The sequence below is a fragment of the Adiantum capillus-veneris genome, chromosome 5, assembly GCF_014529385.1.
Source record: "Adiantum capillus-veneris isolate H3 chromosome 5, ASM1452938v2, whole genome shotgun sequence".
Classification (NCBI taxonomy): domain Eukaryota; kingdom Viridiplantae; phylum Streptophyta; class Polypodiopsida; order Polypodiales; family Pteridaceae; genus Adiantum; species Adiantum capillus-veneris.
This window is the reverse complement of record NC_140935.1, coordinates 31,661,701-31,733,789: the sequence shown is the minus strand read 5'-3', so window position 1 is coordinate 31,733,789 and position 72,089 is coordinate 31,661,701. Positions and strand designations below refer to the sequence as shown.

Here is a 72,089-nt window from a genome sequence, read left to right as displayed (position 1 = left end):
TCTTTCATCTTCAAGTCAACAAGCTTCTTAAGCCAGTATACCTGTGAAGCTGCACTCTACTTCTCATAAAGATCACTCAGCTTTAACCATGCTTGATAAGCCGACATCTCGTCTGCTACATTGAAGTAAACGCTTTCTGCCAAAGTCAGCATAATGGTAGAAAGTGCCAATTCATCCATTTCGCTCCATTCATCTTCGTCCATATCTTCTGGTTTTATCCCCTTGAGCTTTATAGGTTTTATCTGCTTCTTTTGTACCAACACGTGCCAAATCTGCTTCTTCCACAATGGGAAATTGGTTCCATCCAGCTTCTTGATATTGTAAAGAGCAGTGTCCTGTGATCCAGCCATAGCTACGCTTCACAGTAGTTTACTTTTCTGGGAAAAATTCGGCAGAGTTTCCCCTGTAAACTGACCTCTGAACCAATATCAACCTGTCAAATGAACCAAAAGATTCAGATTCTGCAGAAATTTGGGCAGAGTCTCCTTTGTAAAATGGCTCTGGTGTACTAAAAATAGACCAAAAAACAGCTCAAAAAACATTGTCTCTCTGACACTGTAAGCTGCGGGTAAACCTGTCATGCACCTGTACTATCTCTCACTGTCCTGTCACTGTCCTATAAGCATAGACTGCAACAATTCCTCAACGGCAGTAAAGCAAAGATGCAATCCCAACTGTCTAACTCACAGCCAATACATCCTAGCTGCCTATCTAAGGGTGCTCGAGGGATCGCTCCAAGACCTGTATCACGGAAAGGATCTCAACATTCGAGAATCCCCTAGCTCAATAAAACCTCACTTGACCCTCAACAAAGGCTGCAGTAAATCTGACAGTACATAGACTTCCCACAAAGTCATACATCGACAAATTTCCCACTGTATGTTGTAACCGCTGCGGCGGTTGTTTGCTGCGTGACTCACAGCCAGCAAACCCTCAACAGACATACATCATCTCTGACAATACATCCCATGTGGAAGTACCTGCAATGTCAGGATGAAATCTGGAATATCAAGCAGCAAACACAAGCTACCTGATGAACTAGTGGATGTCGCCTACAGTTTGTGTGTAGATGCGCCCGTGTCGTATGTGACACGCCTCCAAGAACTGTGAGCCGTCGTTCGATATGTAGACAGCCACAAATCAACACTCTGGGAGTGTCAATATCCTCAGCACCTGCAGTCGTAGGCCAAAAAGCCCAAATTTGTAGAGTCGGATCTGCACCCGTCGAGACCACGTAGTCGAAAATGGCCTGCGCAGACCTTTGTCGAAGCCGAACGGTGGCCGAGATGACCTCAGAATGAAATTCTAACAACACCAAGCCCTTCTGGCTTTTCCACAAGATTTGGGGCCGTGTCTTCGCTTGTCGAATTTCACTCCAATCTGAGTTGGTGACTCTAGCCTCCTGCAGTGCTGCCCCGAGCCTCGATCTGAGCTCTGATACCAGTTGAAGGAGTACTAGCGGAAGTGCGACGCGAGAGAGAGTGCAAGAAGAAGAGCACGACGATATGGTGAACTCGCTCTACTGTAATGTGTAGAGCATAGTGAGTTCTTATTAGGTTTTTACAAAAGAATATGTGTACATACCTGGCGGCCCGCCCACTTACCTGGGCGACCACATTGGGCTTTATACCCCAACAAAATCATCAATATAAAGAACCACAATTAGAAGTACATCACCCTCACGCTTTACATACAATGTGCTTTCTTTGGACTGTTACGAAAGCCTTGTTTGACCAAATGAGTGTCAGCTTTCTCATACCAAGCTCGAGGAGATTGCTTCAACCCATACAAAGCCTTCATACATCTGCACACTTTGTCCTCTTGTCCTTTTATGACAAAACCGCGAGGCTGCGTTACATAAACTTTCTCAAATATGTCACCATTCAAGAAAGCAGTAACAATGTCTAATTGATGTACATCCCAACCAAAATGAGCTGCCAATGCACATAGAAAACGCAAAGTAGTCATACGACAAGTGGGAGCAAAAGTCTCTTCATAATCTATGCCTTTTTGATGTGCATAACCCATTGCAACAAGTCAAGCCTTATGGCGATCAATCTCACCATCCGGCTTGCGTTTCAACTTGTAAACCCACTTCGTACCAATGGCCTTTTTTCCAGGAGGCAAATCACATAAAGTCCATGTGTCATTTTCTATGAGTGCATCATATTCTGATTGCATGGCAACCATCCAATTTTCTAATTTATGTGCTTCATCAAAAGACAGAGGCTCCTCAACATCATGTAAGCTAGACATAGCCAAAGCATAACAATCTGATGCATAAGATGCATGGCGAGAGCCTGAACAAGTACGACTAGACAAAGGTGCATCCAATTTACTGTCACGCAAAGTGTGCACCAGCCATTTTGGCATACCTCTAGCCTGCTCATTTTCAGCCCTTTCCTCATCAAGTATATCATGTACATCTGCATCAGTAATAGGCTGATCTAGAACATTTTCAGAAACCCCCATAGGCTGTACATTTGCCTCATTGGAACTTACATTCGTATTTCCACCACTGAAAAGAGGCAACAAAGTGTCATAAATGTCCTGTGAGCTTACATTATTGTCTCTGGTACATGACAACAAGGGCTGGACAGAATCTTCCACAAACACTACATCCCGAGAAACCAGAATACGTTTTGTTTGCGGATGATACAACCTGTAACCTTTGCTTTCAGCACTATAACCAACAAAAATACATTTGACAGCCTTATCATCCAGTTTTCTACGTTGCACTTGTGACACCAAAGCATATGCCAAACAGCCAAAAACACGCATGTGCTCAATAGAAGGCTTTCTATCATGCCATGCTTCATATGGAGTATAGATTGCAAAGCTTTTGTAGGACACTTGTTAAATACATAAGTGGCACACATGATGGCCTCAAGCCAAAAAGAATGCGGCAAAGCTTGACTTTTGACCATACATCGTGCCATTTCCGTAAGTGACCTGTTTTTCCTCTCAGCAACACCATTTTGCTGAGGTGTATAAGGCACTGTACATTGGTGTTTTATCCCACGACTAGCCAGAAATGCATTAAATTCATGAGAAATATACTTCCTCCCTCGATCAGAACGGAGGGTGCCCATAGTACATTTCGAGACATTTTCAGCCATAGCCAGAAATTGTTTGAAGCACATAAAAACTTTGGACTTCGCTTTAAGCGGAAATACCCATGAATGCTTGGAGTAATCATCAATGAAAGTCACGAAGTATAGGTAATTGCCCAAGGACGGAGTTTGCATGGGCCCACAAACATCACTATGCACAAGCTGCAACCTGCATGTGGCCCGAACTAAACCATCCTTTGGAAATTTAGAATGTTGCATCTTACCCAAAATATAGCCTTCACAAACATGTTTGACAGGTGCTTCAAGAGGCGGGAAAGAAGCAACCATATCAGATTTTTGCAAACGCAGCAAACTTGCAAAATTCAGATGACCAAAACGTGCATGCCAAAGTTTTGCATCTGAAATAGCCCTTGAATCTGCAACAGCATTTGCAAAATTTTGTCCACACTTGTCATACAAAGTGAGCTTATACAGCCCACGGCACAAAAGCCCAGATGCAACAATTTCATCACCAAAACTGAGATCATGAACTGTACATCTGTCATCCACAAATTTGACTACAAGTCCAAGTCTAGCAAGTGCGGATACAGACAAGAGATTCTTCTTGATCCCAGGTACATAAAGTGCATCAACAAGTGTGAAGGAACTGCCATTAGCAGTAGTGAGCACAATCTTTCCAACTCCCTGAACTGGATAAGAGGTGTTGTGGGCACAAGTGACTGAATTCCCATGAGGGACAGACTCGAGAGAGGTAAACAATTCACGATGTGAGGTAATGTGCTTTGTAGCACCACTGTCAAAATACCACACATGTGAATCTGCAACAACTGACAAGCGTGCATCATGGATGGCAGGATTGTAAGTGCACTCTGCGCTAAAAGCCTATTCTGCATCAACATCAGCATTACAGTCTCCTTGCACAGAAGACTCAACAATGGCTGCATTTGTAGTGGAACCAGCATTTGCAGTGGAACCACCCTCTTTCTTCTTAGCCTCTTTGGCCTTCAACTTAGGACACGACTTGATCAAGTGATCATTAGCTTTACAATGATGGCAACGCATTTTCCTTTTGCCCTTATCACCAGAATTTCCAGATGAATTGCTGCCAGCAGAAGCATTAGGAACAGAATTTTTGCCACTCGCAGCAGAACCATAAGAAGTGGCTGCATTACTGTTACCACCCTCTCTTTGAGAAGCAATAAAAGCCTGTTCAACTGCACACTGCCTAGTCCTGTTTTTTCTAGAAAGTGACTCTTGCAACAACAATGTGCATAATGCATCAAACTTGACAACTTCAAGATTTCCTTGGGTCATCAGTCTCCAAGTACTAGCAAAAGTCTAGTAGGAATCTGGTAAGGCATCAAGAACATTCTGCACAAGGGAATTGTCTGAAATGACTTCACCTGCAGAAATAAGTTGCTCATTGATATCCTTGACACTAGCAAGGAAAGTGTCCATATCATCTTCCTCATGCATAATCTTCGACTCCAGCTATTTACGTAGCAAAGCAATTTTAGCCTCATTGCGGCTTGCATAAAGACTTGCTAGAATATCCCATGCTTGTTTTGCAGATTTTGTTGAACGAATGTGAGGAACAATGGTGCGCTTCACAGACAACGCAATCAATGCATGAGCCTGCGCATCCTTAACATCCCAACGAGCTTGTTCTGCTGTAGGCAAAACAACTCGAACAGTTGCAATCCTTGCAGCAAGACCTGCAACATCGCCTACATCCTCAGAACCAGGACGTACATCAATGCCCTACACAATGTTCCAGACACCCTTTGACACAAGAACATGTTGCATCATATAAGCCCACATAGGGTAGTTGTCCCCATCCAACCTGTCCTCAGCAGCAAACATCTTAAACACATCTGTGTTGTTGTTGTCAGCCATGGTAAATGTTGCACCTGATGTGAAAACTGCCTGAAAATAGGAGAAACGGAGCGGGAACAACACGTGCTATATAGCACAAACCGTAGAAGACTGTAAGGCACTTGTTATGCAAGAAAAGGCACTGACAGAAATTCTGCACAAAATGACGAAATAGCCTGTGCAATACTGCATGTAGTGGAAACGGAGGCCGAAATGAGCCCGAATCGAAAATCTAAGCAGACCGAGCTCTACGAGATGGCCAGAAGTATTTGTCGACCTGCGAACGCTCGCCAAAGCTCACTGAAATCGGAGAAAGTGAGCAGGCGTGTACTGGAGCAACTGGCGACTAAGCCCGGGAGGACGCAAGCAGCTCTGATACCAATTGTTGGAATTAGGGTTGCAGAGAAACACACACAACTTGGAGAAGACGAAGGAAGCTCAAGGCACACAATAGAGAGTATATTACTTAGTGTGCAATAGAATGATAGATAGCCCTAGAGTGATGGGCGTATATACAATGCACGGAGGAAAAAACCTCCTAAAGAGGGAAAAAATGCCCCGACAGTCCTAGTGTGTTCACACACATCACTACCACATGTATATGGTAACAAAATTTACTTCACTAACACTATTTAGGCACATGAAAACAATGCATAACAAGAAAAAACAAAAAGTTTACTTAACTAAGACAATTTAGTCAACCAAGAAGCATCACCTTAATGCTCGAATTCTTTTCTTGAGACCTCCAGATGCAACCTGCAATGTTTCAAGATTGCGCAATTTCTTCTTTCGGATACGACCACCCAAGATGGTGTCCTTCATTTGACAACTTCGTACCTTTCCTTTCAGTTCCTGTACCTCTATTTTGTGTTGCAAAATGGTAACCTGATCTGTAGAATGTAAATGTGAAAGACGAACAATCTCACATTGTTGAGCTTGGAGAATGCCCTTATGAGTTTCAGCTTCCCTTGTAAGAGATTTACAATAACCCAGAAGGCCCTTTTCTCCATCACCAGCAAAGGTCAATAAGTTTGTAGGATTGACAAACGGTGGAGACGCATTAGTCATTGGATTCTTAGGATAGAGAGAGCCTCTCGTCCAAATATCTATGTGTTTAGCTCCCTGACCTCTGAGTGTGTCTATGGATGCGGGAGGTATATGTGTGTTTGCTTTACTACGCTTAATCAATGGTTGGTACTCATTGTCCAAATCAATGTAAGGTGATATTTGGCTCCTTTCTACGTAACATTTGTGCCATTTGAGGAGTGCACCATTAGCCAAATGTGCAGGTTTAATGAAAAGTGAATAGGCGGTTGCGCCTTCGTCCCTCCATGTTAGCCTCATTCCCTCCATGTTGACTAGGTTCATTCAATGCAACTCAAAAGAAGATTATCCCTCAATCATTATGGAAGAATGTTCAGAAGAGTAACGAATCTACTTAAAGTACACTTTTTGAACTTTTACCATGAAAGACCCACCTCTACGATTCGCCATATTTTCTAGAGAGAGAGTGCAAAAAATACATTTTCTTAGAAGGCCCTCCAAATGACCTCCGAAATTTTCTAATGAGCCATCAAAACTGATGGCGCTTATGTATGCCAATGCTGACCGACGAAGAAGACGAGTTCTGTCAACTACACGTGAGAGATTGAGCAAGAGCTCAGGCTGTGAGAGAGAGAGAGAGAGAGAGAGAGAGAGAGAGAGAGAGAGAGAGAGAGAGAGAGAGAGAGAGAGAGAGAGAGAGAGAGAGAGAATAGAGATAACTGAGATCGAGTCACTGAAAGACTTGAGAGAGATTTTGTTGGACTAATTTCCATGCATGACCTCACGTGGGGAAGAGAAAAAGCACACAGGGGATTGTGTGTGTGTGTGTGTGTGTGTGTGTGTGTGTGAGAGAGAGAGAGAGAGTATGTGAGAGCTCCGAGGGTTGGCGCGATTTCAAATCTGCATGGAGGGTGACGTAGTTGGTGCCCGCCGCCATGTAAACATGCACTGCTATCTACTACCATGCAGAGGTGGGTTGATGGGTAGGGGGAAAAGTGAGAGGGTTGGAAGCATGCATGGAGGGAGGGAGAGAGTGAGGCTACTGTTCTGCATGCGCAAGGGATGGAGGGGGCAGTTGGAGGACTGAAAATGGTGTACGGATGTGGGTGTCCTGAAGCTCGTGGTCACGAAAGCAGCTAAAGTGTGCTTTGGCGGCATGAGTTGGTAAGGGTGGGGAGGTGCGTCCAAAAAGGTGTGGGTAGCAATGATTTACAACAGATTGGCACCGTCGTGAGAGAGAGAGAGAGAGAGAGAGAGAGAGAGAGATGCAGGTGCAGCTTGTCGGAATAACTGAGAACGATATATATGTATATATATATTTATTTAAAGAATGTGTGTGAGGCTGGGCTGATGCATGTCGCCCTCAACTAATTTTGCAATTGGCACTCCTCCTTGGTTCTGTGCTGAATCATCCGTATAGCGGTTTGTCATGCTATGCCTTTATCACTAGCTTAGCTTCGTCTTTAAGAAGAATGACCTTCTCAGTACATGCATCGGAAAGTCTCGCACGCATTTAGTCGTGGTTGAGCTTGCCCTTTTGGATAGGACTGATTTCTTCCAGTACTAAATGGTTCTCACTCGCAGCGATTGCTCACTTGATCGCTCGGTCACAATACACTCGCTATATGGCCTCAAAGCTCAGTTCACTCATGCAGACGAGTATATCCAATATCTGGATGCTTCTCATTCTATTGATTTGGCACCTTCATCACCACTTCTTGAAGGCGATGAACATGCAAAAAGGAACCTCGGAACTTATTCTTGCCATTGCAGGTATGCACAGTGTCGTCACCCATCACGGCAATCGTTCTTGGTCAACATCGTCTGCTTGGACCAGACCAACATTGATCCCTTGACACAGTAAACTTGAGCCATAAATAATTTAATGGCATAGTTTCTCACCGGGATAAGTTTTTTCAATGATTTGAGGTCAAAATCTCTTCTGACTATTCCTAAAACATGTTTATTAAGATTCTCGAGCGATTGTTTCTTACGATGAGAAGCAGCCACAAAATTTTAAGTTCACCACCTTTTGTGCGTTTGATAGCACTTTCACTCTAAAGGATCTATTTTATCTATTATATATATAATTTACAATATGGTTAAAATGATTAAAACTAATTAACATAATTACACATGCAATTATTAGCACAAAATAATCTAAACAATCAAGCCATGCTTGTGCATCTCATATACAAGTATAAATATCAAGAAAGAAGTTCAAGAAGAAAACAAAAAGACTTAGTTCTCGTCGTTGTGATGATTACTGTAGACATCCGACCGTAGCCTATGCTTTGATACCACTGCTACAGCCGGAAGCCTGGCTGCCCTGCAAAATACTCAAAAATAGCACATAGCAAGACATAAATGACTAAATCTACGTACCTGCCAATTCGCATAGCACATAACCACGACGTATGCAAACAGAGAGAGATAGAGAGCGGGAGAGAGCGAGATAGCACGTGCAGACGCACCTCCTAGAGTGGAGTGCTACGCCGGCATGGTGAGAGAGGAGGGAGGAGAAAAGAGAAGAAGACACAAGCACTGGGTGCAATCTCCCCCCGTGCAAGAGTGACCAGTTCCCTCTTGCACGTATTTTCATTTATAGATTTCTTGAATGGTCAAATTCAGTACAAATTGGCCGGCCGGTCATAAATGGCCAAAGCTCATAAAAGAACACTTGAATAATAAAATGTACAATGTATATACTTTCATTCGCATAGGCCTAGCTCGGTCCCAGTCTTTTCCACCTGTCAGCTGCAACAAATAATAAAATATCAATTCCATAACACGTCTTTGTTTGCTTATACTGATAGTTGGTGGACTCTAACTACCAAAAAAAATTATTTTGCTACCCTATCAAATTTTTGTATTGCAGGTACATGCAATAGGATATGGTCTATGCACAAACCCCAAGAATGGTGGATTGGTAAGTTCCACTCTGTACTGTCTTTGCATTGCTCTCTCAAGCACAATATATTTTTGTGGAGATTGCTTGCAAGTGATCTTTCTACAGGTGACCTGCTTTTCAGAAAAAACTATACTAATGGAAGATGTCCTAGATGTGGTAAGTCTGAGACTACTAAATTTTTACTATTTAACTTTACTAGTTATTCCTTGCCTTGGTCCCTCTTGCTTGCTAAAATATATAAGGACCTTTGGGCTCAGAGATTGCAAAAGGATTCTACTATTTAGAGGAAATTATCCTCTTTGTAGTCTAATGTAAAAAACAGACATTTCTTTCAAAAAAAGAGAAAGAGAAATAAAGAGAAGAAGAGAGAGAGAGAGAGAGAGAGAGAGAGAGAGAGAGAGAGAGAGAGAGAGAGAGAGAGAGAGATGTTAAACCCAAAGTGGAGTAGTTTTATATTTTTAGATGAGTGTATGTAGTTTTTTTTGTAGATGGTCAGTAATTGTACTGTGAAAAGAGACAAACCTCTTCATATCAAAAAATGGGTTAATCCCTAATGGTTGTACATTTTGAATGTGGTGAATGAAGAAGAAGGAGAGGATTGACACTCTGTGCAATGTCTAATTCTTGTTTTTCTACGTAATTAATTTTCTACATAGTCATAAATGAAATCGCCTAACAAAGTCTTGATTTTTGTGTATGTACTAAAAGTTGTTTATTAAGGGATTTTGTGAATGTAATGGACGTACATGCTATTTTTCTTCATTCTTATCTTCATGTTATGGTTCCCCATAACACATGGTGATTCTTCCTTGGTTCGAGCCTTTCAATGGAGTCTCCATGCGTGTAACATCTAATGCACTAGTAACTTGTGTGTAGCGGAAATTGATAACATAGTGAGCATTTCATTAAGAACAAGTTCCTAATGAGCATAGAGAGAGTACTTAATTTGAGAAAGCAACATAGCAATTTACACCTAGCTAATTTGGCATTGATAATACTTGAAAAGAGAGAGAAATAGATTGACAACAATTGAGGACCGGATTTACATGGAGCCGGTCCCCCCTCCATAAAGGCTTTGTATCATAGCTTCTCCAATCAAAGGAGACTTTTGTACAATACAATCTTTGTGTTCCTTGATAAAACTAGTTGGTGTAATGAAGATAGAAGCTTCATACACCAAATTATGCTTGAAAAACACACCTAGTGTCCCTAGCCCCAATCCCAAGACCTCACACACCTTCAAAAATGGTGAGAGCTAGCATGGAATGAGGATAGATTGAGAGGAAGAAGATGTATCTTACAAGAAAGAAGTATTCGCCTCACATAATCACTCTAATAGCATAGCATAGCTTAGCTTAGTAATTAGCATGGTAGAGGACATGAGCATGCCATTGAAGCTTGGCTCTTGGTTGGATTTGCATTCCATAGCCAAGAGTTGTTGGTGTAGGCCTCTACTTCTCAATGCTTGGAGAAGGAGATGGAGTTCTTGCTCAACACATAACTTGTGTGTGTGTGTGTGTGTGTGTGTGTGTGTGTAGCAAAGTGTGTAAGACTAAAAATGCCAAGCTTTCTCTCTCTTGGTCGACCCGTCTTGCTTTTTGCTCATGCTAGCCTCTCATTGGCTCCTGCAAAGATTAACCAATCACAAATGAGAAGCATAATCGATAGCCTTGTGGCATGTGTCCCCCTTTCTCCTTTTGTGAGAGCTTTAGGTAATTAAATAATTCATATAAACTCTCATTGGACCTTTTTGTCTTCTAGCCAATAGGAATCATGCAAGCCATGGGGTTGTTGGATGCTCATTGGATCCCTTGGTAAATTGTCCAATAGTCTTTTAGGGACCTTTATTTCTATTGGTTCTTTTATCAAGCATTTTTAAATTGATTAGACTAATTTTACTCTAGCCTAATTCTCATTGGTCCACCTCTATGTCTATCCAATAGGATTTGAGGGAAGATTGGGAGCAACTGGGCTAGGAGCCTGACATGAGTCCATTATTCCCTTTGTGTAGAGGGGAAGCTTTGGAGTGTGTGTGTGTGTGTGTGTGTTTCTCTCTCATCCCCTACAATAAGGGCTCTCCCCCTCTTTCCTAGGGATGTGGGAAGACTTTTTAGTCTTCCCATGACCATCCAATATTTCCCCTACTTTGGCCTTTGGACAATACAATTAAAATTAGAAACTTTACCCTATGCAAGTCTTAATGAGGTTGAACCTTAGGTCTTTTAAGCCCCATTGAATCACATTGCTCTTTTGCAGACTATCCCCCTTTGGATCCCTATTTTCCGTCCTTTAGATCCCTGACAGAGACAAGTCTGGCAGCCTTACCAATATTCTAGCTTTTACTCCCCTAGTACTTCCCCATGTTAAATGATCAGTTTAACATGAGAAAATCATTTGGGAGTATTAGATATTAGTTTTTATGAAAATGCATGCATCAATGCCTTTCTTAAGACGGATTTTGATGAAGTATGTCATAAAATCTAAAATCTAACCAACCCAAACGATTTTCTCATATTAAATTGATCACTTAATGTGGGAGAATGAACAGGAAACAAGTGTTAAGATATAGATATGTGCTTATAGATCTATCTCAACACGGGGCCAATAGTAAAGGGGCTCAAATGAGAGATGGTCTAGCAAAGAGCAAGGCTAACCAATGGAGCATAAGACCTTAGGGTTAGCTTCATTGAAGACCTCCAATAATGTGTGTAAAAGTCCTTTGACCTTAGGTAAGCTAGGTCTGAGCTTGAGGTGGGAACCCGGCCCAAGCTCGAGGTGCTTGTCGTGCTTGAGGTGCTTGATTAAGGTGCTTGAGGTACTTGACCTGCTGCATGATTAAGGTGCTTGAGGTGCTTTGACATGCTTGCGTGAGATGCTTGTGGGAACACCCCTAGTCCAAGTGCTTAGTCATGCTTGATGACTAAGGTGCTTGAGCACCAAAGGTCAAAAAGATCCCTACCAAGAGGGGGGCGAGCCCTTTTCTTAGGGGCTAGAGAGAGAACACACACACACACTCTCTCAAGGAAAGCCCAAGCTTAAAGAGGCAACAGGGACACATGTCAAGCCCCTACCCATGTTACCTCCATGAGGTGCTTGAAATCTATTGGCTAGGATTAAAAAGGGTCCAATGATAATTTACAACAATTATCTAATTGTTTTTGCATTTATCAAGTCCTCTCTCTCAAAGGGGAAAGGGGGGCACTTGTCCCAAGACTACACCTATTGCTAGAAATGGCTCAAGCTTGTGATTGGCTAGGCTTGGCATGAGCCAATGAGCTTCAATGATGAGCTAGAAGAGGGGGTAGACCTAGCAAGGAGGGGGGTTGCTTAGGGGGTATACTCACCCACACACACTCACAAACCCTCTCATTGTGTGCTATGCAAAGTGCAAGAGCTCCCTCTCCTTCTCCAAGCAAGTAGAGGTTGAGAGCCTACACCAACACTCTTGGATATGGAGTGCAAATCCAACCAAGAGCCATGCTTCAATGCTTAAGCTTGCCATCTCCTTCTTCTTCATTACTATGCTATTATGTATGCTAGCAACAAGAGTTATGATAAGTGAGGAACTAATTCTCTCTCCTACGAAATGTTTCTTCTTCCTCTTCCCTACCCTCATTCCCTGCTAGCTCTCTCCACCTTCGAAGGTGTTTGAGGTCTTGGGACTGAGGCTTGGGATAGTTAAAGCTTTCTTCAAGTTTATGTTATGTTTGTGATGCATGAAGCTTTCCATCTTCATTGCATCACCTAGGTCACAAGGAACACAAAGATTGTATTGTAACAAGTCTCTCTTAATGGAAGAAATCATAATAATTGGAGGGGGGACTGGCTCCACATAAATCCAGTCCTCAACTGTTGTCATGTTCTCTAAATTCTCTCTCTTGCAAAAGTATTGTTCATGCCAAGTTAACTAATTGCTATGATTATGTTGCTATCTTCAACTATGTTTACCCGCTATGCTCACGAAGTCATTTCTCAAAAGTACTTTCATTAATTTCCACTACTCTCAAGTTAAATAGGCCAATTACATTACAAAGTAGAACATTGCAGACAAGGAGAGAGGAGGCTTTTGCGGCATAGAGAGTATTGATGTGTAGAAGTTGTATGCAATCCATGACAAAGTGGAGTTTTTCAATGACGAGCAAGCAAAGGCATACAAAGGATCCTAAGGCCAATCGAGGGTTTGGTGCAGAGCTTAAAGAGTATGGATAGTGGCTGCCTTGAGTGAAAGAAAGGGGTGGAAAAAAGCATGGGCTACTAAAGAACCAAGAAGGCAAATAGGGCAAACAAAAAAAAAGCAGTGAGAAGAGGAGATCAGTAGTGCTGAGAATAGATGTTTTTGTTGCAGCTTGCAAGTGTTGAGAAGAAAGCTAGCAAGAGGAGGCTTGGGCATTGGTCTCAATTGAGAAGGGCAAAGGGCTACAAAGAAGATTGAGAAGCACCCGTGAGCAAAAAGAATTTTCAAGATGTTGAAGGAGAAGGGGATGCCATCAAGGGCAAGAATTATTTGCTAATATAAAAGAGCACCCTAAAAACAAGAGTTTGCAGTGTAGAGGAGGAACAAATTGAAAACAGAATTATTTGCTAATATAAAAGAGCACCCTAAAAACAAGAGTTTGCAGTGTAGAGGAGGAACAAATTGAAAACATAATTTAGGACCCTGAAGACTAAATTTAAGAGTGCACTTAAACTTTTGAATGTGAAATCAAATTGGGCATGAGGATTGGAGAGATTCTCCTAAATTATTGAATTTAGAATCAAACGACCCTAGGTTTTCCAACTTGAACTTGATTTCAAATCAATAAATTACTAAAATGTTGGAGTCAAAATATCCTATTGGAATTGTTGAAGTGAGTATAGCGGTAGATCTTGACCTTTGAAGATGAAGCTGTTCAAATTTGATCAACTTGAATTGCTTTTGTGAAGATTCAAGGAATCAAAATGAATCCAAGTAATCCATATTTCAATTTTGCACAAGCAGTTACCTGAATTGTTGATTTTAGAAATCTCAAAAACATGTATAAGCAACTATGTGCTAGGATTGGAGTGAATCTAGGTATTGCATCCTATGCTCTCCACTTTAGGCTTGCAGCTTAATGAGGAGTATCTCACAAAGTGACAGTCCGAAAGGTGTTTGTCTTGATAGAGAAGTGTTTTTTGGAAACTTGAAGATTGAAAGCCAATTTCCAAGAGTGGATATGAGTTATTCAAGTTGCAAAGACAAGGATCTTGAATTTCAAGTCCCTAAATTGCAAGTTTTAATACCGAAGGTCCTTGATTTACATAGTTCCACAATGCAGGTCTCTGATCCACATGTACTTGAGTCTGTTGAATTTCAAAGTCTTGTTGTTTCTCAAGCGGAGATGATCAATACTCTCTCATTAGAGTTGGAGAATGAGAGGCATTCAAGTATGGTTGCAACAAATGAAGTGGTTTTCAAGATCAATCAACTTCAAGAAGAGAAGGCATCATTGATGGTGAAGTTTTCTCAGGTTCAAGCTGAAGCTGATTTGCTTATTTCTTACTGTCATAAAGTTCATGATGCTCTTAAGCAAGTTGTTTTGGAAAAGGATATTCAAATTGAGGTTTTGAATCTTCAACTTATTCAAATCATGACTGTGAAGTATTCTTCAAACCTTGATGTTATGGAAAGTGTCTTGGATGATGATGTTGCCTTGAATGATCTTTATGATGTCGATGCTTTTACAAATTCAGACAATAAATTTGAATGTACATCTTTTTCCAAGGAAGTTCAGTTTCCTGATGGTAGTCTTGAAGATTTGTATTCCTTCTGTGGTCAAGATCCTGATGTCAATGTTGTGAATGTGTTTAGGATGCCGAGGAGATGGTTTTGATTGATGATGATGCAAGTATTTTGCAAGTCCTTGATGATAGTCAAGTGGTTTTTCTTGAAGATGCTTCTATCTTTCTGAGTGATTTTGTAGATGAAGGAGATATAGATGATCTCATTATCTCTCAATGGTTATATTTGTTCATGTTGAACAACATCGATGATAGATTTACTAAGTTTATCTATTTCTTATGTGGAAAGATGCTTTATACATGCTTTATGCAAGAAGAGAAGAAGTGGAAGGAAATTTAAGAAATACAAGTCAAAAGTTTTCAGGTTCAGTCACTTGAAGTCTATTTGCTTTAGTGTTTTCATCTTTGACGACGAGTGAAGTTATCTAATCTCTATGAGGAGTAGTTCTCTAGAGGTTTTCAAGTGAAAGTAGAAATTGAAGCAATTCACATTGAAGTTCATGATGGTTTTCTTGAATAATCTTACATCCACAACTACAATGTTGTCATGCAAAGTGACTCTACTAACCAAATTGAAGCCGAATTCGGTGGATTAGGGGCAAACATGTTTCAAATAAGAAATCATGTGTTTTTTCTTAAAAGTCGAGTCGTGAAACTTGAAGTAGAAAAGTTGATGTGGAGTTATTTAGATTGTTAATGGAGTGTGAGAAGTTTGAAAATGAACCTGAAATGTATTACTTTTAGGGAGTTATTAGTGATTGGAGAGATGTGCAATTAAAAAGTTAATTTCTTTATGTTTTCAAGGGGGAATATGAGCAATCCATCTTGGTGGTGTTTTTATGTGGGAAGAGAGTTTAATTTTTTATTTTTATAACTTGAATCAAATCAGTTTGATGAGGAAGCAAATCAATTAAGTATTTTTTGAATCAAGACTTTAAGAAAAAATAATTGTTTTGGCATATGGAGTCTAAATCAGGTCTCCAAGTATTTCATCTACATGCAAAGATGTTGGAGATGTTCAAGAGGCAATGTTTAATGGTTGCAAAGTTTGCATCCTACCCTGAATCTTTCTTCAGTCTTTTCAAAGAGGAACCTAAACCTAAAACAAAAACTGAAATTGTGTTTGAATGTGTATCTGAACCTAAAAGTGGGCCTGAAGACCCGAGATTACTTGAAGAAGAGGAGAGTGTACTAATTTGTAGAACAGATTTGAAATGAGATGTAGGAAGCAAAGATCAATTTGACTATTTTTTGCCTAAAATGAGTCAAGAAGTTCAATGAAAGCTTGTTTTTGAGGATGTGGAGACTAGAGTTGATCTTATTCTTCTTCCATAGGAGTTGGAGATGTTGAAGAAGCACCATTTGATGGTTTGCAAGGTGTTTTTATATATCAAACCGTTCATATTGCATTTTGAATTGAAAGCTGTTTATTCTTGAAATATTATCTTAACATTGACAATGGAGATGTTAATGAAGTATGTGATGATGCAGATGCTCCAAATGTCGAAGTGTTTGAAACGGATGAAGTTCAATATGAATGAACGTTTTAGATTTTTTGAGTTTTAAGCTTGTAAACCATAAGTTGCAAATGGGAGATGTTGATTTTGATGATTCAATATTGTCAGTCTCATATTGTTTGGATCGGATTTTGTAAAATAATGATAAGGAGATGAAGGTTTTGGACCTGATTTTGCAAAACGCTTGTGGAGTTCAAAGGACTTTGATGTTTTTCTTGGTAAAGTTGCAAACTTTGATGAGTGGATTGGTTGAGTTGCAAAGAGAAGACTGCTTTGAGTCTAATTTGTTAAGAATGATGGATGTTGAAGTGGAGATGTTTGTGGAGCATTTAGATCATATTTTCCATGGTGGAAGCTATTTGTTTACATGAGAAGATGTTTTGGGGATATGTTTGATGATTTTCAGATTTGCAAAGAGATACAGTTTGCAGGAACGCAGTTTTCAATCATGCACTGCAGATTTCAGGGATGTAGAGGATCCTAAACCTGAATATGTCTATTTTTACTGAATTTTTGTGGAGTAAGAGTTTGATCCTAGAATTATGGTTCTACAAGTTTGTTTCGTGTAAGCTATCATGGATGACGATTTACTTGATGGGTTCTCAGCCTTGGCATGTTGCCAATAAATGATGCACTTGTATTCACACTATTGGACTATACCCGATTTGGCACTTGTATCCATTAACTTTAGGGAATGTATTTGTGCATCTCGGATTGAGTTCCAGGCACTGTGCTTTACACGTTCTAAATGCTTGGGGGAAAAAAGGCCGGTGTCTTGTGGTCTATCGTGGTGTGTATGTGTACCTTGGAGTAGACTCCAGGCACTGCACTTTGCATTGTGAGCACTGAGTTCTTTTTTGAACAAGGGATTCATGGAAATTGAGTCAAACGTTTTTGTAGTAATTTTTTTATACCACCGGGTTGTGCCAAATGCTAAAACCAAAGTGGCGTAGTTATAATTGTAATGTGAAAAAGGGACAAACCTCTTCATATCCAAAAACAGGTTCATCCCTGCTAGTTGTAATGTTTGAACGTGGTGAATGAAGGAGAAGGAGAGGATTGACGCCTTGTGCAATGTTCAATTCCTTTTTTTTGTGTAATCAGTTCTTAGTTCGTATTTAGAAATGAAGTCACTTGTCAGATTCTGGAATCTTGTGTATGTACTAAAAGCTGTTTATTAAAGGCTTCCGTGAATGTAATGGAAGTACATGGTGTCTTTCTTCATTCTTATCTTCATGTTATTGTTCCGCATAGAGAGAGAGAGAGAGAGAGAGAGAGAGAGAGAGAGAGAGAGAGAGAGAGAGAGAGAGAGAGAGAGAGAGAGAGAAAAGAATCGCTCTCCAAAAGCTCTTGAAATGAACTTTTTTTGTTAAATATGAAATTTAAGAAAAAAGAGAAAAAAAGCTCGCTCCAAAAGCTTGCTTTGTTCTAAACCCTAAATATAGAGGTAGCACACTTCAGACCTACAAAATAGCGAGCGGCCTCAAACCCCCCCAGAACAAAGAACAGAGCGAGCACTTTTGCAGCACTATGCGCGGCGAAGCATTGACCTCTCCATCTTGCTCATCACAACCATACGAGCAGACGTAGTCGATTCGCTGCCTAGGAACTGTCAGTGCATGCTTTTAGTTGTTCCACCCATAGTGTGAACAATCTGCTGTGTAAAATGTTACAAGTGCGCTCGATGCATACACGCACTTTGTACAGAGCCTAAACTCGATGTGCATGGCATGTGCATTGAGAGTCTGAAAAGCATAATTAATGTGGCAAGTGTGGACCACCATTGATGGACACGTGTGCCCACACCAAGGGCCAGGACAAGAGACGGAATATTTAGAAGCAAATGAGGTATCTCTAGAGAAAGTGTGAGAAATGTTGGGAGTGAGAGTTGTGCAAAGGCAGGATATGTCATTCTTGTAGGGAGAGACATGGCCATGGCCTCGTTGCACCACCACTGTCGGCATTGTTTATCGTCATCTGCTCCTGCCTCCTCCTCCTCATCGGCACAGGCGCTTCAGCGAGCGGCGGCTTTGGCTTCCTCCTTCTCTGCAGGACCCCCTTCATTGTTCGTTCTCAGAAGCAGGAGCCCCCACCACGCCCTCTCTCTGCATACCTGCTCCCGCTTGTCTTCCGCTCTCCTGTCTTCTCGAGGTTGTCCTTCGATTTCTTTCCAAATTTTTCTCTTTTTTCTCGTATGCACCATCAGTTCAGTATCAAAATGGCTTTAATGGAGCACGCATGTACACACACACACACACACACACAAACAAAAGTATGTGTTTTTGCTTATGTTGAGTTCACAGTGTGTTTTGCGGAGGTCTATAATATGTTGAGTCTGCAGTATGTTTATGTTGGAGTTTCCATTGGATAGCATGCCTAGGATCATAAATGCAGTTATACAAAGATAGACAACAGGTTGGGACAGCTGGTGTGTGCATTAACAAAGGAACCAAGGATGCCTTCAAGTTTGCAAGAAAGTCAATTGCAAACTACTTACTGATTTTCCAGTCGTACAAGAAAGTCAACTGCAAACTACTTGCCGATTTTCCAATCTATATCAAAGCGGGAAAAACGTAACTTGTATTGAAAAGAAAGTGGCAGCTCTTTCTTCTGCCCTCGCGGCCTTATTATTTGTTGATAATATAATATAACATTTTCAGGGCAAGGTTGACAGAGTTTTGGTTGATGGACTCTTCATTGTTTGTTTTCAATATAAGGTCCAAGAGACAGTTGGGATTTGCGTTTTGGGATATACTTGTTGAATCATGGGAAAGGCTACTTCCCACCGGCCTTCACAACGTCCTTGCCCTAAAAAGATGGAATGCTTTGTCAAATCTCCAAGGACCAATTGAATTCTTGTTAGATGAGTGGAATGCCCAAGGCAGTTTTAGTTAATGCTATATTTTTTTTACCATTTTGGAATTATATCTGTTATGATGTTCTAAAGATGAGAGTTATGGTGGTTGTGACAATGACTAATGGGCTTACCATGCTATAAGAAGGGCTTGAGTTTCGAGTGCGATGTCTACAAATGTTTTGATCTGAGATGAAAGCAATTATAAAAGCGTAGTGTTACATATCTTGTTCCTTTTGGTTACCCCATTTAAAGTTAATACGAAGTGTGGAATCATAGGAGTTGGAAAGCAAGCATGGAACAGAATTCTTTTGGAAAGCTAACGTACTTGTACGTTGCTAAAAGTGATTAAATTTGCATTTCCACACATATGTACACATATACGTGCACATATATGTGCACACATAGTGCTATGTAGGAGGCATTGACCCACCACATGCATATGGCTACTACTTAGTTTGGCAAATAGCGTCCAGGTACTTAATACGTCTTTATGTATGAACTCAAGGTCTTCGTTTTGAGCAGACACCCAGGACTTCCATTATATAGCCATGTCTAGCATCCTGTATGTATAGATATATATTTTTCTGTATGCCTGAAACATATATATCTCAATGCAGCTAGTTTATCTGCTAGCAAAGGCAGACCTCAATGTCGACACTTACACTAGTTTTTTTGCAGCTCACGGGATACAAAGGTTTGAGCAGTGTAAAAGTGCATATCCTTTATGTGTCAGAGCGAGCACTTTGGGTACCGGAACTGCCACTGGCAAAGAAAGCACCTTGGAATGGGCCAAAACAGATAACAAGCGACTTCTTCATGTTGTTTACAGAGTTGGAGATCTGGAAAAAACTATCAAGTGCGTGGTTTTTGTAGAAGAGTTTTCACTGTGTACAGGCAATGCCTAAGGTACCATGATCTATTGTATCACAGGTTCTACACGGAATGCTTGGGCATGAAGCTTCTTCGAAAACGGGATATGCCCGAAGAGAGATACACAAATGCCTTTCTTGGTTACGGCCCTGAAGATTCACATTTTGTGGTTGAGCTGACTTACAGTAAGTTGGTTCTCCATTCTCAATATTAACACTATCTTGGAAAGATTCAATAATTATATTTGTTTCCTTTACTTTTGCAGACTATGGGGTTGACAAATATGATATTGGAACAGGCTTTGGTCATTTTGGTGTAGCAATTGAAGACGTATGTTTCTCTTTCTGTTGTTGTTTAGAGCTGAGGCAGGAGTATTTACTAGACAGCTGTGTGACTGTTTGACTATGAAACCAAGTCCTGTAAATTTTTGTTGCTGTGATGTGGTTAGCAATGGTGTTGTAATTGGTGCTATGTGAATTATACAAGAGCCTAATAAGAATCATAAATTAAACACTCTTACAAAATATCTTGTTTATGGAGTCAATTCAGAAACTTTGATGCATTGAAATCCAAAAAAGACTTGCTGTTGGCTAACTAGCACTGTAGTCTCGTGGTGTCTGTTTATAAGAACTCTGGAGCTTCATCGGTGTTTGTGTTTCAGCCCTGCTTATAGGTAATAACTTTAGACGTCTCTCACCTCATGAATGCATCATCTTATAGAGGTATGGCTAGAGCCATAAGGGGGTCCTTGAAAAGGATGCTGGCAACAACTGCTGTAGTGGTATTCAGTGAATAAGAGAGATCGGTAAATAGAAGAAATAGATCAGCGAGCTTGATCGCTTGCATGGGAGGCATTATGATGCAGCCATAGATGAGAACAAGCTTGAGTGTGAAGAAGTGTGAGTGATGGGAGTTGCAAGTTTAATCTTTGTTGTTAAAGGGGTTGTTGCAAACATAGACAGTACCTCCATGGCTATCGATGTTGCATGCACATTGGCTCTATGTGCACATTCTTCTCATCCTATGTCAAAGCCTTGGTTAGGGGATCGTAGTCGGGCTTAGCGTGTTCATAAGACCTGCATTCCAGGATGGATTTTGCAAATTAGCATTTGCGTTGCTGAACAAATCCATTAGATTAATGTTTCCTATTGCTTAGGATAGAAGGAATAGTTGTCTTGTGTACATTTGTGGGCATTTGCCGATGTTAGCATGTAGGTTAGGATGAAGTACCATCTATGTTATTAGTCTCATGCCAATGTAGATATGTTACACGCTTGCGTCTCTCATCTTCAGAGTGACTTGGGAAGGTATTTCACAAAGATTGAATTTGTTTATTATAATCCTAAGCATGGGCAAGTAGTTATATTTTCTTGTTGGCTGTTTAAGATTGCGAGCTGAAACCACCAATTTCCAATTTGGCCCAAGGATATACATAGATACCCTTACAATTGGTATGATTGCCAATGGACCCAAGGATATCCATGATAACCTTATGATTGTAAATAAAGCATAAAGATTGTGCAAGTTGTGGCGACTCAGTGATTTGGCATGGCCATTAATGAGGAGGAGAGCCCATGGAACATGAGCAAAGACGAAGCATATGGTAGAAACAAAGAGGACTGTTGAGAGGATACCATGTCAACACAAAAACCACCGCAATTTCTAGTGGAAAATACGGTTCAAAATGTGGGCCGTACATGGTTGATGACGTGGCATTTATTCTATGCAAGCTTTTTTCCACTAGATTCCAATGTGGATTGTTTTACCAATTGCTTTTGAAGTGATTGTGAAATGATCATATGCTTTTGAGATCAAGTTGTTAATAGTAGATGTTTTTTATCGCTTTTGAATTCAAAGAGCCTATAAATTGATGGCATGTGTGGTTGTAACTTAGATGGGGTGAATAGGGTAAAGGGGCCAGTATTAGAACCTTTAAAACGTAGGAGTTAATAGTGGGACATTTTAAATTGAAATGATTCAATCTTGGGATAGAATCATTTGTTTTGAACAAAAGTGCCATGAAAAGATAGCTCATCTAATGCACTCCACGTTCCCCATGCTATTTGCGTCATGATTATCAAGTTTCTTAAAGATATTTGATGTTTAATTTGAAGTTGTTCCAGTATTGGCTCCCATCTCGTTATTGGCCCCTTTACCCTAGTCTCTGATGTAAACTTTTTTTGCGGAATATTAAAGAGAGATTGCAAGCGGTGTCGACTTGGGGACCGATTCTCTTCGAAGAAGAACTCTGCATGTTGCGTGTCAGTTCTAGAAGTAGTAGACCGTGGTTATTTGTTCCAGTTATTTTGACTTATATCATTGATCTCCCATTGGCACATGGTATCGGCTAGTTACAGTGGTATCGGAGCTTAGTCTCTCTTGCTCTCACGAGGAATTTTTACCTATGATGTAGTACTTAATCAAACTTCTGTAGAAAATGTAACAAGAATTCCCTTGAATTCTTTCTATTCGAGAATCCCACAAGAACTTTTAATGATTGGGACTATCTAGTGCACTTGGTATGAGAGCTCATAGCTGCAATCTGCCAGCACTAATACAATATGTCTACTATGTGAAAGGCCTAGATTTCTAGAGTCTTCATGATATCTTGGAAGGGTTTGTACCATGACAACCTAACAAGAACAATGAATTTCATTGGTACAATGAATTCAATACCATACACAGTTTTGAAAGGTGTCATTCTAGTTGTAATGTTTTGCGATGTTCTATATGCTTAAGAGTGTTGTCTAAAGCTTCTCATCCCACTTGTTGGGTTCCTTCTGCACAATCTTAGTCAAGAAGTCTTGATGGTCTCGTTAGTAATTACAACAATCGTGAACTTGATTTCCATGAATCACGTTGACATGTTGACGTGGAGGCTATACGGATTTTCGTGTTTTGCGTTGGTAGCTTTTGGTAGATTTGCGCGAGCTTTTGAGAGCTTCTGTTTTTGGAGATAAGGGCTTTTAGAATTGATGCTCTTGGGGCTCTGCTTTTGGGCATCCCTTAAACTGTTTATAAGGACCATTGGGGCTCTCACTTCTGAGAGCATCTAGACAGAGAGTCTCATAGAGCGTTGGACCCTCGGGAGTTAAGCCCGTGCGAAGCAATAATAAAGAAGTACCGAAAGGGGCGTCATTCTTTTGGGCCAACGCATATGGGTATAGAACTTTGTCGTTCTGTGTCGACTCTCCTCTTTTCTCTCCCTATTCAAGTGCAGACGGTTATTTGCAATTTCTGTTCGTGTGTTGCTATTAATTTCTCGCTAGTATCCAAGCTTAGAGAGAGAGAGAGAGAGAGAGAGAGAGAGAGAGAGAGAGAGAGAGAGAGAGAGAGAGAGAGAGAGAGAGAGAGAGAGAGAGAGAGAGAGAGAGAGAGAGAGAGAGAGAGAGAGAGAGAGAGAGAGAGTCACATTCAGAGTGAGAAATCCGAGTTCGCCTATCACGCTTCGGTCTTGACATGGATAGAATGAATAAGGATTTCTTTGCTCACTTTTGAGAGCGTCCCAAGGGGACTTCCATTAGAGCCTCACGCAGACAGATTGCATACGGGTCCTGATGAGGTTCTCGACAGAGCTTCATATTATTTTGAGTATTTGTTTACTGTTGATGAGGTTATAGATGATGTTTTGCGAGCTAGAGAAGAGGTTGGATCTGTCACAAGATGGGCACCACATGCCAATAGAAAAGAACAGATTGAATAGACTCATAGCACTTCAATAACAAGTGAACTGAAAGAGAGATACGACACGCGACCCGGAGTGGGGGAATTCCACCATAGAGAGTATTGGCCCCAAACCTTGGCACCCCTTTCGGTATTTCTTTATATTGCATCAACATAGTACAAGCCGAAACTCTTGACTCTGCACCTTCTTCATCAAGCATACCAAAGAATGAGCCCATGGCCTCATATTTAAAGGTCCTAGGCCCCAAAAGCAGTTTATAGTGAAAAGCTTTTAAACTCAAAAGCATTTGGTTCAAAAGCAATGCCCAAAAGCTGCCAGTGTAAATCACGGAAATCCGTACAGTCCTGCCACGTCAGCATTGCCAGCGTAAAAAGTGGAAATTCGTACAGTTTTGCCACGTCAGCACTGCCAATGTGAAAAGCAGAAATCTGTACAGTTCTGCCAGGTCAGCAGCTGCATGTGCGTGCATTGTGTGGGTGGGTCTTGCTTTATTTTAATTCCTTTGTCACTTGGGGCCCCATCGGACGGGGTCCTTATAAGCTGGTAGGACTTCTTCTTCTATTACTTGTTCTTCTTAGGGTTTAGGCCCCTCGGTTGGCATCTGCAAGTTGGCTCCATTCTTCAGGGCTTTGACACGTCAGCAGTTTGTGATATCTCCCCTTCTTGAAAGAGAGTAAGCGTCCACGATTATAGCATATCTACAAAACAACTCAAGTTAGCTGAAATTTTTTCGAGGGACATTCTGAGGGACAATCATTCTGCTCTTTTTATTAAGGAGTTAGCTTTTCCTTTCAGCTCTTTTAATAAAGGAGTTGGCTTCTCCTTTCGTCCAGATCAAAACTCTTGGTATTCCGGCGTTGTAACAAACTTGGACACTCCAAGTCAAGAATCAACCGCGACAGCACCAAATAACCACTTCAAAACAAGTCACAGATCACAATAGATGTACACTGGCCCGACGGAGTTCCGTGCCTAGAGATATTGGCCCCAAAGACTGGCGCCCCTTTCTGTATTTCTTTTTATATTAATCAGATCAAAGTACAAGAGAGTGGCTAGGGTTTCACTCTCAGACTCTGCGTCCAGATGCTCTGAGAAGTGAGGCCCTCACCACTAATTTAAAGGTTACAAGGGATGCCCAAAAGCAGAGCCCCAAAAGCTTCAAATCAAAAGCAATTGCTCTCTCTCTCTCTCACAGAGAGTCAAAACTTGAGAGCAAAAGCATTCTCTCTCTCTTTCTCATATTGTAGAGAAAAAGAAAAATTTGCGTCGCTCATCATTTTCAAAAAATAATAAAATAATAATAATAAAAACAAAGCCTCCGAGATTTCCAGAAATTAGGGTTTTTGGCAAAAATTAGGGTTTGCAGGAATTTTAGGGTTTTTGGCAGAAATTAGGGTTTTTGCTGTCCGTAGCCGCGTCATCACTTTGGGACATACCCCCTCTTGAAAGCATTGTAATCGACCGCGATTACGCCTGCAAAACCGACAAAAGCCATTAACCGTCTTAGCAGACACTGACTGTTAGTACTTACGTACTAGGAACACACATCTAGCACATGTACAAAATCGACAGTCACATCACACGACATCACAGGACATCACATGACATTCAACATTCATTCGGATCTTAGACCATGATTTATCGTCAATGTAGCTAGCAATCACATCTAGGTCCAATCAGGACCTCAACGATGTCCGATTGACTAACCCCTATTGCAACCATGTCTATCGGAGATCAATCAGACCAAAATGCTGCAGTCATTTCGTCTATCAGTTCCTGCACTCACAAGAAGTCAAGAACAAATCAGTATCATAATCAGGAATTCCATTTCATAAAGTCATCAAGCGGAATACTGTGAGCTCTCAGTATCCCTGAAGCTCAAAGAGACATCAGTGACTTTAGTATCAAAATCAAGATCGAGGCATCTGTTGACAAGGGAGCGGAGTGACTCCCCTCTTGTGCATCCCACTGCACCAGATCTCCGGCCAAGCTGAATTCTGGGTTCCGTTAGGAGTAGACTATGCTAAACCAAAGCATCGAGGTAAAGTTTCACAATCCGAGGAGTATCTGCTAGGTCCTCCTCCTCCATCCACTTCGCATCAAATGCAGGAAAGTTCTTGAACTTAACCAAGAACCACCTTCGGACTTTACCTTTCTTAGTATCGTTATGTGCCAAAATCTGTTCATGAACAAGGATCTCCTCGTTTTCTTCCACTTCGGGTTGCTCATCAGGCTCCCCATCATCAGGCACATCACCCTTAACAGGTTTCAAGAGACTCACATGCAATGCATTGTGAATCCTCCAAGTATCTGGCAGTTTCAATCGGAAGGAGACATCATTCATCTTGTCAGTGATCTGGAAAGGTCCGTAGTATCGTATACTAAGCTTTGGAAAAAGCCTCTCCTTTCCTTTTTCTTTCTTAGGCGTGCCTTCTCAAAAGTAAGAGCACCCAATCATCCTCCTTCAGTTTCAAGCCTTGACGATGGCGATCCGCTGCCTTTTTCTGTCGTTCTTGAGACTCCTGCAAAGTCTCGCGAACCTTGGCAAAAGCCGTATCCAAATCTCGCGAATATTCATCCGCTTCAAATATCTAATCTTCGTGCTCAGGAAGGATGGACGTTCGCAACACTTTCAACAATCTCACATGGCGTCTTCCCTGTCGAAGAGTGTATCGTGTTATTGTAGGCAAATTCCACCAAAGGTAAGTTCTTTTTCCATTGAATCTTCTGATCCGAGATACAAGACTTCAATAAATCTAAAATCACTGAATTGGCAATCTCAAATTGCCCGTCGGTCTGCAAGTGGAACGATGATGAGAATTGCAACTGCGTGCCAATGTTCTCCCAAATTGCCTTCCAAAACAAACTCATAAATCTGGGGTCTCTGTCTGAAACAATCGTCTCAGACGTGCCATGTAATCGGAAAAATCATCGTGATCATTCTGTGTTCTCGGGAGATCAAAAATGAAATCCATTTCAATACTTTTCCAGGGGCGGGTGGGTATGGGTAAAAGGGTGTAACAATCCCTGTGTCTTATGCCTGTCAAACTTGACCTTTTGGCATACTGCGCACAACTCTTCCACGTCCTTTTTGAGTCACGGCCAAAAGAAGTATCTCTCTACTCCTTTCATGGTGGTAGCAATGCCGCGGTGACCCGTAAAAGGTGGACAGTGGCATTCAGTCATAACCTTTTCCCTCAACGGCTGTGTAACGCACAACATAGTCTTTTTCATCAAGTAGCCTTCTCGAAGGGAGTATCCAGCTACTGTCTCCCCATCCCGTATCCGTGTGAAAATATTTGCAAAATTTGTGTCTGTGGCATACTGATCGACCATATCCTCGAAGCTCCTATGATGTATCGCGGAAATAGCCAGAACAACGGTTTCCGAGACAAAGCATCTGCCACCACATTCTTTTGTCCCTGCACATGGACAATCTGGAAGTGGAACTGTGACAAGATGTTTGCCCACCGCATCTTCTTTTCCGAAAGCTGCTTCTGTGAGAAGAAGTAGCGCAAACTCTGATGGTCTGTAAAGACAGTAAAATCTGCTCTGAGTAGGTAATGCCGCCACTGAGTAAGAGCATGGATAACCGCCAAAAGCTCTTTCCCATAGATCTGTGCTGCCATCTCCGGCCTAGAGAACAAACGGCTCTCGTAAGCTATGACATGGCCTTCTTGCATCAAGACTGCAAGGCGCACCCAGACTACGACCACAAGCATCACAATATACTTCAAATGACTTCTGCAAGTCCGGCAAAGTCAAAATAGGTCCCGTAGTCAATTTCTCTTTCAATGTCCAAAAGGCAGTCACCTCTGTGGGTCCCCACGAAAAAGGTACTCCTTTCTGTGTCAAGGTATGCAAAGGGGAAGCAACCTCTGCAAACTTTCGTATGAACCGCCTGTAACACAGTCCCAAGAAGCTTCTAACTTCATGGACATTCCTCGAATCGGGCCAATCACGGATAGTCTCTATCTTGACCGGGTCCATTTGCACTCCTACTGCTGACACAATGTGTCCCAAAAAGTGTATCTTTGGTAGGAAAAAATCACTTTTCTTTGCATTAATCACTAACGTGTGATCTCGTAATGCATGAAAGACCTGAAGCATATGATCTTTGTGTTCTGCCTCAGTCTTGGAGAAAACAATGATGTCGTCAAAGAAAGTGCCAACAAATAGCCTGTACTCTCGAAAAGTCCTGTCCATCATTCGGTTAAATGTCGCAGGAGCATTGGTTAAGCCAAAAGGCATCACCAAAAAATCAAATAACCCAAAAGTAGTCCGAAAAGCTGTCATGTAGACGTCTCCCGGTGCGATCCTGATCGATGATATCCACTCTTCAAGTCAATCCTGCTAAAGCACGAGGATCCTCGTAACCTGTCGAGTATATCATCGATCCTAGGGATCGGAAATGTGTTCTTGATGGTGATTTTGTTGAGAGCTCTGTAATCGATGCACATTCTCCAAGATCCGTCTTTCTTCAATACCAACAACACTAGAGAGCAATACAGTGAAGTACTAGGCTGGACAAGACCCTGTTCCAAGAGGTCTCTCACTGGGTTCATAATCTTTTCATTCTGTACTCGGCTCACACGGTAAGGTGGCCGATTCGGTGGCGTGCTTCCAGGTATCAGATCAATGGTTTGATCTTCAGGCCCTTTGAAAAGCAATCGGCACGAGTGTGGAGAAAAATCTTGGCGTTCTTTTGATCAGGTCAAAACATATTGAACCTTTATCCATCGTTCAGTTCTCTCCCAAAAGAATGAGTAAGAAACTGAAGTTCATCAAGTACAATCTCTAAGCCCTTCATTTATCAAAGTCGCTTTCTCGGCCCGGTAGTCAACCACGGCATAGTTCTTGTGGTACCAAGGGATCCTGAGTAGAACGTCACTCGCGTGCCCTGAACACCCTTGTCATTGCAAACGAAGTTTGCCAATGGTCGGTGTAATGGCAACTGCCCATCCAGGTGCCAGTCGAACTACCTCCGCCTGTGGCGTCAGTCTGTCGAGCGTAATTCCAAATCGAGCCGCCAATTCCAAGTGAAAAGAAGTTGGCCTTGTCTCCTTTAAAAGAGCTTCCCGATCCTTCACTTTGCCCCAAAAGCGGCAAAGTTTGTACTTTCATTCATTAGATTCGGTGCAGGTTGTGCAGGTTCCACGCCATGTGGTACCAGTTCTGTTTTTCTATCTACCTTTTCTGCACGTTCCTCAGCTGCTCTCGAACTCTATGGCATGTCGTCATCTTTATCATTCTGTTCTTTCTGTGCCTTTTTAGGGCACTTCGCGGAGATATGTCCATGTTCCCCGCATCCAAAGCACTTCCCCTCTGTGATGAAGCGAGCTCTCTCCTCAGGAGTAATCTTGGGTCGTGCATCCTTTTTCTGTGGGTTGCTCTTTTTCTTTCTACTTTCATTCCCAGAAGTCTGTCCGGCTCGTTGTGTCATGGCCTCATCTATGGGGTAGGTCAGACTGCTAGAGTGAATGGCAAAGCCCCGCTTCGCATGACTCATCAACTCCTGAACAGAAGCTGACTTCTGTTCCAAGCAGTGATCTCGGATCTGTGTAGGTAGACCCAAGGTAAACTGCTCAATCTGTTCTCTGAATGAGATCTTCTTGAATGAAGAGGCGGGTAGAAAAGAGCTCCAGAATCTTTCACAATAAGCATTGATTGTATCTTTCTTGGTCATCCGAAGATGGTTCCAAGCAGCTCGTATATCTCGTTCATATTCTTGCGTCAACGAAGAAGAAATAAAAAGCTTCTTAAATTTCAGCCATTTAACTGGCGCAGTCTTGTTTAAAAGAAGCGTGGACCACCAAGTACGAGCATTCCTCTTAAAGTGAGAGGCAGCTCTCCGAATCTTGGAGTGCTCTGAATCGCGTCCTCCCGCGAAAGCGATGTCAAAGTGCTGTATAAAAGACAAAGCCTTCGAAGCATCTGAGTATCCTGAAAAAGTATCAAACTTGATCGAGTGGCCACCTTCCTTAAACTCTCGGACTTTCTTGCTTTTATCTGCGAGAAAGTCATACTGGTTGGCTTTGTAAAAATTCTTCTTGTTCGCATAGAAGTTTCCGTCATCGGAATCTAAGTTGTCTGTAGACGAGTCCTCAGTAGGACTGTCAGTCTCTGGGCGAGATGTAGCCTTCTTTGCCTTTTTCTTGCCCTTTCCGAAGCTTTGTTTCTTGCTTCGCTTTTTTTCTTTTTTTGTCTTCTTCGCTCGAGTCTGAAGAGCTAGAAGAACTGTCAGAAGAAGAAGAAGAACTGGGTAAGCCTTCAAACTTGACACGCTTCTTCTGTTTCTTTGCCTTGTTGAATGTTGACCGACGACCCAAATATCCCGGGAAGCTACTGCCTTTCTTCTGCTTTTTGCCGTGCTTTTTGTCTGTCTTTTGCAAGTCGAAAAGCTGAGCAATCCGTGCATCAACCATTTCTCCAGTTTCTTCTCCGTATATTTCTTGGATGCAGAAGGTTTCTTGAGAGCGGGTTTCGGGAGTGGTGTTGTGGTTCTCTGCCACTCCATCTGTACCTCTTTCAAAGAGGTCCGGTTCATATATTTTGCCATCTTCGGGTCCTTGGCAAAATTGAGCATCATCTTTGTTGCATCGTCGATCAACTGGCGACGCTCCATCTCTCGCTGCTCCGCCTGAGTAGGCCAAGGCGGGCCATACTTTCTGTCGGAATCTTCGTTGTGATCCCTGCACGCATCTCTAGATGCAGAGGGAGTCGACTGATCCTTGCGTGAAGCCATAGGTGCCGCGGAAAAAAATTGGGGATCGGATTTCCCGTAGAAGATAAATCGGCCATGCTTTGATACCACTGTAACAAACTTGGACACTCCAAGTCAAGAATCAACTGCAACAGCACCAAATAACCACTTCAAAACAAGTCACAGATCACAATAGATGTACACTGGCCCGGCGGAGTTCCGTGCCTAGAGATATTGGCCCCAAAGACTGGCGCCCCTTTCGGTATTTCTTTTTATATTAATCAGATCAAAGTACAAGAGAGTGGCTAGGGTTTCACTCTCAGACTCTGCGTCCAGATGCTTTGAGAAGTGAGGTCCTCACCACTAATTTAAAGGTTACAAGGGATGCCCATAAGCAGAGCCCCAAAAGCTTCAAATCAAAAGCAATTGCTCTCTCTCTCTCTCTCTCTCACAGAGAGTCAAAACTTGAAAGCAAAAGCATTCTCTCTCTCTCTCATATTGTAGAGAAAAAGCAAAATTTGCGTCGCTCATCATTTAAAAAAAATAAAAAAATAAAATTAAAAAAAAAAGCCTCTGAGATTTCCGAAAATTAGGGTTTGCAAGAATTTTAGGGTTTCTGGCAGAAATGAGGGTTTTTGCTGTCCGTAGCCACGTCATCACTTTGTGATAGGCGTAGTAAAATTAGCCATAACACCTAGACCGCACTGATCTTCCACGGGTGTCTTGATGCACTAAAAGTACATACTAGGCAATCTTATCCAATTAGGAATATTCAGTGGTTGGCACATTACAATGCAACACAAATGCACATATGCATGTTACAAGCCATAGAAACATAAAGCCGCCGATGAACACTCCCCCTGCAAATAACCATCCAGGTCTTGGCAATGAGCTGTTCAACGACTCCCTCATCACTCTTCTCGCAAATAACCTAAAAAGGTTCGGGCCATGAGATATAGAGGCCTCTTACAACCAAACGCCCCCCAGACCGCAGCTTGCGTTGTTTGGAGGTGTTGAGAGTAACCACTGCTCAAACTTCTCAATACTCCCCCTGTAAATAACCATGCAGGTCCGGGCCATGAGTAAACAACAACAATACTCCCCTTGTAAGTAACCACAAGGGTCCGGGCCATGAGTAAAAAAACACTTTTCAAACATTTCAATACTCACCCCGCAAATAACCGGGCCATGAGTATGAACAAGCATTCTCAAACATCATTTCTCAGTACTCCACCCGGGAGTAAAATCACCAACCATTGAAACTAGTATTTTTACCAGAGTCAAACAGTTCAAATCGGCACTAAGACAGGTTCAAAACAGATACCATCCATTTCAAACAAATTTCAAACAAGATCACCAAACAAGTTCTCAAACAGAGCTCAAACTTAAAAAGCAATCTCGACATCAGTCGAGCTCGAAAAGTCGACTTACTTTCCATCCTAAAACGTGCACCAAAAAATTAGAGTTAGGTTCATTCCATAGGATCGTAGCTGAGCACAGCATGGTCCATCAGCTCTTGGACAAACAATGTTTCTGTGGCGGCGATGGTAGTCCCAAGATAGCAATCGCACTGGACCTCCAAGGTCATCTGCTTGTGAAGAGACATTTATTGGGAGATGTCGAGAAATTTCAAGTTATCATCTGCTAGGGTTTCCATGGCAAGCATTTCAGGATACCCCACTTTGCTAGAAGTTGCACTCCGAAGGAAGATGTCAGAAACCATATAACTTCGGGCAAAATTTTTCTTGAAAGCTTGCCAAGTCCTTGGAGTGTGCTGCTTGGTAGCTATAGACATCAATATCTGCGTGGCATTGCTTTTGAGAAAAACAGTGACTCGAAACAAATCTTGGATCCTTCTCTTGGAAGTGATCTTTATGACTTATGCCTTGTAAGACATGAGCGGTGAAGATCGGAGCGCGCCCGATGCGCGATGAAGTAAGGGTTGCAGTGCCTAATAATTAGTCTGGGGTCGGAGCACGAACCTAAAATTTCCAATGAGCTTTGGAAGTGCGATCTTGCTCTGGCTGTTCTTTGGTGGGACCGATATGCTTTCAAAAAAGCACACGCCTGATGCTCTGATACCATTGTCCCAAGACGAGCACCACGTGCCAATAGAAAAGAACAGACTTTTAGCACTTCAATAACAACTGAACTGAAAGAGAGATACGGCATGTGACACGGAGTGGCGGAATTCCACCCCAGAGAGTATTGGCCCAAACCTTGGCATCCCTTTCGCTATTTCTTTATATTGCATCAACGCAGTACAAGCCGTGTAAGGTGCAACGGAAGTGAATGTTGAACTTTGCTCAAGATGAGTGCTCCGAACGGTGCTCAAGGTTCCTTTTACTTACGGAAGGGAGAGCCTTCCGTTCCTTTAATGAGAGAGTGCAATGAACACAAACAAAGTGATGAACACTGTGAATGAAGGTGCTGAGACTGAGAGATAGAGAGAGAAGAATATGACACCAGAATGTTGTCAAACCCTCCTGGAAGGCCCCACTCTATGGCGGGAGTGGTCTACTATTGATTGCACAAATCTCTACAATGCAATGGACTTGTCGACATGAGGACGACGACGAGACGGGCTGAAATCTGAAAACGCTAATGGCTGAAATCTGCAAATCTTGTATCTACTGAATTCTGACTCTATGTCGATGACGGCGGTGATGACGACGATGTGATGACGACGGGCTGAAAACGCAGATGCTGAAATCTGCGTTTTCCGGGCTGAAACTGTAAACACTTGCTGATGTGACCGTGCGGCGAGGATCTGCTGCGGGAAGGCGAGATCTGCGAGGTTTGGAACTTCTACTGCGGTGTGTCTATGCTGAAAACTGAAAACGCTGATGCTTCTGTGGTCCTGTCGCGACGAATCTGCAAAAACGCTAGGGCTGATGTGTGTCTTGTTGCAAAAACGCTAATGCTGTGATGAGTCTTGCTGTCGCCAAGTTTGCCTACAAATGCAAAATGCTAGGGCTGATCTGCAATGGAAGGAAAACGCTGGCTCTTCTTGTTGATGGCTGAAAACATCGAGTCTTCTTGCCGGGGGGGTCTTGTTGAGAAGCTGCACTGCCAGATGTCTGGTCCTTGCTGCCTCTTCTGCCAGAAAGTGCTAGTGCTAGGGTTTCTTATATACTTCCTGACTCAAATTGCCCTGCCCAGTTTCCCAACAAAAGTCACTTAAAAACAATAAGTGAAAAATGGCTAAAATAGGAAAAATAGATCTATGCACTGTAAAAATGCTCCTGATGGGTTCTGATGGAAATCTGATGATCATGTTGTGTGCAACCAGAGGATATGCATCTAATCTAAGTGTCTGAACATGCACGGTCTGCGAACAGACTCACAAAAGTGCCAGAACACTTCCTAAGCTAACTGATTGAACTGGACTGAACCCTTGTCATGAAGTAGCTTGTCCACGTACACACAGGGTTAGATGTGCACCTGACATCCCCTCCTTTTCAAAGTGAGGTACTGGTACCGAACTGTATGGCATCGAGGGAGATCGCCAACAGTGTCTGGAATCTTGGAAAGGCTTCTTTGGGCCGTGCGGAAAGGACACAAAGTCTTTCTTGCTTCGGCTGCCAAGCGCACTTGCGCACGCTCACGCTCAATGGCTGCCTGCATTTCTTCGGCGGCCTCTTTTCTTGCTTCGGCCGCCAAGCGCGCTTGCTCACGTTCACGCTCAATGGTTGCCTCTCTTGCTTCGGCCGCCTCTTTTCTTGCTTCGGCCGCCAAGCGCGCTTGCTCACGCTCATGCTCAATGGATGTCTGTCTTTCTTTGGTCGCCTCTTTTCTTGCTTCGGCCGCCAAGCACGCTTGATCACGCTCACGCTCAATAGCTGCCTTTCTTTTTGCTTTTCTTTCTTTTAAGTTTTCGTTCCTCGGCCGCCAAGCGTGCTTGCTCACGCTTGCGATCCAAGGAGTCCTGTCTTTCTTGGCGTTGCGCTTCTTGGTGTAGCATCATTTCTATCATCGATTTGACCAAAGCCTCCATAGGATTTGGTGCAATCCTTGGCGTAGATGGGGAAGGGGGAGGGTTAGAAAAACCTCCTGGTGGGGAAAATTCTTCTTCGCCACTGCCATGCTCATCACCTCCATGCGAAGTATCAATTCCGCTTCGGGTAATAACCATACACTTGAAGTAATGGGTCCTGAAGTTCACGAGGAACTTTGGTTCTTGTGGGTCTTGGTTCTTGAGGGTCTTGAGTCTTGAGGTTCTTGAGGGTCTTGAGGTTCTTCTTTAGCTTGCAATCTGTGTTAGAGAAGGATCTTCTCTTTACTCGAGCTCCTCTCTTTTCCGCAGGCGCACCCCTTGGCGGCCTTGCGCTCACTCCAAGGTTGCTTTTTCCCACCTCACGTCGATTGGGCGTGTCACAAAAAGGTGACGTGGTGTGCACACACACAACGCGCATTCCCTGGCGCCGAGCTCGGAATGGGGGGGGGGGGAATGTTGACGTGGCTGGCCATAGGACCCTTCATGAATTGCGGCGCCAAACGTGCTGTACGAGAAAAAAAAGCAGTTGCGTGGGCAGTACCAGTGGCAGCTTTTGTGCGAAGCTTGCTTTTGCGTTGCTTTTTCTACGCAGCGCAGCGTACGTGCTCGCTTTATTTTTCCTCTACGCAAGCTTGAGAGAGAGAGCTTTAAAATTTGAAAGATGCTTTAAATTTTAAGCCTATTGTAGAGGTAGTTTTTATGGGCAGCTTTTAAAAGAAGCTTTTGGGCTTTGCTTTTGGCATCCCTTGTACTCTTTAAATAAGCAGGCAGGGCCTCTCACAACTCAGAGCATCTGGATGCAGAGTCTGAGTGTGAGCGCCTGCCCACACTCTTGTACTTTGAACTTAGATTAATACAAAAAGAGATACCGAAAGGGGCGCCAGTCTTCGGGGCCAATATCTCTAGGTACGGAACTCCCCCGGGCTTGTGTGAATCAATTGTGAACTGTGAACTGTTTTGAAGTGGTTATTTGGTGCTGTCGCGGTAGATTCTTGACTTGGAGTGTCCAAGTCTGTTATAGTGGTATCCGAGCACGGCCAATTTCTCTTCTACGGGAAATCCGATCCCAAATTTTTTAATCCGCGGCACCTATGGCTTCACGCAAGGATCAGTCGACTCCCTTTGCATCTGGAGATGCGGGAAGGGATCACAACGAAGATTCTGGCAAGGAGTATGGCCCGCCTTGGCCTACTCAGGCGGTGCGTCGAGAGATGGAGCGTCGGCAATTGATCGGCGATGCAACAAAGATGATGCTCAATTTTGCGAAGGACCCAAAATTTGCAAAATATATGGGCGAGACTTCTTTTCAGGAAGTGCATGCGAAGTGATAGAAAACCACACCACCACCCCCAAAACCCGCTCTCAAGAAACCTTCTGCTCACAAGAAATATTTAGAGAAGGAATTAGAAGAGGTGGTTGATGCATGGATTGCTCAGCTTTTTGACGCGCAAAACAAAGCTAAAAAGCACGGCAAAAAGCAGAAGAAAGGCACTGACTTCTCGGGTTATTTGGGTCGTCAGTCGACATTTGAAAAGGCAAAGAAACAGAAGAAGCGTGTTCAATTTGAAGCAGTACCCAGTTCTTCTTCTTCTTCTTTTGACAGTTCTTCTAGCTCATCTGACTCGAGCGAAGAAGACCGCAAAGGCAAAAAGCGAAGCAAGAAAGAACGCTTCGAAAAGGGCAAGAAAAAGGCAAAGAAGTCTAAATCTCGCCCAATGAGTGACAGTTCTACAAAGGACTCGTCTACAGACAGTTCAGACTCTGACGACAACAACTTTTATGCAAAGAAGAAGAATTTTATAAAGCCAACCAATATGACTTTCTGGAAGATAAAGGCAAGAAGGTCCGAGAGTTTAAGGAAGGTGGACAGTCAATTAAATTTGACATATTTTCGGGATATAGAGACGCTTCAAAGGCTTTGTCTTTTGTACAACAGTTTGACATCGCTTTCGCGGGAGGACGCTACTCAGAGCACTCTAAGTTTCGTACAGAGCTGCCTCTTACTTTAAGGGGAATGCTCGAACTTGGTGGTCCACGCTTCTTTTAAACAAGACTGCGCTAGTAAAATGGCTGAAATTTAAGAAGCTTTTTATTTCTTCTTGGCTGACTCAAGAGTATGAACGCGATATACGAGCTGCTTGGAACCATCTTCGGATGACCAAGAAAGATACAGTGGACGCTTATTGTGAGAGATTCTAGAGCTCTTTTCTACCCGCCTCTTCATTCAAGAAGATCTCGTTCAGAGAACAGATTGAGCGGTTTACCTTGGGTCTACCTATAGAGATCCGAGATCACTACTTGGAACAGAAGTCAGCTTCTATACAGGAGTTGATGAGTCATGCGAAACGGGGTTTTGTCATTCACTCTGGCGATTTGACCTACCCCACCGATGAGGTCATGACACAAAGAGTTGAACAGACTTCTACAAATGAAAGTAGAAAGAGAAAGAGCAACTCAGAAAAGAAAGATGCACGACTCAAGCTTACTCCTCAGGAGAGAGCTCACGTCATCAGGGAGGGGAAGTGCTTCAGATGCGGGGAACCTGGACATATCTCCGCGAAGTGCCCCAAAAAGGCACAGAAAGAACAGAATGACAAGGACGACGAAAGGCCTGAGAGTTCGAGAGCAGCTGAGGAACGTGCAAGAAAAGGCAAGATGAAAACAGGACTGGTTCCAGATTGTGTGGGTACCGATCCCAACACAATGGACGAGAGTATAGAACTTTGCCGAGCTTGGGGCAAAGTGAAAGACCAAGAGGCCTTTATCTTCTTTGATGGAGGAGCCAAGGACAACTTCATTTCACCGGAATTGACGGCGCGGCTTGAGATCACTTCCGATCGGATGGGACCAATTGCGGAGGCTATTCTAGCGGCACCCGGCAGGGACGTAGCCATTACACCTATCATTGGCAAACTTCGGTTGCATTGTCAGGGGTATTTGGGGCATGAGTACTTTTACATAATGCCTTTGGAAGGTTGTGATGTTCTCTTGGGAATTCCCTGGTACCACAAGAACGACGCCGTGGTCGACTATTGGGCGAGGAAACCGACATTGACTACAGAGAAGGGTAGAACCATTGTACTTGACATTAAACTGAAGGGTGAGTTTGTCCCTATTGTATCGGCTTCGGCCATTTCTAAATTAATGAAATCCAATTTGTTTGTTTACTCGATCTTTATGAAAGAGTTGAGTGATGAGGATAGAAGAAATATGTCTAAACTTGATAAAGAACGCCAAGATTTTCACGTCGATTGCTTCTTAGAGGGCCTACCAGGTGAGTTACCACCTACTCCTCCTGAAGATCATACATTGATTTGATACCTGGAAGCACACCACCGAACTGGCCACCTTACCGTGTGAGCCGAGCACAGAATAAAGAGATTATGAACCAAGTGAAAGACCTCTTGGAAAAGGGTCTTGTCCAGCCTAGTACTTCACCATATTGCTCTCCAGTGTTGTTGGTTTTGAAGAAAGATGGATCTTGGAGAATGTGCATCGATTATAGAGCTCTCAACAAAATCACCATCAAGAACAGATTTTCGATTCCTAGGATCGATGATATACTCGACAGATTACAAGGATCCTCGTGTTTTAGCAGGATTGATTTGAAGAGTGGATATCATCAGGTCAGAATCGCGCCGGGAGATGTCTACAAGGCAGCCTTTCGGACGACTTTTGGGTTATTTGAGTTTTTGGTGATGCCTTTTGGCTTAACCAATGCTCCTGCGACATTCAACTTGATGATGGACATGATTTTTCGAGAGTATAGGCTATTTGTTGGCACTTTCTTTGACGATATCATTGTTTTCTCCAAGAATGAGGCAGAACACAGAGATCATTTGCTTCAGGTCTTTCATGCATTACGAGATCACAAGTTAGTGATTAATGCAAAGAAAAGTGAATTTTTCCTACCAAAGATACACTTTTTGCGACACATTGTGTCAACAGTAGGAGTGCAAATGGATCTGGCCAAGATAGAGACTATCCGTGATTGGCCTGATTTTAAGAATGTCCATGAAGTTAGAAGCTTCTTGGGACTGTGTTCGTACTACAGGCGGTTCATTTGAAAGTTTGCAGAGGTTGCTTCCCCTTTGCATATCTTGACACAGACAGGAGTCCCTTTCTTGTGGGGACCCACAAAGGTGACTGCCTTTCAGACATTGAAAGAGAAATTGACTATGGGACCAGTTTTGACTCTGCCGAACTTGCAGAACTCTTTTGAAGTATATTGTGATGCTTGTGGTCGTAGTCTGGGTGCGGTCTTAATGCAAGAAGACCATGTCATTGCTTACGAGAGCGGATTATTCTCAAGGCCGGAAATGACAACACAGATTTATGAGAAAGAGCTTTTGGCGGTTATCCATGCTCTTACTCAGTGGCGGCACTACCTACTCGGAGCGGATTTTATTGTCTTTACAGACCATCAGAGTTTACGCTACTTCTTGTCATAGAAGGAGCTATTGGAAAAGCAGATGCGGTGGGTGAACATCTTGTCACAGTTTCACTTTCAGATTGTCCACGTTCAGGGACAGAAGAATGTGGTGGCAGATACTTTGTCTCGGAAGCCGTTGGTTCTGGCTATTTCCGCGATACATCATAGGAGCTTCGAGGATATGGTCGACCAGTATGCCACAGATACAGATTTTGCAGACGTTTTCACACAGATACGAGATGGGGAGATAGTAGTGGGATATTTCATTCGGGATGGCTACTTGATGAGAAAACCATGTTGTGCGTTACACAGCTGTTGAGGGAAAAGGTTATGACCGAATGCCACTGTCCACCTTTTATGGGTCATCGCAGCATTGCTACCACCATGAAAGGGGTAGAGAGATATTTCTTTTGGCCGAGACTCAAGAAGGATGTGGAAGAGTTTTTGCGCGTTGCTTGGTATGCCAGAAGGTCAAGTTTGACAGGCATAAAGCATAGGGATTCTTATAGCCTTTGCCCATACTCAACCGCCCCTGGGAAAGTATTGCAATGGATTTCATTTTTGATCTCCCGAGAACACAGAGTGTTCACGATGGTATCTGGACTGTTCTTGACAGATTTAGCAAACAGGCTCATTTCATTCTAGTAAGAAAACAGTCAAGCCGGATCACTTAGCGAGACTGTTTGTGGCCCAGACTTTCAGATTACATGGCATGTCTAAGACGATTGTCTCCGATAGGGACCCCAGATTTACGAGTTTGTTTTGGAAGGCAATTCGGGAGAACATTGGCACGCGGTTGCAGTACTCGTCATCGTTCCGCCCGCAGATTGACGGGCAATTTGAGATTGCCAATACAGTGGTTTTAGATTTATTGAAGTCTTCTATCTCGGATTAGAAGCCTCAATGGGAAAAGTGTCTACCTTTGGTGGAATTTGCCTACAATAACACGATACACTCTTCGACGGGGAAGGTGCCATTTGAGATTCTTGAAGTGCGAAGGTTCCACCCTTCCTAAGCACGAAAGATAAGATTTTTGAAGCGGACGAGTATACGCGCGACTTAGACACGGCTTTTGCCAAGGTCCGTGAGGCTTTGCAGAAATCTCAAGAACGACAGAAAAAGGCAGCGGATCGCCATTGTCGCGATTGAAAATTGAAGGAGGATGATTGGGTGCTCTTACGTTTTGAGAAGGCACGCCTGAGAAAGAAGAAGGGAAAGGAGAGGCTTTTTCCAAAGCTTAGTATGCGATACTATGGACCTTTCCAGATCTTTGAAAAGATCAATGATGTCTCCTTTCGACTGCAACTGCCTGACACTTGGGAGGATTCACAATGCATTCTATGTGAGTATGATGAGACCTTTTAAAGGTGATGTGCCTGATGATGGGGAGCCTGATGAGCAACCTGAAGTGGAAGAAAACGAGGAGATCCTTGTTCCTGAAGGCACATAAGGACACAAGGTAAAGTCCAAAGGCGGTTCTTGGTTAAGTTCAAGAACTATCCTGCATTGGATGTGAAGTGGATGGAGGAGGAGGACCTAGCAGATACTCCTCAGATTGTGAAACTTTACCTCGAAGCTTTTGGTTTAGCATAGTCTACTCCAAATGGAACCCAGAATTCAGCTTGGTCGGAGATCTGGTGCATCCCAGTGGGATGCACAAGAGGGGAGTTACTCCGCTCCTTTGTCACTGAGTACAAATCTCTACAATACAATGGACTTGCTGACGATGAGGACGACGACGACCCGGGAGCGAAGCTCAACACCTCTAGAGGAGATGTCTGGCTAATCTCCAAGCGGGCTCTTTCGACAAGAGAGGCACCAGTCACATAATGCATACTACTAGAATCAAACAAGACCACCATGCATTGACCATTCACATGACCATAACACTTTATGAGAGACTCATCAACGAGTTGATTATGAGACACACTAGTGTTCTCATTTATGGCATTAAGAGAGGATGTGGGTTTTCTGGGTTCTTTAGGTTCGTTGGATTCATTCTTATACATGTCTTCTTTATATGACCCTTGACGTTGTTGAGCGCAGGGAGTGTGTGAGAGCAGGAGGAGATGAGCACACACTGCAGGAAGTAGGATGCGCAGCAGATCGAAAGAGAGAGAGAGAGAGCTCAAGTGTAAGAAACCCACGATTCTTCATTTTGAGGGTTCTTTGTTTTATTTAAGTACACTTATAACTTTGGCCGGACACTTAATAAAAAATGTGTGTACTCACTTATAAGTGAGTTTTAAGTATAAGTATGTGTACACTGTACAAGAGGGGGCCACAGGGGGCCTTTACCCCCAACAATTGGTATGTTTGTTGAGCGCAGGGAGTGTGTGAGAGCAGGAGGAGATGAGCACACACTGCAGGAAGTAGGATGCGCAGCAGATCGGAAGAGAGAGAGAGAGAGATCAAGCGTAAGAAACCCACGATTCTTCATTTTGAGGGTTCTTTGTTTTATTTAAGTACACTTATAAGTTGTCCGGCCAAAGTGGCAGGACACTTAATAAAAAATGTGTGTACTCACTTATAAGTGAGTTTTAAGTATAAGTATGTGTACACTGTACAAGAGGGGGCCACAGGGGGCCTTTACCCCCAACAACCTCCCACTTAAAGGCCCAATGTGGTACCTTTAAGCAACTCCCACTAAGCGTATGCAATGCTCATGTTGAGACTTTGCAAGACTTTTAGTGAGGACATTTGTAGGGTTGTCTTGTGTTTTGATCTTTGTCAATGAGACAAGACCATCATCCAAGACTTGTCATATAAAGTGGTACCGCACATCTATGTGTTTGGTACGAGCATGAAACATGGCATTCTTAGCCAGACATACAGCACTCTGACTATCACAACCAAGCACTGGAGCATGTGCAGGAAGACCAAAATCCCTGACCAACCTGCCAAGCCATATGGCTTCCTTAGAAGCCTCTGTGGCTGAAATATATTCAGCCTCTGTAGTGCTCAGTGCGACAATCTTTTGCAACCTTGAACACCAACAAATAGCACCTCCAGCAAGTGCGAAGACATACCCACTGGTAGATTTCCTAGTGTCAAGATCACCTGCCATGTCCGAATCACAATAACCCTGCAGCGCAAGTGTACTCCCACCATAGCATATACATATGTCTTGTGTACCTTTCAATATCTAAAGATGCATTTCACTGCCTCCTAATGTGGTTTGCCAGGGTTGGACATAAACCACATAAACCGGCTGACAACTCCCACTGCATGAGCAATGTCTGGACGTGTAGCAACCATGGCATACATCAAAGAACCACAGGCAAATGCATAAGGAATCCCTTTCATGACTTGTTTGGCAGCATCATCTTTTGGGCAATCAAGCTTGCTAAGCTTTGTGTGTGGCGGTAAAGGCACATCAAGAGGCTTAGCATCAGCCATATGAAAACGGTCAAGTACCTTCTTGATGTACTTGTCCTGTGAGAGAAACAACAATCGTTTCTTTCTATCTCGCTTAATGCGCATGCCCAAAATATTTTCAGCTGCACACCCAAATCCTTCATAGAAAAGGCTGAATTCAGCTCTTTCTTCAATGCATCTAATGTCGCTCTATGCTTTCTTGCAAGTAGCATATCATCCACATAAAGGACCAACACAATAAGGCTTCCATCCTCAGCCTTTTTAGTGTAAAGATAGTGATCTGCATGACTGCGTTTGAACCCATGGTTGAGCATAAAAATATCAAACTTCTTGTACCACTGACTAGGGGATTGTTTCAACCCATACAAGCTACGTTTCAATTTGCATACCAAATGCTCTTTCCCTGGAATGACAAAACCCTCGGGCTACTGCATATACAGCTCCTCATCCAAGTCACCATGTAAGAAAGCAGTGATCACATCCATTTGATCCAGCTCCAAATCCAAGATAGCACATAAAGCAAACAGCACACGGAGAGTGGACATCTTCACCACAGGTGAAAAAATCTGGAAATCAATGCCTTCCTTCTGTGCATAACCCTTAGCAACTAGACGTGCTTTGTACTTGGGTTTGTCATCAACACATTTGACCTTATAAACCCACTTGTTAGAAATAGCTTTCCTTCCTTTGGGCAAAGGCACAAGCTCCCATGTATTATTTGCATACAATGATTGCATCTCAGATTTCATAGCAAGCTCCCACTTACTCTTATCTTTACATGACTCGGCCTCTTTGTATGTAAGAGGCTCTCCCTCATCCGTCAACAAGACACAATCCAAAGAGGGCTGAAACCTCTCTTGTTGTCTTCTTACACGTGTAGACCGCCTCACCCAATGATCTACATTAACCGGCAAGGGTTCTACATCATGCGGAACATTAACCCCATCAATTAGAGGCCGATTTATACCCTGCTGTAATTGATTTTCAGCATGTTGATTTTGACTCTCAGGCTGAATTTCAGCATCCCCTTGCTGTCCATTATCATCTAGCTCAATGATAACACGCTGACCCTCATGACCAACATCAAAAGGAGCTGAATTTTCAGTAGAAAATGGCTGTGAAAATGATTGATCATGCTGAAATTTCACCTTTTTCTTATCAAAGTCACTGGATGTGGCATTTTTCAGCAGCTTAGGTTCATTAAATACCACATCCCGGCTGCGAATTACCTTATGTGACCCTGGAATCCAAACTCTATATCCCATTTCACCTTCATCTCCATAACCCAAGAAGATGCCTTTCAAGGATTTCATATCGAGTTTGGTCCTCAAGTCAACAGGCACATGTACATAGCATTCATAACCAAAGACTTTCAAGTGGTCATATGAAGCCGGTTTGCTAGACCAAACCTTTTTAGGGATGCCACCATCAAGTGCACGATGTGGAGATCGGTTGCATATATGCACCGCGGTTTTAAGTGCCTCTCCCCAAAACAATTGCGAGAGATTAGCTGTAGACAGCATGCACCGAATCTTCTCACATAACGTGCGATTCATACGTTCAACCACACCATTTGAAGATGGATTATAAGGGGCAGTGAGCTCCCTTTTAATCCCATTCTCATCACAAAAAACATTAAAATCTTTAGAAACATACTCCCCCCCATTATCTGTACGTATGCATTTAAGTTTCAAACCCTTTTGAAACAAACAAAGGCATAAAACTTTTTAAAAGCATTTAAAACCTCACTCTTGTCCTTGAGCAAATAAACCCATAGCTTACGTGAACAATCATCAATGAAAGACACAAAGTAACGAGAACCACCATGAGTTTCTATTGGCATTGTGCATACATTAGAATGTACAAGATCCAAAATACCAGCCTTTTTAGAGGCTCCATGAGAGTACACAATCATCACAAAAATCAAGTTTAGAGATTTTACATCAATCCTACCAAGGGAGGAAAGAGTCTGTAGTCCCTTATGACTCATATGTCCAAGACGCTTATGCCAAAGCTCCATGTGTGATTGCACTTCTGCAATTGCAACAAAACGACCATGTAATGACTTGCAATGTAGATAGTATAAAGTACCCTTCTTACTGCCTCTAGTCACAAGCATAGATCCCTTTTGGATCTTCCACATGCCACCACGAAATGTAGTGAAGAAGCCTCTGCTATCCAATTGCCCAACTGAAAGCAAACTCTTCTTGATACCAGGCACATATCTAACATCATGAAGAGTGAGTTCCTGGCCATTATCAAGTGCCAGGTGTATGGTGTCAACTCCCTCAATGCCACAAGCATAGTTATTGTCCAAATACACTTTTCCAAGGTTTCTTGCAGTGTATGAGGCAAAACACTCCAAAGAGGGAGTTACATGAAAAGAGGCACCACTGTCAACAATCCAATATTGTGACAGGCCATCATGAGTAGAAAGCAAAGCATCTATCACATCATGCTTAGTGATATGCATATCCTCAACAGTCATGACATGTGGATCTAAAGATGCAACATAAAGATCACTAGTGTCTTCATTTTCATCAATCTCTTTAATGACAACACTAGAGATCACATTTGCCTTTTCAGTCTCACTTTCCTTAGGGGTAGAGCTGCCCTCTTTGTCATTTTTCTTGCCTTTTGCATTCATTTGCTTCTTGCGCTCCTGCTCTTTCTTAAAATACCTGCAATCGGGCTTTTTATGCCCCTTTCTTCCGCATTGATAGCAAGTGATGTCTTGCTGTTTTTCCTTGCTTTTGCTGCGATTTCTTTGCTTATTTGCAACATTTTTCCTTTTTCATTGCGTCCACGCACATTATAGGCTGATCCACTGCCACTCCCACTTGACTTGCGTCTAATCTCCTCATTGAGGATAGAACCACACACAGCATCATAGGTCAAGTTGGAGTTGTTACTCAAAGAAACAACCAATGCTTCCCAAGACTCTGGCAGTGTCATAAGTAGAAAGATAGCCTTGAGCTTATCATCCTCAAAAGCCTGCAAACCTGAATCACTCAATTGACTCAAAATGCCACCAAAGGCATTCAAGTGATCAGAGACAGATTTGGACTCATCAAGCTCTAAGCTGACAAGCTTCCTCATGAGATGGATCTGATTTACATTAGTCGTATTCTCATAAGTTGCTTTAAGCTTATCCCACACAGCCATAGCTTTGTCAAGTCCGTTGATGTCAACAAGGATATCATCAGTCACAGCTATCTTGATGTAAGTAATGGCTTTCTTGTTAAGCTTAGTCCAATCTGCATTTGACATACCCTCTGGCTTATTTGCAGACAATGCATCATCGCACTCTTTCAAGAAAAGAATGCCCTGTATGCGATCCTTCCACAAATCAAAACCTGACCATCAAACCTACGGATCTCAAAGAGGCTCTTAGAGTCCGAGGATGACGAAGTGTCAGCCATAATGAGGCAAAACAAAAACTGATAATTTTCAGCCAAGAAGTGCAATCACTGTACCGCAAAAGCAAATGCAAATATACACTGTAAAAGTGTCTGCAAGAGCAAATATGTCACGAGGACGTGGCAGTTATTAACCATGTCACAGAGATGTGGCAACTGCTAACCTTGGTTGTTGGTTTCTTTCCAATGGGGTTTATTTTATTTGTTTAAGACCCTCTTTTTGAAGTAGCAAACGGTCGGACATTGTATGGGCAATGTGAACGGTAGATTCACGCGCAGACGGGAAGTGGTCGGCACTGAAATTCGTATGGTAAGAGGATGTCTAGGCTCAGAGCAAGATCATATAGGTCCCCCCGTCGCACTTAGCAAGTTGGTGGATACTAGGAAGTGAACTCAATTAAGGCGTAAAGTCAAGGTGGGACTATCAACAAAAAGTATCCGACAGTTGGGACCGCATCGCTACGGGCCGTAGGCGTTGGCTTTCACCCGAAATTCTTTACTTTATACACACACACAGAGCACTTTGCAAAGAAAACCTGTGACGGGAGTTAACACTTGAACACACACACGGCTCGGAAGCTAGAATGCTCCGAGCAGACGCCGACAACCTGTAGGCCCCAAAATTGGCGCCCCTTTCGGTATTTCTTTATTCTTTAGGAGGGTAAATTACAAGGTAAGGTCCTGGGAATCCTTCACGTGTATCCACCTAGATACCATTTGATTTGGCCAAATTTCGGCAGCATAACAGCCCCAAAACTTGCGCGAAACCAATTCCCCTACTGGAACTCACTTGCACTGGCGTATACCCTCTGATTCCTGCCCAAAAACAGTAAATTCAGCACGCTGTATTTACTGGTTTTTGCCCTGTTTTCAGCCCCAAACAGTCCCCTAACTGTCCTTTGCCAGTGGGGCACGATTCCCAATGGTCCTGGCGTCCGTATGGTTGAAAAACAGTGAAATTACAGCGCATACACAGCGCTGATTTTGCACCTGTACGGTGAGGTTATGACCCTCACCAGTGCCTGCTTTGGAGCAGCAGTTAGCTACCCCTGTTCCTGCTCAAGGAGGCTCTTGCCTCAGCACAAAAGCATGAACCCACACAACTGTACATCAGTCAAATGAGTAGCCCTCTTGTGGGGCATCACATAACTGCACGTAGGGGAGAGAGAGAGCAGTGTGTAGTGTGCAGGGCATCACTCCTAGCACCACACTGTACATGAGAGGGAAAGAAAGCACTCCATAGCTCTTAACCTGTGATAGGTTGCAAATGAGGCCTCTCCTAGCATAAAAATCAGCGCCCATTTTTCTGCAAGAGGAAAGTTCACGAAAATGTGACACTTGGCGCATTTTCAAGCATTTTCCCGTTTCGGGTTTGCCGCTTAAAAATATCCCAACCGACGTGTCAGTTGACTTCGCGGCAGAGTTGTAAAATGTTCCCCTAGTCATACCGGAGGTAATGACGCGAACACATTTCACAGCCCAAAATAGCAGTTTCCTAAATTTTAGGAGATGCTTCCATTGGGCTCCCACTGGTCTTCTGACCATCTATCCTCATTGGGACCGCATCCAAAAATGCAATGTGGCCCGACTGTCGGATACTTTTTGTTGGTAGTCCCACCTTGATTTTTCGCCTTAATTGAGTTCACTTCCTAGTATCCACCAACTTGCTAAGTGCGACGGGGGGACCTATATGATCTTGCTCTGAGCCTAGACATCCTCTTACCATACGAATTTCAGTGCCGACCACTTCCCGTCTGCGGGTGAATCTACCCTTTACATTGGCCATACAATGTCCGACCGTTTGCTACTTCAAAAAGAGGGTCTTAAACAAATAAAATAAACCCCATTGGAAAGAAACCAACAACCAAGGTTAGCAGTTGCCACATCTCTGTGACATGGTTAATAACTGCCACGTCCTCGTGACATACCCCCCTCTTGAAATCGCAAACGTCCTCGATTGCATACCATAAATACACGCCACTGATGATCTTGTGCTATTAACACTCTTTTATCATCGCATGTATCCGCAAGAAAGGTCGTAACATACATAGATACAAATGACTTAATGAGGCCTTCATACTTTTGCCATTTCCATCTATGGCACTGAATTCATATGTACATTTGATGTACTAGCTCTATCATTACCCCTCCTTTGCACACGTTGGGTTGGGGCATAAGTAGGCTGTAACCCAAAGGCTTCAAGGGAAAGCTGCAATACATTTGGTGACTCTGACAGTTCATGCTCTTCCATCCACTTTGCATCCATAGGCGGATAGTTCTTGAACTTCACCAAATAGCGTCTTGCAACTTGTCCTTTAACTTTTCTGTCCTTATGTGCCAAAACTTGCTCAGGTACCAGGATCTCATCAAGTTCCTCAACTTCTGGCTGATCCTCAACTGGCATATCTTCTGGCACATCACCCACGAAGGGTCTTAGAAGACTCACATGAAACGCATTATGAATCTTCCACGCATCAGGCAATTTCAGCCTGTAAGCCACATCGCTGATCTTGTCAAGCACTTGAAAAGGCCCATAGTAACGCATGCTGAGCTTAGGAAACAGCCGTTCCTTGCCCTTCATCTTCTTTAACCTTGCCTTTTCGAACCTTGACAGAACCCAATCACCAGGTGATAGTAGCAATTCACGACGGTGATGATCAGCAACCTTTTTCTGCTTTTCCTGAGTCTTCTCCAAGGCAACTTTAATCTTCTTATACATCTCATCCATGTTCTCAACATATCGATCTGCTTCAAAGATCTTGTCCTTTGTATGCAAAATGGGAGGAACCTTTTTGCCGTCTTCAACAATCTCAAAAGGTGCTTTGCCAGTAGACGAATGCATCGTATTATTGTACGCATACTCAAGCATAGGCAAATACTGTTCCCACTTGCCCTTATTATCTGACACATAGCATTTCAGCAGATCTAAGACAATAGAATTTGCCTCTTCTGACTGTCCATCAGTTTGTGGATGAAACGAAGACGAAAACTTGAGCGTAGTGCCCATGTTCTCAAACAATCCTCTCCAGAACAAACCGGTCATGCGAGGATCACGATCACTGATAATCGATTGTGGCATACCATGGTACTTAAACACATTGTACATGAACAAGCGTGCCATCTGATCAGATTTTATCTTCTTCCTGACAGGGATAAAATGGGCCTGCTTGCTGAACCTGCAGATAATGGTCCATATACCATCATTCCCTGTTGGCGTTCTTGGAAGATCAAAGATAAAGTCCATAGCAATGCTTTCCCATGGCTTATCCGGAATCGGCAGTGGTTGTAACAACCCTGGTGCCTTTTGCCTGTCAAACTTGACCTTTTGGCAAACTATGCATGCTCGCACAAAGGCATCCACATCTCTCCTCAAGGTAGGCCAATAGAAGAACGTCTCTACCGCTTTAATTGTTGCATCTATGCCACGATGCCCTGCATACGGTGGGACATGACTCTCTTCCATGACCTTATGTCGCAGTGGCCTAGTGACACAAAGTCTGCCATGCATCATCATAAAACCATCTCTGAGGAGGTAGTGCTCGTGATGTTGCCCCTCTTGTAACTGTTCAAAGATCCTTGCAAAATCTTCATCAGCAGTATACTGTTCCTTCATGTCATCTAACTCATGATGATAAGGAATTGACACAGCTGAAATTTGTGGCTTTCTTGATAACGCATCAGCCACAACATTCTTCTTGCCTTCCACATGCATAATCTGGAAGTGGAACATGGAAAGAATGTTTGCCCATCGCATATGCTTTTTGGATAACTTTGACTGTGTCAAGAAGTATCGCAAGGTCTGGTGATCTGTTTGGACAACAAAATCAGCACCTAAGAGGTAGTGCTTCCAGCTAGAAAGCGCATGAATCACGGCCAAGAGCTCTTTCTCATAGACTTGCATAGTCCTCTCTGGCCCTTGCAAAATTCGGCTTTCATAGGCTACTACCTGTCTGTCTTGCATTAGCACTGCTCCGATGCTACTGCCACACGCGTCACACTGGACCACAAATGACTTCCTGAGATCTGGCAAAACAATAACTGGATCTGAAGTCAACTTTTCCTTTAAGAGACTAAAAGCTGAAATCTCTTTTTGGGTCCATCTGAAAGTGATCTCTTTCTTTTGCAATGCGTGAAGAGGCGATGCTATCTTTGCAAAATTTCTGATAAACCGTCTATAGTAGGAACACAATCCCAAGAAGCTTCTGACATCGTGCACACTCTTCAAGTCTGGCCATGTCTTGATAGCTTCGACCTTTGCGGGATCCATTCTAACACCATCCTTTGAGACTATGTGGCCCAGAAAGTGGATCTCTTCGAGGAAGAATTCACTTTTCTTAGGATTGACAAGTAACCTGTGACTGCGCAGCTCTTCGAACACAATGGTCAAGTGACGCCTATGCTCCTCTTCATTCTTCGAATACACTATCATGTCATCGAAGAACGCCACTTCAAAACAATTCACAGATCACAAAAGATTTGCACTGGCCCGGCGGAGTTCCGTGCCTAGAGATATTGGTCCCAAAGACTGGCGCCCCTTTCGGTATTTCTTTTTGTATTAATCAATCATCAAAGTACAAGAGAGCGGTTAGGGTTTCACTCTCAGACTTTAAGATGCTCTGAGAAGTGAGGCCCTCACCACTAATTTAAAGGTACAAGGGATGCCCAAAAGCAGAGCCCCAAAAGCTTTTAAAATAAAAAGCATCAGTTCTCTCTCTCTTAGAGAGTCTCTTTTTTTAATAAAAAAAGCAAGTTCTCTCTCTTTCTCATGGCATGGAGAAAAAGCAAGATTCGCGTCGCTCATCATTTAAAAAAAGAAAAAAAGTTTTTTTTTTGGCCTCCGTGATTTACGGAAATTAGGGTTTTTGGCAGAAATTAGGGTTTGCAGGAATTTTAGGGTTTCTGGCAGAAATTAGGGTTTCTGCTGTCCGCCACATCATCACTTTGTGACATACCCCCCTCTTGAAAGCATTGTAATCGACCGCGATTACGCCTGCAAAACCGACAAAAGCCCTAAACCGTCTTAGCAGACACTGACTGTTAGTACCTACGTACTAGGAACACACATCTAGCACATGTACAAAATCGACAGTCACATCACACGACATCACAGGACATCACCAGACATCACAGGACATCACATGACATTCAACATTCATCCGGATCTTAGACCATGATTTATCAGCAATGTAGCTAGCAATCACATCTAGGTCTAATCAGGACCTCATCGATGTCCGATTGACTAACCCCTATTGCAACCATGTCTATTCGAGATCAATCAGACCAAAATGCTGCAGTCATTTCGTCTATCAGTTCCTGCACTCACAAGAAGTCAAGAAAAAATAAGTATCATTATCACGAATTCCATTTCATAAAGTCATCCAGCAGAATACTGTCAGCTGTCAGTATCCCTGAAGCTCAAAGAGACATCAGTGACTTTAGTATCAAAATCGAGGCATTTGTTGACAAAGGAGTGGAGTAACTCCCCTCTTGTGCATCCCACTGCACCAGATCTGCGGCCAAGCTGAATTCTGGGTTCCGTTAGGAGTAGACTATGCTAAACCAAAGCATCGAGGTAAAGTTTCACAATCCGAGGAGTATCTGCTAGGTCCTCCTCCTCCATCCACTTCGCATCAAATGCAGGAAAGTTCTTGAGCTAAACCAAGAACCACCTTCGGACTTTACCTTTCTTCGTATCTTTATGTGCCAAAATCTGTTCAGGAACAAGGATCTCCTCGTTTTCTTCCACTCCGGGTTGCTCATCAGGCTCCCCATCATCAGGCACATCACCCTTAACAGGGTTCAAGAGACTCACATGCAATGCATTGTGAATCCTCCAAGTATCTGGCAGTTTCAATCGGAAAGAGACATCCATTATCTTTTCAGTAATCTGGAAAGGTCCGTAGTATCACATACTAAGCTTTGGAAAAAGCCTCTCCTTTCCCTTTTTCTTTCTTAGGCGTGTCTTCTCAAAAGGAAGAGTACCCAATCATCCTCGTTCAGTTTCAAATCGCGACGATGGCGATCCGCTGCCTTTTTCTGTCGTTCTTGAGACTCCTGCAAAGTCTCGCGAACCTTGGCAAAAGCCGTATCCAAATCTCGCGAATATTCATCCGCTTCAAATATCTAATCTCCATGCTTAGGAAGGATGGAACCTTCGCAGCACTTTCAACAATCTCACATGGCGTCTTCCCCGTCGAAGAGTGTATCGTGTTATTGTAGGCAAATTCCACCAAAGGTAAGTTCTTTTTCCATTGAGTCTTCTGATCCGAGATACAAGACTTCAATAAATCTAAAATCACTGAATTGGCAATCTCAAATTGCCCGTCAGTCTGCAAGTGGAACGATGACGAGAACTGCAACTGTGTGCCAATGTTCTCTCAAATTGCCTTCCAAAACAAACTCATAAATCTGGGGTCTCTGTCGGAGACAATCGTCTCAGACGTGCCATGCAATCGGAAAATCATCGTGATCTTTCTGTGTTCTCGGGAGATCAAAAATGAAATCCATTGCAATACTTTCCCAGGGGTGGGTGGGTATGGGTAAAGGCTGTAACAATCCCTGTGCCTTATGCCTGTCAAACTTGACCTTCTGGCATACCAAGCAACTACCTACAAACTCTTCCACATCCTTTTTGAGTCTCGGCCCAAAGAAGTATCTCTCTACCCCCTTCATGGTGGTAGCAATGCCGCGGTGACCCGTAAAAGGTGGACATTGACATTCAATCATAACCTTATCCCTCAACGGTTGTGTAACGCACAACATAGTCTTTTTCATCAAGTAGCCTTCCCGAAGGGAGTATCCAGCTACCGTCTCCCCATCCCGTATCCGTGCGAAAATATGTGCAAAATCTATACCTGTGGCATATTGATCGATCATATTCTCGAAGCTGCTATGATGTATCGCGGAAACAGCCAGAACCAACGGTTTTCGAGACAAAGCATCTGCCACCACATTCTTCTGTCCTTGCACATGGACAATCTGGAAGTGGAACTGTGACAAGATGTTCGCCCACCGCATCTGCTTTTCCGAAAGCTGCTTCTGTGAGAAGAAGTAGCGCAAACTCTGATGGTTTGTAAAGACAGTAAAATCCGCTCCGAGTAGGTAATGCCGCCACTGAGTAAGAGCATGGATAACCGCCAAAAGCTCTTTCTCATAGATCTGTGCTGTCATCTCCGGCCTAGAGAACAAACGGTTCTCGTAAGCTATGACATGGCCTTCTTGCATCAAGACCGCACCCAGACTATGACCACAAGCATCACAATATACTTCAAATGACTTTTGCAAGTCCGACAAAGTCAAAATAGGTCCCGTAGTCAATTTCTCTTTCAATGTCCGAAAGGCAGTCACCTCTGTGGGTCCCCACGAAAAAGGTACTTCTTTCTGTGTCAAGGTATGCAAAGGGGAAGCAACCTTTGCAAACTTTCGTATGAACCGCCTGTAGTACGAACACAGTCCCAAGAAGCTTCTAACTTCATGGACATTCCTCAAATCGGGCCAATTATGGATAGTCTCTATCTTGGCCGGGTCCATTTGCACTCCTGCTGCTGCTGACACAATGTGTCCCAAAAAGTGTATCTCTGGTAGGAAAAATTCACTTTTCTTTGCATTAATCACTAACGTGTGATCTCGTAATGCCTGAAAGATTTGAAGCAGATGATCTTTGTGTTCTGCCTCAGTCTTGGAGAAAACAATGATGTCGTCAAAGAAAGTGCCAACAAATAGCCTGTACTCTCGAAAAATCCTGTCCATCATTCGGTTAAATGTCGCAGGAGCATTGGTTAAGCCAAAAGACTTACCAAAAACTCAAATAACCCAAAAGTCGTCCGAAAAGCTGTCTTGTAGACGTCTCTCGGCACTATCTTGATCTGATGATATCCACTCTTCAAGTCAATCCTGCTAAAGCACGAGGATCCCTGTAACCTGTCGAGTATATCATCGATCCTAGGAATCAGAAATCTGTTCTTGATGGTGATTTCGTTGAGAGTGCTATAATCGATGCACATTCTCCAAGATCCGTTTTTCTTCAAAACCAACAACACTGGAGAGCAATACGGTGAAGTAATAGGCTGGACAAGACCCTTTTCCAAGAGGTCTTTCACTGGGTTCATAATCTTTTCATTCTGTACTTGGCTCACACGGTAAGGTGGCCGATTCGGTGGCGTGCTTCCAAGTATCAGATCAATGGTTTGAACTTAAGGCCCTTTGAAAAGCAATCGGCACGAGTGTGGTCAAAACATATTCAACCTTTATCCAGCGTTCAGTTCTCTCCCAAAAGAATGAGTAAGAAACTGAAGTTCATCAAGTACAATCTCTAAGCCCTTCATTTATCAAAGTCGCTTTCTCGGCCGGGTAGTCAACCACGGCGTAGTTCTTGTGGTACCAAGGGATCCTGAGTAGAACGTCACTCGCGTGCCCTGAACACCCTTGTCATTGCAAACAAAGTTTGCCAATGCTCGGTGTAATGGCAACATCCCATCCGGGTGCCAGTCGAACTACCACCGCCTGTGGTGTCAATCTGTTGGGCGTATTTCCAAATCGAGCCGCCAATTCCAAGTGAAAAGAAGTTGGCCTTGGCTCCTTCAAAAGAGCTTCCTGATCCTTCACTTTGCCCCAAAAGCGGCAAAGTTTGTACTTTCATTCATTTAATTCGGTTCAGGTCCCACGCCATGTGGCACCAGTTCTGCTTTTCTATCTGCCTTTTCTGCCACATTCCTCAGCTGCTCTCGAACTCTCAGGCCCGTCGTCGTTGTTATCATTCTGTTCTTTCTGTGCCTTTTTAGGGCACTTCGCGGAGATATGTCCATGTTCCCCGCATCCAAAGCACCTTCCCTCTCTAATGAAGCGAGCTCTCTTCTCAGTAGTAAGCTTGGGTCGTGCATCCTTTTTCTCTGGGTTGCTCTTTTTCTTTCTACTTTCATTCCCAGAAGTCTATCCGGCTCGTTGTGTCATGGCCTCATCTATGGGGTAGGTCAGACTGCCAGAGTGAATGGCAAAGCCCCGCTTCGCATGACTCATCAACTCCTAAATAGAAGCCGACTTCTATTCCAAGCAGTGATCTCGGATCTCTGTAGGTAGACCCAAGGTAAACCGTTCAATCTGTTCTCTGAACAAAATCTTCTTGAATGAAGAGGCGTGTAGAAAGAGCTCCAGAATCTTTCACAATAAGTATTTACTGTATCGCTCTTGGTCATCCGAAGATGGTTCCAAGCAGCTCGTATATCTCGTTCAAACTCTTGCATCAACCAAGAAGAAATAAAAAGCCTCTTAAATTTCAGCCATGTAACTGGCGCAGTCTTGTTTAAAAGAAGCGTGGACCGCCAAGTACGAGCATTCCCCTTAAAGTAAGAGGCAGCTCTCCGAATCTTGGAGTGCTCTGAATAGCGTCCTCCCGCGAAAGCAATGTCAAACTGCTGTATACAAGACAAAGCCTTCGAAGCATCTGAGTATCCTGAAACTTGATCGAGTGGCCACCTTCCTTCAACTCTCGGACTTTCTTGCTTTTATCTTTGAGAAAGTCATACTAGTTAGCTTTGTAAAAAAAAATTTCTTCTTGTTCGCATAAAACTTTCCGTCATCGGAATCTGAGCTGTCTGTAGACAAGTCCTCAGTAGAACTGTTAGTCTCTGGGCGAGATGTAGCCTTCTTTGCCTTTTTCTTGCCTTTCCGAAGCTTTGTTTCTTGCTTCGCTTTTTTTTTACCTTTTCTGTCTTATTCGCTCGAATCCGAGGAGCTAGAAGAACTATCAGAAGAAGAAGAAGGAGAAGAAGAAGAACTGGGTACTCCTTCAAATCGAACACGCTTCTTCTGTTTCTTTGCCTTGTCAAAAGTTGATTGACGACCCAAATATCCAGGAAAGTCAGTGCTTTTCTTCTGCTTTTTGCCGTACTTTTTGGCTTTCTTTTGCGCGTCAAAAAGCTGAGCAATCCGTGCATCAACCACGTTCTCCAGTTCCTTCTCCGTATATTTTCTTGGAGGCAGAAGGTTTCTTGAGAGCGGGTTTCGGGAGTGGTGTTGTGGTTCTCTGCCACTCCATCTGTACCTCTTCTAAAGAGGTACGGGTCACATATTTTGCCATCTTCGGGTCCTTGGCAAAATTGAGCATCATCTATGTTGCATCGCCAATCAATCGACGACGCTCCATCTCTCTTTGCTCCGCCTGAGTAGGCTGAGGCGGGCCATACTCTCTGTCTGAATCTTCGTTGTGATCCCAGCCCGCATCTCCAGATGCAGAGGGAGTCGACTGATCATTGCCTGAAGCCATAGGTGCGCGGAAAAAAAAAATTCTGGGATCGGATTTTTCGTAGAAGAGAAATCGGCCGTGCTCTGATACCACTGTAACAGACTTGGACACTCCAAGTCAAGAATCAACCGCGACAGCACCAAATAACCACTTCAAAACAATTCACAGATCACAAAAAATTTGCACTGGCCCGGCGGAGTTCTGTGCCTAGAGATATTGGCCCCAAAGACTGGCGCCCCTTTTGGTATTTCTTTTTGTATTAATCAATCATCAAAGTACAAGAGAGCGGTTAGGGTTTCACTCTCAGACTCTGCGTCCAGATGCTCTGAGAAGTGAGGCCCTCACCACTAATTTAAAGGTACAAGGGATGCCCAAAAGCAGAGCCCCAAAAGCTTTTAAAATAAAAAGCATCAGTTCTCTCTCTTAGAGAGTCTCTTTTTTTTAAAAAAAAAGCAAGTTCTCTCTCTTTCTCATGGCATGGAGAAAAAGCAAGATTCGCGTCGCTCATGATTTAAAAAAAAAAAATTTTTTTTTTTTTGGCCTCTGCGATTTCCGGAAATTAGGGTTTTTGGCAGAAATTAGGGTTTGCAAGAATTTTAGGGTTTTTGGCAGAAATTAGGGTTTCTGCTGTCCGTCACGTCATCACTTTGTGACATTGGTAACATCGACCTTGCTTTAGAACAAATGACTTGTTCTTTTGGCGTGATGTATCCTCCTATAATTCCTTGTGCAACTTTTTTATCCGGAGTGAGCTTAGGTTTAGCAAGCGTGTTAGCTGTACCCTTAGATTCATTTTGAGAGTTCTTTTCCGAAGGATTAGAGGAAGATTGGCTACAAGAGTTATCGTTCTGTGGGTTCTGAGGATTTGAGAGGTATCGTGAGAAGACTTGTTCTCCTTAGGCTTTCCTTTGTTGTGCTTCATCTCCTGTGCGAGAGCAATCGCTACTGCCTTGTTGAGATCTATTGATGGAGTACTTCGACATCAAACTTGATGTACTCATCCAACCCGTAAAGGAATGCCTCTTTGCTCTCATCATCCAATTTGTGTAATTGGGTACCGAGCTGCAAAACACGATTGGAGAAAGACATAACTAGCATACCATTTTGCTTGAGACTACGACAATCGTCTTTCAACTGTGCTAGGTACCGAGGAGGCATAAACCGTGCCTTGAGCTTGTCTTGGAAGTCGACCCAATTGAAATAAAGCGGCACGCCTTCTTCGGCTTCCTCTAAGTGCGCGGCCAACTGTGCCTCTTGCTATGCGTGATACCAATTAATGGCATCACCGGCAAGATACATGGCTGCCGTCAAAACTTTGCTATTGCCTGTTTTCTTATTTGTCGCAAAGTAAGCATTAAATTGATGCAACCAAGAATGAATAACATTAGCATCCGTCTTACTGTCATACTTACTGATTTGAACTTCTCAGTGATTGGATTGTTGGAGTGCGAATCTTTGCTTGTGCTACCTTATGAACTATCCATATCTTTGATCGGCTCGGACTTCGAGGTGAGTACCTGTAGGACCAAATCTTGCATGCGTTGGTCCCTCTGCTTCTCACGCTCTAATTCCAAGGCCCTGTGCCTTTCTTCGGCCGCTATGCGTTGAGCTTCGCGAGCTTGCTCACGCTCAAGCTCCATAGCTGCCTTTCTTTCTTCGCTCTCGCTATCCAAGACTGCCTTTCTTTCTTCGGCCACCTAGCGCGCTTGTTCACGCTCGCAATCCAAGGTTGCCTTTCTTTCTTCGTCTGCCAAGTGCGCTTGCTCACGCTCGCGATCCAAGGTGGCGCAACGGTTGTAGCATCATGTCCATCATCGACTTGATCAAAGCCTCCCTAGGATTTGGTGCAACCTGTGGCGTAGATGGGGAAGAGGGAGGTCGGAAAAAAATCCTCCCTGTGGGGAAAATTCTTCGTCACTACCTCCATTCTCATCACCTTGACGCAAAGTATCCATTCTGCTTCGGGTGATGACCATACACTGAGATCTTGGGTACTTAAGTTCTCGAGGAACTTGGGTTCTTGAGATTCTTGGGTTCTTGAGGTTCTTGAGTTCTTTAGCTTGCAATCTGTGTTTGAGAAGGCCGTTCTCTTACATGAGCTCGACTCTTCCCTGCGGGCGCACCCCTTGGCGGCCTTGCGCTCACACCAAAGTTGCTTTTTCCCACCTCACGTCGATTGGCCGGCCGCTAAGTGCACAGTCTGCTCTCAATGAGTGAAAAGAGGAACAAGGGGAGGTTGGACAAGCCCTTCTTTCTTGGGTTACCTGTCACTCTTCAAAAACACGATTAGGAATCGACATGCCCAAGTGGACTTGGGTTACGTGCGACCACAACAAGCAAAATATTTCTGTGGTTCTTTTCTTGAGTGATATTGAACACTGCCAAAGCTTTGATACCAATGTAAGGTGCAACGGAAGTGAATGTTGATATTGCTAAAGAGGAGTGCTCCGAACTGTGCTCAAGGGTTCCTTTTACTTACGGAAGGGCGAGCCTTACGTTCCTTTAGAGAGAGAATGCAATGATCACAAACAAAGTGAATGCTACTGTGAATGAAGGTGTTGAGATTGAGAGAGAGTGAGAAAAGAATACGGCACCAAACAATTCTCAAACCCTCCTCCAAGGGCCCCCCTCTCTATGGCGAGAGAGGTCTATGCTATTGATTGCACAAATCTTGTACAATGGTTTAGATGCAATGTGGACTTGCCGACGATGTCGACGACAATGATGACGACGACGAGGACGGACCGAAAGCTGAAAACGCTAGGGTGACTTTCCACTGATCTCTGACATTGTGTCAACGAGGATGGCGATGGCCATGACTCGATGATGATGCGCTGAAAATGCAGATGCTGAAAACTGAAAACAGTGGGCTGAATCTGAAAACACTGGCTGACTCGATGGGTATGGCGACTCTGCTACGGGTAGGTGAGATCTGCGAGGCTAAGGGCTGAATCTGCTGTGTAAGTGCTGGAAACTGAAAACGTTGAAGTGATGGGGCTGATCTGACGTCAGAAACTGCAAACACTAGGCTAGGTCTGCAAACTGGAAAACGCCATTCTGAATCTGCCATTGATGAAAACCGCTAGGCTGAATCTGCTGCCGGAAAAACACTGGTGATGATCTGCTACAGAAAACGCCAGAGGGTCTTGTTGGCTGAAAACGCTAGGGCCTCCCTGCCGGTCTTGCGGAGAAGGTGCATTGTAAGTTGCTGGAACTTCTTCTGCCTCTTTTGCCAGAAAGTGCTAGCGCTAGGTTTCTTTTATATTGCCTTAGCAAGTTTGCCCTACTCACTTTTCCAACAAAAGTCACTTATTAAATAATAAGTGAAAAATGAGTAATTTGGAAAAATGGGATCTATGCACTGTAAAATGTTCTTGATGGGTCCTGAATGTCATGTTGATGATCATGCTGTGTGCAACCAGAGGATATGCAACTAATCTAAGTGCTTGGCCTACGCACAGGCTCACAAAGGTGTCAGAACACTTCCTAAGCCGAACTAAACCCTAGACCTGCGATAGCTTGTCGACATGCACATAGGGTTAGATGTGCACGTGACAGGTTATTTACGGCGGGGAGTATTAAGAAGAGTGAATAGTGGCTACTCTCGGCACCTCCAAACGATGCAGATTGCGGTTTGGGAGACCCAGACCCTTGTGGTTATTTACAAGGGGGGGAGGGGGGGATATTGTTGTTGTTAATCATGGGCCGGACCTTTGTGGTTTTTTATGGGGGAAGTATTGTTGCTGTTACCCATGGCCCGGACCCTTGTGGTTATTTACAGGGGGAGTATTGTTGTTGTTACTCATAGCCCGGACTCTTGTGGTTATTTACGGGGGGAGTATTAAGAAGAGTGAGTAGTGGTTACTCTCAGCACCTCCAAACAACGCAGGATGGGGGATGCTGTCTATATCTCTTGGCTTGAACCTTTTTAGGTTATTTGCGGGAGGAGTGATCAAGGAGTCCTTGAACAGCTTATGGCCCGAACTTGGATGGTTATTTGTGGGGGTAGTGTTCATCGGCGGCTTTATGTTTCTATGCCTTGTAACATGTATATGTGAGCATTCATGTTGCATTGTGATGTGCCAACCACTGAATATTCCTAATTGGGTTAGATTGCCTAGGTATGTAATCTAGTACATCAAGACACCTGGTGGAGATTAGCGCGGTCTGGGTGTGATGGATAAATTTACTATGCCAGGATATCAAGAGCTCCCATATGGAATGAGACTCCTTATTGGATGAGGTTTTTCTGGGAAGCCAACGACCCAAGATTTCACGAGCTCCAATTTGGATTGAGAAAATTGATTGTCCCTCCAAATGTCCCTCGGATTGACCCTTGGAAATTTTTGAGCTAACTTGAGTCGTTTTGCAGATACATGGTACTTGAGTTGTTTTGCAGATACACGGTAATCGCGGACGATTACTTTTTTTCAAGAAGGGGGTATGTGACAAACTGCTGATGTGTCAAGCCATTGAAGAACGGAGCCAACTTACAGATCCCGGTCGAGGGGCCTAAACCCTAAGAAGAAGTAGCAGTAGTAGAACTGAGCGGCACAAGAAGTTTTACCAACTTGCAAAGTCTTGCTGAGAGGCCTAGTTTTAAAGAAGAGTTCCCACCAACTTACGGGACGTCGTTCGATGGGGCCCAAGTGCCTAGAGCGAAAAAAAATAAAGTAGCACACACACAAAAGACTTGCGTGCTCAGCAGATGACGTGGCAGGCCAGTACGGGCATTTTGCACTGACTTAATGATGTGGCAGCCTGTTCGGACTTCTGCGTTTTGAACTTGAAGCTTTTCATGTAACTGCTTTTAAGAGGCCAAGGGCCTTTAAATATGAGCCAAGGGCTCAGTCTCTGGCACTCTTTTGGGTGAAGGTGCAAAGAATGGAGTACTGGCGTTGTACTAAGTTCAAGCAATATAAAGAAATACCGAAAGGGGCGCCATTGTTTGGGGTTAGTGCTCCCTTGGGGTGGATCTCCGCCACTCCCCATCTCGTCTGTTGTGCATCTCTTTCAGTTCAGTTGTTATTTGAAGTGTTTAAAGTTGTTCAATCTGTTCTTTTCCATTGGCACGTGGCGCTCGTCCCCGTGACAGACGGGGCGCCCAAAATTGAGTAGAGGCAAGGGAGCAGCTGATTTGAGTTCGTTAAGTGACTACAGAGCGTGTGTGAGTAGTGGGTGCATGTATACAACTATAATAAGATTGCCTTTTCCTTTGTCTCATGTAGCACGATGATTCCGCTCTCGCGCACATGTCTTCCTGTTGATTACAGAATCGTGATGCCTGGCTCAAGGGCTACTCATCTGTATATACAATTCTGTGGGTTTTTTCGCGATTGCCGTCACAAAAGCCTCTTGCATAGGTACCAGATTAGCTAACTGCTAATCCCAAGTAGGTACAGGTTGATTTAGAGGGATTTCTCGTGAGAAATGTCGTCTAAATCAAGGGGCAAGTAGCCCTACAGGTGCGGGAACTGGGCTTGCTGCAGATGCGTTTGGCACGCAAAATGGAGCCCATAACAGAGAATTACAGCTTGCTGTAATTTTTTGCAGGTTTAGGGTTTTGACCCTTTTTGATGCCTAAAGGTCCCAAGAACTTCGGGGAGTCTAGGGAACTGCTAAACAGGTGTTCTGGAGCGTTTTAGAGGCTGAAAACAGAGAATTCAGCATGCTGTATTTTCTCGCCAAGCTTGCAAAAGTGCTCTAACTTGCGTGGAAAGTCACCTATTACATGGGGATTTTGTCAATGAAGCCCTCTTCTATTGTTATGTTGTCGAAATTTGGCGAGAGTAGGGAATTTTCAGCCCAATAGGAGGGAGGCAGCTCGTAGAAGTTTATAGGTTTTCTCCAAGTTTAATTGGAGTAAAGAAATACCGAAAGGGGCGCCAATCTTTGGGGCCAACAGGGTGTCACTGTCTACTTGGGAGCACTCTAGCTACCAAGTTGTGATTTGGTTTGAAGTGTTGAATTCAAGCCACAAGTGTTCGTGAAGTTACCTTGTGTCGTAAAGTATAGGTAAAGTTAATCAACGTATAGATCAGGTGAGAGCCAAATTTTACTGTCCTTTAATGACGCTACAGCCGGTTTCATAAGCACTCCTATTCACAAACCTTTCGTAGTTTTTTTGAAAACAAGTGTAATTGCTCTTTCTTTAGTCTATCTTCTTAGTTTGACAAATTTGGAGTTCTTGTTTTCAGGTTTATAAGACAGTCGAGCTTATAAAGGCCAAGGGTGGTAAGGTTTCTAGAGAACCGGGTCCTGTTAAAGGAGGAAGTACTGTAATTGCATTTGTTGAAGATCCTGATGGCTACAAGTTTGAGCTTATTCAAAGAGGGCCTACACCAGAGCCGCTTTGTCAAGTAATGTTGAGAGTTGGGGATCTTGAACAATCGACAGACTTCTACCAAAAGGTGAGTTGCTATTGTTGTGTCACAAGTTTGAGAGATTTTACCAGTTAGTGTTTACCAAGTAATGAAGTTGCTGCTCGTAGGCTTTTGGCATGCAATTACTTCGTACACGTGACAATCCTGAATACAAGGTATGCCCTTTTGTTGTTTTACTGGTGTTGGTAGGGCATAGTAGTAAAAGGTCATTCTGCTAGTGATGTTAGCTAATGGAGTTGGGTTTATGAATTGTAGTACACAATTGCAATGCTTGGCTATGGTCCGGAAGACAAGTCAACGGTCATGGAGTTGACATATAATTACGGTGTGACAAAGTATGAAAAGGGCAATGGATATGCACAGGTATAGTTGCTGCTTCCAGTGTGACGGTTTCCATATAGGCAGAATTGGTTGTTTGGATGCTGAATAGAGGATAAATTTTTTTGATAACAGGTTGCGATTGGGACTGATGATGTGTACAAAACGGCTGAGTTGGTTCGTGAAGCTGGTGGGAAGATCACTCGTGAAGCGGGTCCTTTGCCTGGAATCAATACCAAAATTGTGGCATGTCTTGATCCTGATGGCTGGAAGACGGTAATTTTTCAATTTAAGGAGTGGAAATGGTTTTTTTGCAAATTATGTGCTCAACATAAGACAATTGAACGTCAGCATTTTAGGTTGTCACTATTTTAAGGTCCATGTGTAAAGGATGCAGCTACAGAATGTGGGTTGTTTTGCACATTGATGTAGCAATATCTTGGCCTATTGAAAGATAAACAGGGAAGCCAATATACATTGGATTTCAAGCTCTTGATAGCTGTCCGAGGACGTTCTCTGATGAGGGAAGAGCCCTTTCATGCTTGCTAGGAGGGCATATGTATGTAGGGAAGCATATGTTAGGTGAAGGGCATAAGGCCTGCTGCGCATGGCGAAGGGTTGGCCACAAGGGCGCCCTATTGGGCTGCTGAGCAATGCCTTAAGGTGCTTCCCTTCATTGCGACAACCAACTTTTGCATTAACCTCAATAGGTGAAATGGGTAATTTATATACAGGTTTATAACCGTAGGATTGGGTTTGTTGCATCTCCTCCCTTTTTTTTTTTCCCAGTGAATGCCTATTGATTATAGGGATTCTTATACTGTGTCTGTGAGATGGGTTTTGTGTTAGGAAGCCAGTTCTACACAATGTTATTTTTTGAGCCTTAAAAGTTGTCAAAACAACAATTGTTTTTTTGAACTGAGATTTTATTATAAGCAGTTACGTGCTCAATTGCTGCAGGTTTTTGTTGATAACAAAGATTTTTTGAGAGAGCTGGAGTGAGAGGTGGAAGCTTGGACAGCTGTCTTGATATCACTACGAGGCTTTTTTGATGGTTCCTTCTTGGGGCGAGGACAAAGTAGCCCCTTATTGTAAATAGGTTATTTCAATGCCAGTTGCATGTGTGATATAACCCTTTTTCTCATTAAAAAAAAAAGTGATATAAACTTTTATTTTATTCAAAGAAGGTAGTGCTGATGACCACTTTGGTTGTGCTCATTGTTTGTAAGGTTCACTGCCCTTGTCAAGTATAACTCATTCCTTATGCGCCCTTTTTCTGAAGGAGCCATTGATTTCCTTATATGAGCAGCCTAGCTGGGTCTTTCGATGTTCAATAGCTTCGCTTCTTTGGCTGTTTGGAACAAGTGTGTGAAAACGTTTATTTGAAACTGTTTTAACTTTGGCATTTCGTGATCTAAGTGGATTTTTGTGTAAAAAGTATTTAAAGAATGGCATTTGCAGGTTTCCTTATGTTTACAATACATTTATATGGGAAGCTGATGCATGCATGATGACAATCACGTCACACTTAATTAGGGGTAAATTGGAGGTCTCTGGTCTCTTTAAGCGTATCTATGTCAAATGGGTAATGGGTTAGACAATCTTTCCGATATGTCGTGTTTTAGAGCCTTTTTAGTATCATATTTTGGTCTTAATGGCAGTGGGGTGTGCAACATGACCATCAGGACACTGTTTTTATCGCAATAGGAGGTTATTTTTCCCATGTTGTGTACAGATGTCCATGGTCCTAGGTACAGCTTATCTCTGTACTCGGAACACTATCACCACTCATTTTGTTTCCTCTCCATGCTCTATGTGCATGCTTATAACCTTAAACGCAATGAGTATGGATTGTGTTCTGGATGTGTATCCGAATATTCTTTGCATCACGTCTTGGAATCAAGGTGATGGCTCGTGAGTATTCATTGGTTTGACGTAGATTTAAACCCTGTTCTTTAACGTAGTCAAAGCTGTTGATCTTTATGTGGCTATGGTGATAACATGGGTGTCTTTCGTTATCTTTTGCCAATGACAAACTACATGGAGGCAATAGCCACGGTTGGCATACATGATGCAGTTTATGTTGTTTAAAAAGGGTCTGTGAAACTGTGGAGGGTTTTGATTTGTCTTTTTTTGGATAAATTTCGTTGACGATGGACGAGAGTAATTGTTCATTTGCTTCTGAAAGCTCCAGTTGTTTCATTGCTGGAGTTCTTTTACCTTAAATTGAGCAAGATTTTTGGGATGATAGGTATGTGTACTATCTTTTACGCATTCTATAATTTCACATGTTTGCATAGCAAAATAGGCTTTGGATGATCTAGTTTGATTGCATGCATGTCGTGTCAAGGCAAGTCTGTTCATCTCTGCGAACAAAAACCAATCTAGCAGCAAAATTGCTCTACAATGTGCACTATCCTCCATAGACCTTGTATCTGCAAATTCTGGTCATACATCACGGTCCTACACAATGTTTAAAACTCCCTGTGCAACAAGGATATTCTCCATCTTGGAGGATCACAATGGGTAACTATCCTTTTCCAAAATTTCCTCGGAAGACAACGTGCAAGAAACATCATTGTTCTTGATTATGGCTAGTAATTTCATGCTTCTGCACATGAGAAATTGCAGAAAGCCAACATGTGCTATATAAAGGTCTTGTTTTTTACAATAAGCACTGTCACACCTGGTACGAATGCTCACTAGATATGAGCTCAATCTAAGAAAGTGAGCTAGAAGATGTTGATAACACTTCACAGGAGGCCAAAGCTAGCCATGATATCAATTCTTGGAAAAAAACTTGTAGGAATGTGCACACAGATCGAGAAGGAAAACCTCGAGGGCACACCAGTGGTAATAGTAATGAGTGTGCTGATAAAATGATAAGGCTTGCCCTAGAATGATGGATGTAGATACAAGCTAGGCCTCTAGTGACGGAACAAAGCGACAATGGCCTAGGAGGGTTCACACACAACATTGTCATATCATGATACAATTCTTAATGTGTTCAAACACTTTTGAACTAGTTGCCTCATGGCTAGCTTATATATATCTCCCTTGTTAAGGCTTTTAGTCTAAGGTGCTTGCCTCATCTCTACCCTACATATTGATCTTCATTTTGTGTTCTTTGTGTTAGATATACGGTTGCAAGAATGAACACAAATATGGGAAAGATGAAGGAGAAGGTCAAGAATACACAACACTTGGTAGTAGTATTATTGTGTGCTTTATAAATAAAAAATAAGTATTGCCCCATAGTGATGGACCTACACACAAGTAGGGGTACACACACCTCCTAGGGAAGGAAATAAGTATCTTGGAGGACCTAATTGTGTTGACACACCATCACCACAATATGGTAGCAAAACCCTTTGGGAGTGAAACAATGAACATTGTACGAGGAAGTGCCAGGCCCTATGTGATCAATCCACAAAAGGGGGTAAGCCCAAAGGTATGTGAAAAACTTAAAACTTCTCACAAGGTAGAGACTTTTGGAATACATGTGTAGGAATGTCATGCGTAGGCACGTAAAGCTAAGCTAACCTCTCCTTCAAAGGGTCTCTCTTGGACATAATGATATGCACCACATAAAGGTCTCCTTCAAAGATTCTCTCTTGGACATGATATGTACCTTCATGTGCTTTGTGCACGCATGGAAGAGTGGGTCCCTTGCAATTGCCAAAGCACTCTCACTAGAGTGAAGATCGTGGAGGCAGACTCTTGTCCAACACCTAATGCAATCAAAAGACATCTAAGTTAAACACTCATCATTCACTGTGAAATTTGCCATGTATTCACCCTCACAACTAAAAATGACCATTGTAGGCCACTTCTTGCTCAACCAAGATATGCCAACCATGAAACAAAGCATTGGTGGACACATACGTTGTAGCAACTAGCCTAACCAACCATGAACATCTAGTGGTAATGATCCCCCCTTGGGGTAAAACAACCAAGGTGATAGTACCACTCAAGGAGAAAAATACATTTTACCTACCTTCCAATATGTAGATGTTGGGCTATGCATAAATTCACTTACCTGCGAGATTGCATATTGTACATCTGGCCTCATAATGCTTACATAATTTTAGACAATCAATAGTGTATTGATAGAGAGGTACATCAAAGTAGTCTCCAACATGATGATGATTGAAGCTTCAAACATGACTTCATAGGAGTACCCAATAGGCTTGCAATATTCAAGGCCAAATTTAAGCAAAATGTCTCAATATACTTTGTCTAATACCTCCATCAACTTGCTTAAAAAAGCCCCAAAAGTAAAATTTCAAAAAAGGAATTTAATCAGCCTTAAAATCAACAATATGTCCCTCATTTGGTTAAGTGAGCAAGTGAGCAACACATCATACAAAGTTAAAAAATATCAACAACATGTCCCTCAATTGGTCAAGTAAGCAACATGTCATCATGTAGAGCACAAGGATAAAAAATAGAGCACAAGGATAAAAATACATCAGCCACACCCTTGACATACAAAGTGACCTTAGCTGGACAATTTTGCAACCATGTGTAGCTAAGTAAGCATGTATTAATTCATACCAAGCACCTAGAGCTTACTTTAAACCCTACAAAGACTTCTTAAACTAAATGTAGTCTTTGTGTCCAATTGATGTACATTCCAACCCATATAAGGTACCAATGCACAAATGCTATGAATGATGTTCATCTAACAAGTGGGAGAAAAAGTCTCATCAAAATCAATGCCCTGCTCTTGAGCATACCTTACAAGTATAGCCATATAGCAATCAACACTACCATCCTCCTTAGGTTTTAATTTGAAAACCCACTTAGTATCAATATTGCTTTTGCAAGGAGGAGTCATGCAAAGGACATGTGCCATACTTCATGCTAGCACCATACTCTGACTGCACTACAACCAACTAGACTTTTGAATTTTGTGCTTCATCAAATGGAAAAGGTTCTTAGTTACCATACATATTAGACACATAAAAACGTAAATATCTAATGCATATTAAGCAGGCTAAGAACATGAAATAGTATAACTAAACAAATGTCTACCCAATCTACTATCACACAAGGTTTACACCAACCATTCTGACATACCTTCAACTTGCTCATGCTGTCCTATCCTCGTCAATTATATCTTGTTGGTTTAGATGTGGAAGCGACGTCTCTAATCATCTATTATTTAGCATTAAGATATGGAGGATGAAGCCTTAGCTTAACCATGGTCTTAGGGTTAATGTTAGAGATATGGAGGTTAGGGTTAGGTTATGCCAAGTGCAAGAGCATAAGAAGAGAGAGACTAAAAACACAATGATAATGCTCAAAGTGCTCATGCTTCATTATAGAATAGCCTATTAAATAGGATTAATGCTTTACAATCATTGGCTAGAGAGGTTGCATTCTCTCCCTATTGGACCATCTCATCATTTATCTCTTCCTAGGTGGCTAGAGGGAATTCCCATACGGTGCCACAAGTTGGGCTTACCCTAACAAACACCCCCTTAAGCCAAATTTTGGGTTTTACAAATATTTCATGTGTTTTGATTCATGTGTCCATGTCATGGTGTACTCGTAGGCTACCATGATTCATCTACCTGGTTCATGACGGTTCTCACTAGATTTAACACTTCACGGTTCTCAATTAGATATATTGTGGTGATTCTCAATGGATTCAGCGACCATAATTCAATGTCCCATGATACATCATAGCGGTTCTCTACTGGATTCATCACTACGGTTCACAAGTGAGACTTAGTAGGTTCACTAGTAGTCCTAGGTAGTACAAAATTTGTTCATTCATTCATTCATGTTTTTGTGAAGAGGTCGTCATGTATGTCCTCTTCAAAAGTTTCTTTATTTTGTCATCGTCGTCATTTGTTGTTGTCGTTGTCGTCTTCTTCATCTGCATTTCATTGGCTTCATGTGTTTTGTCTTCAAGTTGTTATTTGCCATTTCATCTGCATTCGTATGTCAAATCCCTTGATCTTCATTGGTGTTGTAGGTCCGTTTTGACGAGGGTGCAATCCTCATAGAAAATGGTGCACAACACGCATACATTTCACATTTTGTGAGTGTTGTGTGTGTGTGTGTGCGCACACGCGCGCATAATGTGATGCCTCATGAGGAAGGTCTTACCATGTGTCATGCCAGTCTTACATGGGCTGGCATATTCATGGAATTATCCTCAAAGATATATAAACATACATTTCAATGTGAGCTTCATGTGATTCATACAAGGTAGAATGTGCAATGTGTGGCATTCAAGATCACATGGTGTTCACAAAAGTCTCTGAGTAGCATAAAAAATATTTCACACAAGGATTTTTGAGTGCACACTGCTTATGGTGTCAATGACCACTATCACAGGGCCAATGGTGTGGGAATGTACTCTCTTAGATGAGTTTAAGCCGTGGGACAGGGGGCCTCTTTGAGGCGCTTGCTGGTGACTGGATGTGGGAACAGGGCTAGTGGAGCCGATGAGCCAGTAAGTTATGATGAATGGGCTTTGACGTTTGCGGACGAGGGGTAGGAAAAGGCACTGGCATGGGATGCCCCCCTTATAGATCCGCCTTTACTAAAAAATTCAATTGAATGATGCTTGTAATCCGCCCGTGGAGCCCAAATATGGTGCGCAAGGCTTGACCTCACGATCTCACCGTACCCAAATTTAGATGTGTGGACCGTAAGCCAAGCCGCCAAACTTGAGTGCTTGTTGAATGAGCCAATTTTGTAGTTCTTAACCTTGTTCCAACAGTTGTGTGCGCACGTCGTGTGCTCAAAAGAGCTTCAAAGCAAGCTTGATTGGGCATAAGAGGAGGCCATAGCCCCATAGCTTTAGCATAGGCTTTTAGGGGTGATGGGAATGAGAGGAATTGACACAAACACACACTATGCAATAATTAAAAGCAATGCAAGGTTGCTCAAGTGTTAGGCTAAAGCAATATGGACACCAGAGGATTTAACACTAATGCACTTGATTTAGCTCAAATCAAGCATTATTAGCAAGAAAAGAACATACTAATGAAAGATGCTAAACCATGATTAGGAAAAAGTTCAAAATGAAAGCTATGCAAGAGAACAACACAAAATTCAAGCTCCTCCTCTCCTAACCACCAAAAGGTAGTGGAGCATGATCATGCCTAAGTGGTGATTAGGGATTAAGATTATTAAGAGAGCAAATGCAATAGAATTTAATCAGCCTAGGTGTAAAACCGTCAGCTCTGATACCACTTGTTAGGTTAGATGCGGAAGCGTGCTCCCTAATCACCAATGGTTTAGCATTAGGCTATGGAGGATGAAGCCTTAGCTTAACCATGTTAGGGTCAGGGTTAGAGATATGGAGCTTAGGGTTAGGTTATGCCAAGTGCAAGAGAATAAACAAAGAGAGAGACTATATACACAATGATCATGCTCAAAGTGCTAATGCTTCATAAGGGAATAGACTCTTAAATAGGCTTAGTGCTTTACAATCATTGGCTAGAGAACTTGCATCCACTTGCTATTGGACCATCTCATCATTTATCTCTTCCTTTATGGCTAGAGGGCATTCCAATATGGTGCCACAAGTTGGGCTTACTCTAACAATACTCCCACACTTAAAAAAAGGCAACAAGGTGTCATATACATTATGTGAGCTCATATCTCTCTCCTTGCATATGCTAACAAAGGGATGAATTTCATCTTCCACAAAAAATAAAAATAAAAAAATTGTGTGTGTGTGTGTGTGTGTGTGTGAGAGAGAGAGAGAGAGAGAGAGAGAGAGAGAGAGAGAGAGAGAGAGAGAGAGAGAGAGAGAGAGAGAGAGAGAAAACTATGACGCATTCTGTCCATGCCTGCAAACCCTAGCGCATCGTCCTCTGTGTGTTGCTGTGTGTTGAGTTGTTGCGTCCTTTGTGCTGCAAACCCACTTCCGCAGATGACAGAGGTCTTCTTGTCAACAGAGGGCTCTTTCCTCCAGTCCTTAGCATGAGCAGATCCTCTCTCTGCAGACAGCAAGGGTCATTGCGCGCATGAGGGAGGACTGTTCGCTGCCTGCATCAGTGGTTCACAGCAGGTTAGGGTTCGGCCCAGCTAGTGCCAGCGAGAGTAATAAGGCTGCACTACAGTCACCCTGGCAGTGAATAGATTTGGCCTACCTGTACATGCTCGTTGGTGCCAGAAGTTATTTCAAACTGTTGTAGTAACAATGTTAGCCAGTTTAAGTATTACACGCAAAGTTTACATTACAGTATTACAGACAGTTTTTTTAGCAGATGTATGAGTTCTGTGGGAGATGTACATATCTTTGAGGTCTTTGTATATAGATAAAGTGTCAAATTATCAAAACAGAGGGAAAAACAGTATTTGCTTTAGTTCTCGGTTGTGGTCCAGTTGATGCAGTCAAAGTTCCCGTGCGTCTTCAAGCATCGTAGAGCCATGGAGAGTGTTTCGGAGAGTGCTTTTGAAATCAAAACTTGTCTGTATGAAGACTTTGCAGAGGCTCGAAAAGCCTGGAATGGTCAGGCACCTGCCCTTGAGGTGCGAATTCCAGTACAGGACCTGATGGATCCGGTAGCGCAATATGCCATGAATGCGATCATTTTGTTTTTCCCTGGCAAAACGCCTGTTGCGGAGGATGTCGGACAGTGGGTTGATTTCCTACTCAAAACGCAGGCTGTCCGAGGCATTTATTTTGGTGCTCGGGGTTTCTATGAGGTCTTACTGGCAGATACTGAGGCTAGAAACCTCTTGCTGGAGATGTCTCCTCTCTTTTTTGGCACGCAGATGACTCATGTTCTGCCTTGGGCACTTACGAAGGACTATCAAAGTCTTATTCGTCACAAATGTCCTGTGTGGGTGGAAATTGTTGATTTTCCACGCACGTGGAGGCATTTCCTTCCTTTGTTGGCTGCTCAACTTGGCAAGGTCATTTGCCTGCCGAAATTGGACGCGAACACTAACAGGTTTTGCATTCTGTGGGATATGGATAAGCAAATCCTGGATGGAATTATGGTGGATTCAGGGGATCCTTGGGTGGGCAAGCGCCCTTTTAAACTTAAATGGGGCAAATTTGCTAACTCCTGTTTTCGATGCGGTGAATTCGGTCACATGCAATCTGAATGTCCTGAACCTGTTTTGCAGCCCCCTCTTTTGGCTGTTCCTTCCTCTGCCCCTGCCTCTACAGGCAAATCTATTGGTGAAGCTAAATCGAATGGAATCCCTGCATTGAAGGTGGCTTCTAATGCAGATAAAGGGAAAAACAAAAATCCGCCGTCTGCGGATGTTGAAAATGTAAATGCACGGAAAGGAAAAAATGTTGCGTCGACTGATGTTGGCTCGTGGGCGATACGTAAAAAGACAGTAAAAATTTGTACTCCACCTTCATCTCGTAATTATGTTCCTCTGGTTAACGCCAATAAGAATGTATCATTTAAGCAGCTTCCCTGCAATGACAATCGCACGTTGATTGACTCTTGGGAAAAATCAATGCACTCTTATAAGGATGTACTTTTGGGCGAGGCTTCCACTTCTTAGGCAGTCTTTATGGACAAGTTTCCTGCTTTGACTCAGCGAATGGGTTCTGGCATGGATGCGGTGGATGGAGATGTCCATATGGGCATCTCGACTTGATCCTTCCGTTTCGTGCCGTTGTAAATATGGTT

The 72,089-nt window shown here is 43.0% G+C and overlaps 1 protein-coding gene across 1 annotated transcript; it reads left to right on the top strand.

Annotated features, from left to right (window-relative positions):
- The first annotated feature begins 18,053 nt into the window (after positions 1 to 18,053).
- Positions 18,054 to 63,797, top strand: LOC147457093 (lactoylglutathione lyase GLX1-like). Its single transcript, XM_086512102.1, has 9 exons — positions 18,054 to 18,332; positions 19,717 to 19,894; positions 19,969 to 20,093; positions 20,174 to 20,238; positions 61,960 to 62,172; positions 62,253 to 62,300; positions 62,401 to 62,508; positions 62,599 to 62,739; positions 63,424 to 63,797. Exons 1-9 carry the CDS (start codon positions 18,110 to 18,112, stop codon positions 63,463 to 63,465), a joined length of 1,143 nt encoding a protein of 380 aa, XP_086368228.1. The 5' UTR covers positions 18,054 to 18,109; the 3' UTR covers positions 63,466 to 63,797.
- The last annotated feature ends 8,292 nt before the right edge of the window (positions 63,798 to 72,089 follow it).

Excerpts from the sequence above, each read along its gene's own strand:
- LOC147457093 (XM_086512102.1), top strand. The coding sequence starts at position 18,110 with ATGGCCATGGCCTCGTTGCACCACCACTGTCGGCATTGTTTATCGTCA. Across the intron at positions 20,094-20,173 it reads TGTGGTTGAGCTGACTTACA|ACTATGGGGTTGACAAATAT; the intron begins GTAAGTTGGTTC and ends TTACTTTTGCAG. Across the intron at positions 20,239-61,959 it reads TTGGTGTAGCAATTGAAGAC|GTTTATAAGACAGTCGAGCT; the intron begins GTATGTTTCTCT and ends TCTTGTTTTCAG.